This window comes from Ylistrum balloti, unplaced genomic scaffold, assembly GCF_031769215.1.
Source record: "Ylistrum balloti isolate Yb309-2 unplaced genomic scaffold, AGI_CSIRO_Ybal_v1 Utg370186, whole genome shotgun sequence".
Classification (NCBI taxonomy): domain Eukaryota; kingdom Metazoa; phylum Mollusca; class Bivalvia; order Pectinida; family Pectinidae; genus Ylistrum; species Ylistrum balloti.
The window spans coordinates 933,413-999,031 of record NW_026782169.1 but is presented as its reverse complement, the minus strand read 5'-3'; the positions used below and the strand labels follow the sequence as shown (position 1 = coordinate 999,031).

The 65,619-nt window shown below is 35.1% G+C and overlaps 4 protein-coding genes across 4 annotated transcripts in view; 2 read left to right on the top strand and 2 right to left on the bottom strand.

Moving 5' to 3' along the window:
* LOC132551242 (uncharacterized) overlaps positions 1 to 12,224 on the top strand; it is a 12,926-nt gene extending 702 nt beyond the window's left edge. The window contains exons 2-3 of the mRNA XM_060215356.1: positions 1,290 to 1,659; positions 11,209 to 12,224. Of these exons, the coding sequence (XP_060071339.1) occupies positions 1,290 to 1,659; positions 11,209 to 12,224 (1,386 nt within the window). The remainder of the gene's footprint in view (positions 1 to 1,289; positions 1,660 to 11,208) is intronic.
* A 5,782-nt stretch (positions 12,225 to 18,006) lies between these two features.
* Positions 18,007 to 27,973, bottom strand: LOC132551214 (integrin-linked kinase-associated serine/threonine phosphatase 2C-like). Its single transcript, XM_060215328.1, has 10 exons — positions 27,938 to 27,973; positions 25,958 to 26,095; positions 25,405 to 25,522; positions 24,105 to 24,211; positions 23,512 to 23,605; positions 23,083 to 23,170; positions 21,519 to 21,634; positions 20,490 to 20,609; positions 19,945 to 20,026; positions 18,007 to 19,429 (listed from the first exon to the last, which is right to left on the bottom strand). The coding sequence occupies exons 1-10, from the start codon at positions 27,966 to 27,968 to the stop codon at positions 19,280 to 19,282; spliced, it is 1,044 nt and encodes a 347-aa protein (XP_060071311.1). The 5' UTR covers positions 27,969 to 27,973; the 3' UTR covers positions 18,007 to 19,279.
* A 3,119-nt stretch (positions 27,974 to 31,092) lies between these two features.
* Positions 31,093 to 33,120, top strand: LOC132551207 (myogenesis-regulating glycosidase-like). Its single transcript, XM_060215321.1, has one exon. The coding sequence runs from the start codon at positions 31,093 to 31,095 to the stop codon at positions 33,118 to 33,120; it is 2,028 nt and encodes a 675-aa protein (XP_060071304.1).
* A 1,841-nt stretch (positions 33,121 to 34,961) lies between these two features.
* Positions 34,962 to 62,195, bottom strand: LOC132551208 (sodium- and chloride-dependent taurine transporter-like). Its single transcript, XM_060215322.1, has 14 exons — positions 62,130 to 62,195; positions 55,760 to 55,902; positions 52,355 to 52,486; positions 45,758 to 46,022; positions 44,451 to 44,583; positions 43,636 to 43,770; positions 43,072 to 43,175; positions 42,740 to 42,864; positions 42,332 to 42,444; positions 41,939 to 42,067; positions 41,258 to 41,357; positions 40,823 to 40,923; positions 39,801 to 39,968; positions 34,962 to 39,463 (listed from the first exon to the last, which is right to left on the bottom strand). The coding sequence occupies exons 1-14, from the start codon at positions 62,156 to 62,158 to the stop codon at positions 39,347 to 39,349; spliced, it is 1,794 nt and encodes a 597-aa protein (XP_060071305.1). The 5' UTR covers positions 62,159 to 62,195; the 3' UTR covers positions 34,962 to 39,346.
* Positions 62,196 to 65,619: the final 3,424 nt, after the last annotated feature.

Here is a 65,619-nt window from a genome sequence, read left to right as displayed (position 1 = left end):
TTAGGACTGTTAGATACACTGAATACATATTAAGGACCGATAGAGACACCAGAGACATGTTTAGGACTGTTATAGACACCGTAGACATGTTTAGGACTGTTATAGAAACCAGAGACATGTTGCGGACTGTCAGAGACACTAGAAACATGTTTAGGACTGTTATAGACACCGTAGACATGTTTAGGACTGTTAGAGACACCAGAGACATGTTTAGGACTGTTATAGACACCGTAGACATGTTTAGGACTGTCAGAGACACCAGAGACATGTTTAGGACTGTTATAGACACCGTAGACATGTTTAGGACTGTTAGAGACACCAGAGACATGTTTAGGACTGTCAGAGACACCAGAGACATGTTTAGGACTGTCAGAGACACCAGAGACATGTTTAGGACTGTTATAGACACCGTAGACATGTTTAGGACTGTCAGAGACACCAGAGACATGTTTAGGACTGTTATAGAAACCAGAGACATGTTGCGGACTGTCAGAGACACTAGAAACATGTTTAGGACTGTCAGAGACACCAGAGACATGTTTAGGACTGTCAGAGACACTAGAAACATGTTTAGGACTGTTATAGACACCGTAGACATGTTTAGGACTGTCAGAGACACCAGAGACATGTTTAGGACTGTTATAGACACCGTAGACATGTACACCAGAGATATGTTTAGGACTGTTAGAAACACCGGAGATATTTTAAGGACCGATAGAGACACCAGAGACATGTTTAGGACAGTCAGAGACACCAGAGACATGTTGAGGACTATCAGAGACACTAGAGACATTTTAAGGACTGTCAGAGACACCAGAGGAGACATGAACCGTTCGTTTCAAAGCTCTGACATCTTCTGTACGCTGTTTAAAGAAAAAAATGACGATACCCTGTGACTTGATAGCCCCACCAGGCAACTCACAATAAGGACCCGACGATGAATGTGTCAGACTGATTTGATAGAGAAGAGAATCTCAAATTAACTGATGTGATACAGATTCCTCATATTCATCACGTGGTTTTAACACGTTATTAGATAATCTGTCTGAAAAAAGCATGCTTAATTGCCGATGAGACCAATATGTGGGCCAAGTAGTGATAAGAGATTGTTATCGCAAGGGTTTTCCCGTCCTAAAATTTTAATTTGTAAACCTAACGAAATAACTGCGAATATGTACATGTATTGTTGCCGCCCAGCCTCTATTCTGGAAGTTATGCTATACATTCGAAATAATACATAACAAATAGAAACAAACAAAACAACGTTATGACTTCTTATCATATTACAGAACCTCTGGATAAAATATTCAGGAATGTGTGGAATTTGTGGAGACCCATACCAACAGCATCCACGCGAGAACGAGGCTGGGGGAACATATGCTACAGGTACCGTTTCACGTCACTACAAAACCGGTGACGTCGTCACATTTTCTGTAGATGTCACCGCCAATCATGAAGGTTATTTCGAGTTCCGGTTGTGTCCTTCCGATGGCGTTGTAAGTCAAGCTTGTCTAGATCGGCATCCAGTTCCGGTTATTGGTCATCCCGATGGCCGTTACCACTTAAAGGCGCACGAGAACGGAATCATCGATATGAAAGTAAAACTTCCTGCCGGTTTAGCGTGCGACAAATGCCTCCTTCAATGGCGGTACCGAACTGGTGAGTAATGTTTAAGTGGATTGAATGTTTTTAGAAAATTGTTTCAGCACCTCCGACCAATTTCTGCATCCACTATTGTCGTGTGCAAATGTCGGAAAATAGTTTGAAATGTCCCATGCAGCGTATATTGAGAACTTCTTTTTAGGCAGAACTTGAGAAATATGTCCATTGTGAAAAGCGAAAAAATACTCTGTAGCATAAATTACGTAAAATTCGAAAGTCTAGTGTCAATATCACATTGTAGAGTAATGATGAGGTGGGAGAAACGTGGACCTATAACTAACGGTCAGAACTATTGTTTAACTTTGGCACGCGCGTTGAACTGTTAAACCAAACACAGAGAGTTAGATATTGTCTTCGTGTTGTCTTCTGAGTATTCATCCACGATGTTCATGCAGAATTAAACAAAATTTCAAAATCTGAAAAATTCTCGCCTAATTGAACAAAAATTGAATAAAGATCTGAAGTGTAAGTTTGTAAGATAGCAAATAGAAATAGCTACATGTACGAGTAGTAGTTGTAATGTTTGGACATAAGTTAGATAAACAAAATAAAATTTGTATGCGTCCTGACTCAGGCGTCATTTACACAAACCATTCCACATCATCATAAAAGTGGCAGAAATGGAAGAATTATTTTTTTCTCTCATTCTGTTTTAAAACTTACAAGTTTAAGCTACTGTTTAATTATTCATTCTCGTTTGAGGTTTATTTTCGTTTTTCGTTGAATTCGCGGTAACTCTGAATCCGCAAAGTTTTACGTCCGGGAAACGATAAACAGGTAACAAAATAATGCATTACAGTTATCCACGAAATAAAGTGCCAGCAAAAATGCATATTTTTGAAAAATCATGAAATTTGATCCCGATGAAAATTATTGGTTTTTACAGACTATGATTGTAAATATGATTAAATACCTGTAAAACTTCTTTTAATGATCAATTACGGTCGACTGGCAGAAATATTTATCTTAATTGTTTTTAACTGTATTGGTTTTAGCAATGACGAGGAACACCTTATTGTATTCACATTATTAATTTGACAATTCAAAAATAAATTTGTATTAGTGTTGGCCTAAATATCTACATACCAGCATCGGTAGGTCAAAGATAGATATCTGCACACTGTGACGTCACATCGCCTTCCGCGTGACTACGTTCTTCACAACCTTTATAGACCAAAAAAAAAAACGTGTTTCGTAAGTAAACCAAGTGATCAGAAAGTATCTTGATTCAAGTTTCCTTACAACAAATCTGAACACCTAAGTCGATTTCTATGCGGTCATCTTTGATCGAAGGCATTGTAATCGGGGCGAGGTGTTCCGAATACATTATGACGTTACTTTTGTGACACGGCTCGCCGTCAAAATGGATGTTCCATTACACAGATAATGCTGTCGACAATGAATTATAATTAAATAAAACGATTCAAATGCAGAGTTGAATTTGTTGTTTAAAGCTCTCACAACATTAAAGGCGACGGAAACGTGAAGGTGACAGTAATAGAAGAAATGCTTTGTATTTCCAGGTTTTTTGGGGTTTTTTTTAAACATCTAAAAATAAAGATACTCCTTCAATTTGTATCAAAGCGCTTTATCTTCATAGCACTCGTATCAATTTTTTTCACAACAAACTGTGTATACGATACCATGAATATCGTGACTCCACAGCTGAAAAACACCTCGTATTTCGTATTGATTTTAACTTCGTCAAAAGACATGGCAGGTCAGATTCATCATGATGCTCGGCAGCATTTCTACGTCTTTCTTTGTTCTAACGGCAACAGGACTGCTAAAAAAATGTACATTATATATCAGTTCTATCTACAATCTGAGGCGAGTAGGCGACAGCTTATTGCTAGAAACGAGTAAATATATTTTTATTCTTATGATGAAAGGACTGTTATGAAATAAAAAAATGATATATAAATGTTTTACTTCCGTCTGTTCTGAGTAGGTAACAACGTGTTGTTTCAGACCCCGCCGTTCCAACAGATCTGTATCTTGATTTATTAAAATTTGAAGAAAAACAACTGTGATTTAAAATCACGTGTTCTTCGTTTATCACATGTATTTACCCAGTGGCAATTTTGCATTATCTGTAACAGCAACAATTGTTTAGGAGAAATTATTTATGTACACAAATGTCACCATGGTAACCGATGGCAATGATGCAATATTTTGTGAAAAGTTATGATAACAAATGTTACAGGTATTACCGTTATCAATGGTAAGCTTATTGAGGAAAATGCTTTGATTCAATTCAGTTTGCTTAAATGAAAAGAGGAAACAAGAACACGTTTCTGTCTTTATTCGAACATGAACATGGCCCATTTATCATGGTTCTGATTTCGTATCACAAACAGATCAATTGTGATAGTGAGAGTTTGAAGTCGGACAAGTTTGATGTTCGTTAGTAAATCTGGTGGTTCAGTTTTTATTTACCATGTTTTCATCTAAAAACATGGCATTTACTTCTTCGAGTGACAAAGGATTACATGGCGGGTGTCGTCGATGAAGCAGAAGATGCTTGCTCTTCTGGAACATCTCCCGCTCTATTCTTCTTGGGGTTTTTTTTCAGTAGTTTCCGTGCAAACCTTCCTTTTACCACATCTCGCCACAAGTATGTTGAATTTGAGTTTGGATTATGATTTTGTTGTTGTTGTTGTTGTTGTTGTTGTTGTTGTTGTTGTTGTTGTTGTTGTTGTTGTTGTTGTTGTTGTTGTTGTTGTTGTTGTTGTTGTTGTTGTTGTTGTTGTTGTTGGTTTAAAAAGACAACAATTTAAAATTCCTTGTTTTGCCTCGTATTAGGAAGCAACCGCTGTTCTAGTAGATAGATTTATTTCTTACTTAACAGAATAAACAAACGTTTGGGAATTCATTTTCATTATGTCATAACTTGCTTGATTCCTGGCGCATACTCGATGGAAAAACCTTATTTTTTTCTTAACGAAATCAATGATAAAAATGTACTAAGTTGAGGTAAGCTCTTTCGTGGAATAACAATCCTTGGTACTTCCCGTACATGTCATTTAAGAATGAAAAGTTCGGGTTCCCGTGCGTAGTGTCAGAGGCGGATCTCGGATTGGAAACTATGGTGACAACGAGAAGTTTCGTTACCATGGTTATATATAAAAATGTCATCTGTTCAAGGATATCGTAAGAGGTACTGTTATCGCAACTTTTCAAAATCCATGCAAAGAAGGAACACTTAGTATTTATCTGCTTGACGTATTCTTGCGAGAACTGACGAGATTGAGGTTTTACTATATATCATTATGAGCTCTACATTCTGGAACTCGTATATACAACTATTTATGATATGTTTGTCAAGGGTGGTCACTAAAACATCAAGAATTATTAATGTACATCACTAGTAGGTCACAACCAGTTATGCGCCCTGACCTGGTTGTCGAGTGTATGACCTCACGCGCAAGGGGTAACGTTAGTGTAACTGGTCAATCCTGGAGTAGTCCAGAGGCATTTAAATGATAATTATTGCGGGGTCAACCGACGTCTAAAAATCAATTCACTTGCTGGAAGTGGCTTTTACAAATTGTGTGAAATATTTAATTAAAACATGTTATTTTTCAAATAAGAATAAATTTCAGGATTTAATTTCATTAAAGCATTGACATATATAATAAACCGTGTTGACAGGAGATTGAATACTGTTCCATAAAATCTTTAAAAAATAATATATTTCAAATATTTTTGAATATTTATTGAAAATTTCGTAAAACAAGTATTCGATTTATGACGCCAGTCACTAACTATTGAAGGCGAAAGGTATCTATCTTCTAGCTGTTAAATATTAAGATATCACCGCGTTTTATTAAATGATTACAGGCAAATAAAGGAAAAATAAATATGGAAGAAAATCTTGTTAAACATGAACTTCGTGTGAGGGAATATTAATTAGTGTTACGAAAGTATTATGTTAACAAATGCAATTTCAGCTGTTTTTGGTAAATCAAATTTCCATAACTAACAGTTTCTGTCCTGTTTTATGCAAATATTTTTTCATTTTAGTGAAATGCTAATTTAAACACAACAAAAGATAATTTTCTTCACGAAAATATGACGAATGATTTATAGACGGGCTTAAGACTTAAAGAAAGGGGATATTATTGTGCGCGTGCTTTATCGTCCATTACGTACCTAACTTGTACTGAAATGAATCTTCCTTAAACTATAAATGACAAAACATGACAGTTTATAAAAATAGTCCATTGTTCATTTCTAACTCATATATATAATGACCTGACAAACCTATTGGAAACACTGCGCCATTGTCTTTCAGATATGCTTTTTTGATATCATTATTACTATTTAATTAAAAGCAAACATTTGTAAGGTTTTATTTATATTTTAGAAGATGAATTTTTGTGAGCCATAAGTGATGGTTGTGAAGTTTTAATTATACTTCTAGAAGTAAGCAAATAAACATATACAAACCGCTGACACCATGCGACAATTAAATGCTCACATCAGCCGACACTTCACTGGCTTTCATCGTGTCAACATCGTGTCCGAAGTGTTCACTTTATCACGTGCGTGGAACAGCTGTTGTTTGTAACATGTATTACCTGCGCTTGACAACCGTGTCTGATGTATGACGTTTTTAAGTATCACGTCCTACCATTGATAATTAGATAATCAGACGAAAACTTCAAACACTAGAGTGGACACAAGATCCATCATTAGGAGAATATAGAAACGCGGATGAAGCATGCTTGTGTTGTATTGCACACACAAGATTCCATAAATGTGATAACCGCTGCTGAAGATTTATTTTGAGTGTGTTTTCATGGTTCCAACCGGAAGGCAAAGTGGTTCTCTTTATAGAAATACACTGAAGTTGGCAAACTCTCTTTGTTGTTGACGGTGGTGTTACCATGTTACAAGAAATGTTTTACCTTAAATGAACGAGACAATTACGAAGTGGTTCATGTATCTATATATGTACATATATGTATATCTAAGTCCGTGATACGATAAGTCAGCTTTATAAATGCTCCGGAGCATCTCTCCGATGGAACTACTTGGATTTATCATCTAGGAATAGATACGAAAGTTTACATCGAGACTATTTCAAACCTCTTTTTCTGAACCATTTATTGGTAGTTTTCGTCTATTGTAATTCATGGTACTTTACAAATGCTGACGAGTCTAGCATAAGAGATTGACTACATCTGAAATTTCATGTCTACATTTGGGAATACATCGTAAGTTATTCAAATTAATTATGCAGATTTTTTTGTATGGTAGACGGTTTATGTGTTTGTTTTAAAATAAAATTTGCACAAAACTCTGCTCTACATATAATACAGGGAGTGAGTTAGTGACCTCTTAATGATTCTGTGAGACGGTGTCGCTAACCTCTCGAGATTTATAACTTTTTCCAAGACTAATTTAATCATCACTTGATTCGTTTTTCGGATCACCGTAAAGCTCAAGGTTCTGAAGAAATCAATAAAACCCAATACAGAAAACGTAAATGACGAAAATCTTATGTCGTTAACTGTTCGCTATCACCGTCAATAGTTGTGGAGAAGCTTAGAAAGTTGTCACTATGAAACACCGGAAATGAAATGTTAGATCGGACGTCTTCGGGCCTTTCCGGTAATCTTGGCTTCCATAGGTCAAGGTCACGGAGCAATGCATGATCAAAGATTTGCCGCAGGAATATGTTGTAAATAACTAAATTATTAACCAAAGGAAGTAGTCGAGCTACAAATGTAGATTTTAATGTTTTAACGTTAATTTAAAAAAAAAAGCCACATATCTTTAATTTAGAAAAAGTATACCTTCTATTTCAACCATGGACTCAAACTGTAGATATATCTTAGTGTTAACCCAAATATTAATGGCAGAATACAAAGCCGGTTTGTTTAATTTCAATATCATTTATAATCAAAATCATAATTTATATATTTTGTCAATACCTAGATCAAGAAAACGACTGGGGAAAAATCGGAAAAACCTGTAGATAGTTTGACAGTTTGATGTTCCCTATCTTTATTAAGGTGTTATGTGACCTTTTATGTAAGTACTGAATTGATTATTACGAAACTGTTTTCAAATGGATATCAGATCCTGGATAACTAAAGTAATTAATGTCGTAAGTTTCAAAAATGTCATGTCGTGTTTGACATTTACTTGAAAACATGTTAATCATAAATTTGACAGATTTGCCACAAAAAGATCCTTCGGAACACCAATCGAACAAGGAAACCAATGATAAGCTCCGAAATGTTTAAAATGTATATCAACATTGAATCACCGGCGACTATTTATATCAACAATATATCTTAATAAAAATGTGATAATTAAGTTATTTCAAATGTCAGTTGTGGGCCAAACCATAAATTATAGTCACAACGATCGGTACTATGACAAGATCAGGAAATAAAAAGGAGATCTTTGATGAAATATATCATCAATAAAAAGTATTTGATTTATGTTTAAATATGAATGAATTTTAAGGGATCAGTAGGATAAAGACGGGGCTCCTCAAAGTCGTGTCATTTTAAATAAATTAATATACATGTAATCAATTCATGTCACTATAAAGAACTTTTGAAGCCTGAAAAATGTACTTCATGCATTTGTTATTAAAGTGTGTTTAAGCCTTTGCTATTCATTTTCGAGGAGATATAGAGAATACCTTGCTAGTGTTGTATTTTGAAAGCTGTAAGTGGCGAGTTTCTAGCAAGCCACTTTTGTCTATCTGTCCCGAGCTCAACTTTCGTAGTTTTCCGTAAAAAATTTTTCATGATTTTACAAAAATTCTATTTCGAGCATACTTGATTTCGTGGATAAATATAACTCAATAAATCTACTTATACCTATTTTAATTGTACGTAGACATATTAATTCGTTAATTACGAGCAGAACTATGAAATGAACGAAATCAAAACTCACGAAAATCAATGATTTAACAGTATATAACGCGTATAACTGATATTGTGATTTTATCATCGTCATGCTTAAATCCGCTTCATCATTCGTCATAAAAATATATAGGATTTTTTTCCTCCTTGTATATACATGTGTTTCCTTCATTAAAGAAACAAAAGTCATGTTGGAGGCTATTATAAATGTAAACTGCTGCAATCAGCTACATAAACATCGACATTTATGACTTAAACTTTGATTTCCTCCATCTGTAATAGATATATTGCCTTAGGACTACACGTTCTAAATTACCTGACATGGCTTTCAACACTACGAAGCCTAGCGGAGAAAAATAATGATTCGCAAGGGAAGTAATCTGGCCTGTGTAGTGCCATTTGGTTAATCGAACAAAAAATAAAATATATCTTTTGAAGAAACAAACAAACATCATACAGTGAGTATTAAGTTGTACTCAATGTAATCACGGACAATTTTCATCACATATCATCACATGTACGTCGATCCGTTTGTGGCCTGAAGTATACTTACGTACGTTTGCGTATTTGCTCAAATATGTTACAATAATAGTTGAGATTGATGGGATGTGCTGTCAGTTCCGTTAATGGTTGGTAGGATGTGATAAAACCCGATCATTTTTGCTAGTATGTGATATAAACCGACTGTTGTTGCTATAATGTGATGTCAACCGACCGTTGTTGCTAGGATGTGATATAAACTTTTGTTGTTGCTATGATGTGATATTAACCGACCGTTGTTGCTAGGATGTGATGTAGTTCCACCTGTTGTCAATAGTACCCTCCATTTTTTGTAGGATGTGCAGTAAAACTGTTTCGGTTGCTAGGATGTGCTGTAAAATCGTTATGGTTGCTAGGATGTGCTGTGAACACGTTTTGGGTGCTACGATGTGGTGTAAAATCGTTGTGGTTGTTAGGATAATTTGAGGATGTATTGTGAATTTCAGAAAATTGAATTTCCCCCGACAGATATCATATTTCATTCCGATTCCTCCAACCCAGTGCTAGAATCGAACCCAAGACGCCTTGCTGACTACTCTAACGCTCAACTGAACGAGTTAGAAGGACGATATCTTAAACCGAGTAACAGTATCCCTCTAGTACAATGTATTTATCAGGTTTACATACTAACCCCGAGAAAGGGACTCATCCTCTAGATTACAGGGGTTACAGCTATTTCTCTGTTGAATCATACTGAGTATTATGGCCGAGTTCCTATTCCCGGGTTCGACAATGTAACAGAGGTAATTATCTATAGTAACCCTACCGCTAGGTTTCGAACCCATGGCTAACTAGTCACACATTCAACCGGTGGAGCTAAAGAACATCTCTTCTCGTGGGTGGTCGGGTGGCGCAGAAGTGACGCACTCGCCTTTACACCTATCGCCCTGGGTTCCCTGAATGGATGAGAAAAGGTATATGGGGTCACCTGCCTGATCACGTGGGTATTCCCCGGGTACTTCGGTTTCCTCCGACAGTAAGACCCCTCGCGCGCTTATATCTGGACCATCAAGAGTGATTAATATAACTTAAAAGTTTGATTAGCAATTGTTGTGAAAAAAGAAAGTATATATATGTATAAAGAAGATTTCGCTAGATGAACAAGGTGTTGTGGCTAGTATTACCAAATTATTACGATTGATTGCATTGACATCTTCCTGTTATTGCATGTACTTTAAAAAAAATCATTCTGGAAAATTAAATTCATCATTTTGTCCCGATTTTCGATGTTTCAGTTACATATTAGTAATCTAATGGATGTTGTATTCTGTTTTTACCCTTTCAGAAGACCAAATATTATTTTTTGTTTGTTTGCTTTCTGCTTTTATCAAGAAGTGGTTGATGTTCATTGTATACAGTATTCCTTTCACTCGAGTTAGTCACTTTAGCAAAAATAACTTACTGGGGTTGAAGAAATACTATGTTTAACACCAGCTAGTTCGTGTGACCTGTTTCCTCCATTATAAAAGAGCTTTTCCGACGGTGAAAATTGATCTGTTTTGTGCTCAGGTGGGTTTTTCATATGACCTATATTGAAATGCCGCTAATCAATATTCACACCTGATATTTTCTGAAATATTGGAAACATCAATTCATTCGGGAACAGCTGATTACACGTTTATATTTCCGCGAGCGCGTGTAGCGTTCACCTGTTCAAAGTTCAACGTGTCACCCAATCAAAACGATTTAAGAGTTTATTCCACGTATGTTATAAATGTTTGATTGAAACATATTTGTATTATCAGTGACAAATAAATGGATCAAAGACAAGTTCTAGCAACTTATCAACTCTTCTCCATAAATAGAATTACAAATAATTGATATACTGCACGTGACACATATTAATGTTATAAACAGGAAAACATGTAGTTCGTAGACAGTCGTACAGTTGTAAGTCTAAATAATTTTGTCAGAAGGAGAAGATGAGAAGATAGAAAGAACAGAAAAGAAGAAGACATTATATAGATTTTTTTCTCGATTGTTTGATGTTTGATCATAAAACAATCGAAGTGATTAATTGATGGCGGAAGTGGTGAATAACACCAATATTTTACGGTAGAAATCTTATTCTGTCATCTGTTTTGATTTTGTTAATATCTAGATATTTGTTTTGTAGGTAACCGTTGGAACTGTGACCAAAAAAGCAATAAATGCGGGAAAGGTCTGGGTCCACAGGAGGAGTTTTATGGCTGTGCTGACATTTCAATCTTGGACTTCCGTTTAGCAATGGCACTTCCTGTTTCTAAACCAGTAAACGCAATTGGACGAATGTCCGTTCGGACTCAAAAACCTGGTGTTCGGATGGCCAAACGACCAACAAAAGCCGTTCGTATCCGACAGAAAATGTTAAATACAGCAACGAAACCGGTGAAAAGTGTCAAATTTCATCAGAACACAATTCCAAAAAGGACTTTACGCAAAACTGAACAATTGAATGACTTAAGCGGTGTGTTGTGGAAACTTCTGAAAGGTTTAACGAATAAGGATCCAAGTGGCGGAAATATTGCACTGGTGAAGTGGGACCCCGTAAGTCGAGCCTACAAGTCGAACATCGTTTATGTACGTCCAAAAGTTGAACAATTACCTCATGGACAAACAGGTCGTATGTCTGTCAATAACGTCCGATCTAATTGGCCGCCTGTACAGCCAATGATTGTTGAGGCTACAATAGACCAACAACAGACTGGCCCGGTCCTTCTGTCCGATCCACCATTTGATCAGGTCCTGAAGAAACAAATACTGCCATCTGTTTTTGACAATTTAAAAAACACGTCAACATGTCATGGAGTGAACAATTTCGCCAAAGTTTCGGGCATCGCAAAATGGTGTACAGTCAACTGTAAAGCCGGAAACTGTCCAAGTGTGATGTGCACTTGCACTAGAGACAATGAGAGAGCACCTGCTGCAATCAAACCGGTCAGTGTCGTTTCCCGTCCTCGGCCCTTTCGACCCGTATTGCGTTCCCGGGTAAAGACCAACCACATTTCCTTTCAATCCCAACCTAGTACCTCTTCCGGTTTATTACGATGTAAAGGAATCGGACATTTTTCACGAGACAAGCAGATCATATCATGGTGCAATTCGAACTGTAACAAAGGATTCTGTCCTAAACATATGTGTTTTTGTATATAAATATTTATTTATAATATATATACCCGGAAAATACATTAGATATTGACAAGAAATTCTATCGATGTCGGCAACCCATGTTCCGTCCTTTTGAAAGATGTGTAAACACTGACACAAGTCAAACCGTTTTCGAGAAATAACTTCTAATCTCAGTTTCTCTTGTTTTATTTGACATTTTCAATATCTTTTGCACATAACACAGGAAACATGTAAAATGTATACAGAGAGAATGGTGGACATATTTATTTAATATTAAAAACTGTTTTATTGAAATTTCTATTTTGATTCCAAGCTTCATTTGTATGTAGATATCACATTTATTTTCAAGTGTCGGTCGTCGGTCCATCAGCTCCACAAAGCGGTTAACTCTCTCTCTCTCTCTCTCTCTCTCTCTCTCTCTCTCTCTCTCTCTCTCTCTCTCTCTCTCTCTCTCTCTCTCTCTCTCTCTCTCTCTCTCACACACACACACGCACACACGCACACACATTCAAATCTTTAATTTGAGCGTTTGATATAATAATATCAAATTTATCACTTATGTAATTAAACAATCTGTTCATTTAATTTTTAAATTTAAATTTAATTGTAAGCTTGTTATAATAGTATGTTACTTTCTTGTTGCCTTAATGAATCGTCTTTTCTAAGTCCATGGTTCTGTATTTTGCATAGAAAAAAAAATCAAATTTCAGTGTTGTAACAATCTTGTTTAAAGAGGTTTATTATATATACTCTCTCAATATAATAATAAATAATTTTGTCATAGATCGTCCTGCTGTTGTTTCCTTCGTGCTGTGTATTCGGTCCCTTGTGCTGCGTCCTTGATTCCTGAAGTCATGTCCTGTGCTGCTTGTCTATCTCTTATCCCCCGTGGAGCAATTTCCATTAAAACTGTACTGTGTAAGGCATGTCCTAATTGCAAGCACACTTTATGAAACTTTTACGTCTTCATTGCGGTAACGATTTCCTGTTCAAATGTTGTTGTGTATTTGATTCATAAGTCGTCATTCCACCAGAACGGTCTATCACAACGAATGCATGCCAATTGAAAGCCGTATCTTTTACGATGCAATAGACCTTGTTGCCTATTGACCTTTGTCCTAGAAGTTTTATATATAAATACATGTTTGTCTACATTGAATTTTCAATCAGAGTTAAGAATCCATAGGCGCGAATTTAACTGAAACTGTTTGTCAATTTGTCTGATGAACAGCAGCAGTAGTGTATTAGATGTACGTGCATATCGTTTTATGATATTTAAAAAATGTCCGTATTTGAAGAAGAGACACAAACGAACGTCTCTTGTCCGAATTCTATACAAGTATTACTCATTGGACAAATCTACGTCTTGTCGCTTTATTATCACTCTTCGTGTTGGTTTATGGGTTCTCTGTTGATATAGTGTGTTTCTCGTGTAACGTTTTCGAAATCAACGGTGTAATAGACAAAACATTTATACACTATGCTGAGTACTGTCAACTGGTTGCTAGTTGTTGTACCTAACCGTATAAACCTCTCGGTTATGTGCTTCCATATTATATAACTGGTTTATCGAGTGTTGTATATTTTGTTTTATATTGGTCCACGCCGTGGAATAAAAAAAAGATTTTGGACTTAAATGACAAATTCCAAATATGCTGAAAGTTGCTAGTGTTTAAACAAGTATCTACTGTTCTCCTAACTTCAAGAAATTCATGCGTGTGCTGTCCCCTACCAGTGAAACGGGACGAGACTATAGGTTTGCTAGTGTTGTCTCTCCCTCCGTGTGTAACTGGTTGATAGTGTTGTATCGTGTGTGTTTTGAACTGGTTGCCAAAATAGTTTTTGTTGGTAATCGTGTGTAAAAATGATAATCATGGCACAGCAGGGGACATGTGTTGCTTGCAACACTAATTGTAAGCTTGTTATAATAGTATGTTACTTTCTTGTTGCCTTAATGAATCGTCTTTTCTAAGTCCATGGTTCTGTATTCTAGAAAACGTGTTGTAACATAGTCAGAGAGGTTTATTTCAGACTCATCAATATACGTCATAGATCGTCCTGCTGTTGTTTCCTTCGTGCTGTGTATTGTTGTATCCTGTGTAATTCCTGGTTGTCCTGTGCTGCTTGTCTATCTCTTAGTGGAGCATCACCATTTTCTGGTTCTGCGTCCCGTAATTTCCGGCGCAGAGTTCTATAGTTCTACTGTTGCCTTGTCTTCGTCCTGTGTCTTTGTTGTTGTGTATTTGATTCCATGTGTCGATTCCTAGTAATCTATTGCTGCATCTCAATTCATCTTTTACTGCGACCTTGGCCTATTGACCTTTGTCCTAGGTTTACGGAACGTCAACCATAGCATACCATAACGTTGATGCTGCATAGGTCGGGCTCCTTTTATTTGTGTTTTATTCCTTTTTACTGCGTTCTTAGTTCCTTGTATCCTATGTTACTAGTTCCTTATTCTTCGTGTTGTATTATGGGTTCACTATAGTGTGTTTCTCGTGTAGCGTACTGTGTAACTAGTTTCGTGTGCTGAGTACTATCTAACTGGTTGCTAGTGTTGTATCCTGTATAACTGGTTCCGTGTGCTTTGTACTATATAACTGGTTGCTAGTGTTGTATCCTGTATAACTGGTTCCGTGTGCTTTGTACTATATAACTGGTTGCTAGTGTTGTATCCTGTGTAACTGGTTTCGTGTGTTATGTACTATCTAACTGGTTGCTAGTGTTGTATCCTGTGTAACTGGTTCCGTGTGCTGAGTACTATCTAACTGGTTGCTAGTGTTGTATCTTGTGTAACTGGTTCCGTGTGCTGAGTACTATCTAACTGGTTGCTAGTGTTGTATCGTGTGTAACTGGTTGCTAGTGTTGTATCGTGTGTAACTGGTTGCTAGTGTTGTATCCTGTGTAACTGGTTGCTAGTGTTGTATCCTGTGTAACTGGTTCCGTGTGCTGAGTACTATCTAACTGATTGCCATTGTTGTATCCTGTGTAACTGGTTCCGTGTGCCGAGTACTATCTAACTGGTTGCTAGTGTTGTATCGTGTGTAACTGGTTCGTTGTGTTATGTGCTTTGTAATTGGGTCTATATTTAGTGTACTATGTAACTTGTTGTTTGTGCTGTGCACTTTGTTACTAGTTCCTTATACTGTGTACCAAATAACTGGTTCCTCGTGTCCTATGTCAAATTTGAGGATTTAAGTCCAGTATCCCTGGTTTAGACCTATATCCCTAGTCTGAAGTCTTAGTCTATCAGTTCCTTGTGTTTCGTCCTATGTCCCTGGTTTAGACCTATGTCCCTAGTTTAGACATATGTCCCTGGTTTAGACCTATATCCCTAGTCTGAAGTCTTAGTCTATCAGTTCCTTGTGTTTCGTCCTGTGTCCCTGGTTGCGTCCAATGTCCTTGATTTAGACCTATGTCCCTAGTTTAGACATATGTCCCTGATTTAGACTTATATCCCTAGTCTGAAGTCTTAGTCTATCAGTTCCTTGTGTTTCGTCTTGTGTCCCTGGTTTCGTACTATGTCCCTGGTCTGAAGTCGCTTCAATCTTTGTCTGATTGTTTTTTTTTGTTTTGGTTTTTGTTTTTGTTTTTGTTTGTATCAAACTGGTATACTAATGTTGAAATTGTATCTATTTTCGATGGTTATAAAATGCATGTTTTCTTTTTTTTATTCCAGATGTATTGAAGATATATAAACATATCCTAGAATAACATCTATTATGTGATAACGTGGGTCTGAATTCGATACCATTTCTGCCACTTTTAATTCACCATTAGCTCTCATGAAACCTGTTTCAAACATTTCATGTGAAAAGGCAACTCCTATTAAATTCAGAGTTTCATAAATATTGAAATTCATTCAAATCAACACAGAGTTCGAAGTCTAAAGAAGCAGTACCAGGTTACTATTTACATCATGAACGATATGAATTTATGGGGACGTAAAAAATAAGAAATAAATAGGTTTTAAGCATATTAAAAGGGTTAAATTTGAAATGACTCCTGATACGATTTGCTGTAAGAACACGGATCTCGTGAAGACGACTTCAGCAACATAGCTTACACACAATAAAATCCAAGATACTAAACTAGATCACCAGCATAAAAAACAGAAACCTTTTGTCGTCTATATATGCGCCACCTATAATACCAGAATTACTCGAGAGCGAAATTACGTTTAATTCTCAATAAATACATATGGATGGCTTTGTCTGTCGTCTCTAACTAAATTATAGAGATCCTAAAAATCCAGATAAGGCCAGAAGTCCGTAATTGGCGTTGAATTTCTAGAGAAACGATGCATTGATTTGAAATACAGACGAGCAGTGTTATTCCTGGTATTAACGGATTTTACGACCCCGTAGCACTAAATCCTTCAGACGACTAATTGTATAGATCGGCGAGTAGTGGAGAGCAAGTGGCCCTTGCGCATCAACGATCATATCATACTGAAACCTTACATACGTTCATTGACAGTTCAATTTAATGGGACATTTCATCGATTTACCATTCCACAAGTTTTTTTTTTTCAAGCATTCAAGTCTCAACGAGAATAGCAATTCTTTTTCTTGTAAATATCAGCTTCTGAATGTCTCAGTCAAAACATTAAACAATGTGAATTGTGTTACTCTGACTGATCGTAATCAAATTAGTTAGTGCCGTCAAAAAAGATCGAAGACCCTGGTATTACTACATGCCCGAGAGCGACTTGAAGGAAACCTGCGACCTGACCCCGCTTACCGCTCAGGGTGTAATTGGACCCACAACGAGAGGAGTTTGTCGTTTTTACCGAATGTCGATCTAGCCACACATCCCTCCCCCTCCTCGCCTACAAATGATTAAAACATATCACGGATACATGCCAGTCCAGGCCCACTTATAAAAAGTTCCTGGGTTCCTATGAGTGATATTACATTATGCCAAAGCAAAGGTTTATCTCTCCGAAGCCAAAGGTCATCTGCCCATGTTCAGTTGTAAAATATATACATTTAAAGTGAGCAACATGGAAAACTGGAAAACATATAATCCAATCAGGTCACAGCAGTCTCGTTAAATATGCGCAGAATTTGCCGACAATCAAACTTGTGTAAAAAGTGTACCAACCAAGTTTCATTAAAATCCTACCAGTCCTTAAAAGACATCATGCGAAAAGCAGCATCCGAGAGAGATTAAAGAAATCAGCCAATCAGGTCACAGCAGCCGCATTAAATATGTGCGGGATTTGCTGCTCATCAATTAATTAGCTGACCCATGCTATTTTCGGGTCAATTGTCTGCATCTATAGGCACGATGTATTACATTTTACGGGTCATCTGACCAAAAATATAGGTCATTCTAAGGTTTTGAGTCTGATGACCTTAAAAGAGAGCGATTGAGGAGATACTGAACGCACAGGCACCATTGCCCAACCGCAATAAGGAAACAGTTTTCTGTCTATAATGTTTAAGACAGATAAAGTGAAAACTCAAGGGTTTCATTCTGAATATGCAGTGTGTAATGTCACTGTAAAGTATACTTAAAACATTATATATCCATGAATCATCTATCTTCACTTGCTTGCCCATATTTAATTTTCAAATCCTACCGCTTTTCATCTACATCGAGTACTTTTGTTGGTACCTGTTCCCAGGTCCGATAAGATAACTCTACCCAGGAAAGACAACTCTGTTTATCACAAAGACAGGTCCGATAACTCTACCCAGGAAAGACAACGTTCGCGTAGTTCCGGAAATCGTCATGTGGATATGAAGGCTTATGATTATTGAATAATACGCCTGTACTTTAATATCAACACAAACAAAAATTTACAGCAATTTGAATTTATTTTCAATAAAATAAATTAGAGGATGATTATTCTGTGCAATTTTAATCACACTGTTAAAATTTTTCATACCATTTTCATTATCAATCTTCATGCCGTTGTTTAACTGAAACACAAGCATTTCCCATCAGTTATCTTATTTATTTATTTAAATTTGTCTCTAATGGGCATATCAAACATTTTGTAATATAAATTGATTGTTTTAAAAACAAATCATGAAAAATTTGACTACTGAAAATAACCAGCTCTGAGGTATTATAAGAAAGTTGTTGAATTTTGACTCAGACTGGGGCAATGTTCACAGAGATTGGGTTACTTTGTCACATCACTACATCAGGAAGTTGTAGTATGAATGGCGATGGGTTCTTAATACATGATCAGTAACTAAATACACTGAGTAAGTACCAAACGCTTTCAATTGTCTTTTTATTGTATTAAATTTTTTGTTAAATTACTTATTGTTTAATTAATACCATTCCAAGCCATTTCAAGCCTGTTATTTTTCATTTACCTGTAGATGAACATAAAATTTACATAGGGAATTAAACTTGAACTCTGCCTTTACAAGGACACCAGGTAATTTCTAAACTTTACAGATAACCATCTTAGCACTTTGACATCTATTGATTGGTTCCAAGGGTTTGCAAAAATATTTAGACACATTTCATCATGTGTAGTGATGATATACTGAGTGAGCTCATTGGTTTGTATTATCAGCCCAGCACAAAAACTTAGACACATTTCATCAGATGTAGAGATAATGTACTGAGTACACCATTACAACCTGTAGTGATTAATGATAGGAAAAAGCGAGATAAATATAATCAAGTCACTTTTGTTGGATGCAAACAGAGAAAACTCAATCCCTGGAACCATTATTTCGCAGTCTAGCTCTTAGCAAAGTTTCCATTTGTCCTCTCCTGTCAGAATTTCATTAACTTTATTTCAGGCTTAGCGTTTGAAACTTTTTTTACGAACTGCAGTCCTTCTAGGTCAACTTAAGTAATATTTCATGAAATGTATCTTCTTGTACTTATTGACGATGATGCACATCGTCTTTCCTTTAATTTTATCTTAGTGACACCTTTTTCAGATTTTTAAGCCGTCGCTCTTTAGTCTTATATGAAATAATGACCTGTTTCTTTACTCGAAGATAAAAAAATACATTTGAATTCATTTTTCTTCTTGAGATAATATTCTCTGTTCAGATGTTGACCTTGAGTCTATATGCCGAGACAACACGGTAAGTATTGTATCAGCTGTTAACACTTTTAATGCCCACCACCATCACTGTCACATTGTCCGAACTCAGTCTTAACACCGCAGTATTAGCTAATTTGTTAACGACACTGTCTAATTGAACTTCCGAGGCTGTCTGTGTATCTGTGCCTTGTATACTTGAATCCTGAAACAGATGACAAATTCTCCATTGAAATTCGCTAACGGAGTATTGCTGAATCCATCTATGTCCCCTACTGGTTCCCACAAGCTATCACACTGTAATCATTTATAAATTTTCAAACATTATAGTGACCTTAAATCAATAATCATGAATTTGAACTTGTTCAAGATAAATTAATTCATTATAAGTGTGTGAAGTTTGATAAGAATTCCTTCCAAATGATTTTCTAGAAATAGTAACAGTGACCTTGACCCAACAACTTGAAACTCAAAATTGTCCAGGATATTTAGGATTTTGGTAACTATGCGAGGTTTGATGATAATTCCCCACAATTGAATGAAGTTTCTAGATTGCTGACAAACTCTCACAGATGCAGGGACAAAGAAAAAAAACTTCTGAAATAATAACACATTAAGAAATAGTTCAAGGACATTCAACAGAGAGAAAATAACCGATGATGTATGCTAACCTTTCGATTGAGACAGGTCAGATTAACTTTTATGGAAAATTGATTTTACCTCTAAAATGCTGTTTGTAAATTGTATACATTCCTCTGGTGTAAAGGCTTTCCATAATCCATCGCAGGCAATTAGGAGGTACCTGCGACAATAAATCAGATTTAGTTGTATCACCACAGCACACAGCAATGTAAAACAACTATAACAATTTCACCTCAAAATTCACTTAAATTTAATGACAAAGTATCGTTTAACTCCAGCAATAACCCCATGTCTGGTAATAAGCCCATCCATATATAATGCTATCTAGAAGAAAAACAAACAAATGACATTTCAATGTCCCACAATAACCTATACCCCGACTTTGATTAGGAACTCTTATGGAGGCCCCTTGGCTTATTGTCCTGTAATAACCCTACCCTCTACCTTTGATTAATCAATTTTTTATGTTTGCGCGATAAGCTTATTATCCTGTAAAACCTCTAACCCCTGACTGTGATTAACAAATTTGTATGTTGACCCCATGGATTTATTGTCTTATAATAAGCCCACTCCTGACTTTGTTTCAGAATTTTTACGTTTCTTTTTGTTCAGTAACTAAATACCTGTCGTTATGTGTGAGCTGACATTTCTTCATATCCGGTAAACAAGATACACCATGTTTCTTGTACTGGCCATCACCAATAGAGCGTGACACGTCCAAGACTCCCATTACTCGACCCTCCCTATCAACAAGACATCAGGAAAGAAGGTGTCAAAACAGAAACATATTGATTAAACAATGAACACCAAGCCTTCCTGAAAAATTCAACCTTATCCTAAACCAACTGGATTACACTCAAGAATGCTAAATAACACCAAACTTTTAAATTATTTATGGGTATTTCTAAAACTTTCTTAAAAGCTCGAAAAAAAAACTAAATCAAAATTCTATTTTTGCAATGATTAGAATGACGCTGAAACGTTATGAAACAACCAGGTCTTCACTAATTATCTGATACATGTCTCTACATATCATGAAATACATGTCTCTACTTATCATAAAACACATGTCTCTACACATCAAACACATGTCTACTAACTATCAGACTTGTGCCTCTACATGTCATCAGAAAAGTGACAAAGTCTACATTTTGACCAGTTATAAAATTAGTGGCCTCCATTAATGATATGCTCAGCACTCTTTTATACACTATACTATATTATACTGACACACCACTTGAGAAAGTAGTAATGGGTAGTTAACTGTAGCAAGTTTTATAGGTAAATGGTTTGGACTACACAGCTTTCTGTACATCAGAAATTATTGACAAAATATGTGGATGAAAAAAAGAAGGATGCATGATTACATGGTATACTGATTATGTATAACTTTTGTGGAAATCAATCAAATAGTTTAGAAATTAATTGAAATAAGAATATACAAATAACAGACAGACAAACGGACAGACAGAGAGGCTAATTCCATCCTCTCTCAAACATTAAAGTAGTTGGCATGCAATTAGTTGAAGAAAACTGTAATAGAAAATATAGCTTTCATCAATAATATTTTATCACCATAAAACAGATAATGTTCCCACTTCAACTGCTGTGTATTGCATAGACCCGTACTAAGGGAGGTAACCCAATCTTACTTAACAGAACCACCAGCTTTCTGGATCCTGATTCTCTCCTCATATGCCGATGGGTTGTGGACAGTGGTTAGATGTATAGGTACATGTTTGTCCTCTTTCTGACGACACAGGAACACCTGATCATTAACATATCAAAGTCACTTTAATAAAAATATTTGAAGTATTTAGGTCATGATTTTGGGTCTAATATATCATTATCTAAACAGCACTACCACTGATATGGTGCCACTCCAAAATGTCCAGATGCCTATTATTAGGCAGTCAAAATTAGTTGTTATGCATAAGTGAGAAATTTAATGAGGTGACAGGTCATGTGGTACATGTTGTGTCAAAGTGTGACTTTGACTGAACATGTCTAATATATAAACAATGGTGTAGAAGGCAGACATTTTTCATATGATCTTGTTTTTACACAATACACACAGGTTCCTTTCATCCTCAAAATACATTACATGCATTATTGCATCATGTAAGACAGAATTATGAAATTGTGGCCAAATTCTTTAATGTACTGTTTTATTGTAAGATTATTTTCCTGTATTTTGAAGATACAGGTCAATGGTCAAAGAAACTTTCAACAATTAAAGAGTAAAATTTCATAATCGTCTTTCCCTTATGCAAATGTTTTCTTTTTTTTTTTTATTCTTAACAACATTATCGTATGAAATATGTGTAAATTTACACATACATGTAGCTCACTTGCCAACAGACTATCAAAATCTTCTGACCCTGAACTGTTGGACAGGAGATTTCCTGTACAAACCACAGGAATTTGGCATGAATTCCCAACCTATGAACCACATCTATGCATTAAGTGACAAGGGTTTTAACACTAGGGAATGGAAAACTGAACATACATTTTTAAATCATGTTTTTTTTTATATTCTAATGTTCATAGATCTAAGTATCATATACATCACCATTAAGAGAAAAGTTTTCGCATTCAATGAGTTTTTGATGAATGAGATTGGCCAAGTTATTGACCAAGTTATCACAAATTTGAAAATATGCCTAGAAATAGTTAAGTAGACATTTTCCTATCTAATAACAAACCCTTGTCACTATAATACAGATAATGGACTATAGTAACGACATTGTGCCAAGTCCCGTTGGTACAAACTGAAACAGTTTATATACAGCAGTTTACAACAACATCTCTGAACCTTGATATTTTAAAAGTCAATATAGTTGAATAATCACAAGCTCATCAAACTGACATACTGCTAAATCTTTAATTTTGCTGTGTAAATTATTTTCATCAATTTCATTGGACTTCTTAATCTACGATCATATTTTTCTATGCAGTTGTATTTTTTTTAAACTTGAAAATTAAGCCCCACTAAAATATATGATTTTACAGTAAACAAGAATCATAAATCATTGTGGAAATGTAAACTAGTAAATTATATCAATTTAAGATGATCAATGAATGAGGAAAGCTCAGATTCAAAAATAGGATATGACATCATATATGATGTAAAAAAATCTTTTTTTTTTTTCAAAATTTTGGTACAATGCTACCTACTCCTACATATCTGAGCAGTAAAGGTTAAAAAGAACTGACCTGGCTGTCACCTAGGTTAGCAGTGTAGACTGTATCATTGACTATCAGAACAATGGAAACTGTGGTGCCATCCTTCCATGAGGGTTTACTGGAAACAATTTTTTCAATAAAGTAAAATATAAAAAGAAAAAAGAAATGTTAAATAATAAGGTTTATTTTAAGTAAAACATCTATCCCGCCCCCAAGACTCCTGGTTTTGCTTAGGGGTACCACTCACAGAATCAATTCAATTAATAATCTGCTTAGAAGCGTGAAACAGGAGTCTGAACCATTGAAAAAAAGGAATGAATTTTGGAGTCCTAAGATCTAGTACATGTGATTTTGGAATATCCCTCATAACCAAGTATAAAACTCAACAGTTTCAAAGACAAAGATGAAATATCTCATGCACTACAACTCTAATATTTAATTTGCAAAACTATCTTTTACCTTTTAGTGGCGAGCTTGAGAAATTCTTCATCCATCCTTTTACATGTTTCAACAAAGGCCTTTTTAATCTCTCTGTCAACCTGGGTTATGTCCCCTGTAGAAGAAAAAGGCATCTGACATTAGTTTACAACTTTCATAGTTCTTAGTTCTACAGTTAGTAGGCACTTTAGTAATGTGTGAAAAATATTTATCTGTTATTAGAACAATGCTATTATATAAACAGATACAACAGCTGATGAACCTTGGCCTAGCAGAGACACTATATATACGAAACTAGTATAAAAGAGATATTTGACAAAACATGATTTCAAACCTATATGTAAAACAGTCACAATTTTACAATTCAATGTTCACTGATTTAAAGGCATTTACTTATCTATTTATTATGAGTAAAATAAATTGTCTATTTACTAGAAAAACTTTTTAATAATATAAAAAATCTTTTATAAGTTAATTTATCTTTAATTTTAGTTCTTAACACTAAAAAAAAAAACTTTTTGCTTAAAAAAAATCTTCAAATTTCATTATATTATAGGGTATTTCTTTAATCATCAAAGTTTTAGAAACATTTTTCTTTTCTTATCATACTTTACCCTTAGGGAAATTATCTTGCAGAATTTTATGCAAATGCTGGGATGCAAACCTGGACGCCCTAGCACCACCATGGCCATCGAAGACAGCATACAGAGCTACACGCACACTGAAACACAAGCAAGGGAATGTGAAAACTCATATATACACTAAGGCCAACACAGACACTTTATAATGTATTATGTACATATTTATATATGCACTTTAGGTACACAAGAAGTCTGACAAACTCATTTCACAAACATCAACAAACGTCCAGAACTCTTAAAATATTCTGTACATTTAGGATTCAGTATTTTGACTCATTTTGGAAGAAAATTGATCAGCTGCATAGAAAGTTTTCAGGACTATATATTTTGGGAATTTGGTTATATCATAAAATAAATTCAATTTAGAATGGAACTAGTATTAAGCCCAACACAGTCTCCAGGAACGGTGTCTGTAAACACTACTATGACACCTACCCTGCAGAAATATATGGAATGTTGGTTTTTAACAGAGCAAAGAACAATAACAGTATATACTAGGTATTGCAATATACAGTCCCCTAATAACCTTTGTCATGAACAGGAACTATTACTTGTGAAGAATATATTTGCCAGAGATGAGTTAATGATACATGTGTTAAAATATAACCTGGCTAAATAAAATGGAAGTATTTAGATTTATTTCTCATTGTTACAGCCAGTTTTTTTTATTTATCAAAATCTACACTACATTCCATCATCAAAGTAAACAGGCCCTACTTGTATAAAACATCTCAACTTGAGATTTCCTCAAGTCGAGATTTTCCTCAGCTGATATCTCCTCAAAAACGGCTTGTATAAAATTTTCTCAAGGAACAGGAGGAAGTCATTGGCTAGGATGTCCTGAAATTCCTTGAGGGATTTTCATACAAGATTTTTTCAAGGAGATATTAGCTGAGGAAAATCTCCACTTGAGGAAATCTCAAGTTGAGATGTTTTATACAAGTGGGGCCAGGTACTTTATTATTTATGATATTTAGAATTCTATGTGAGAATATAAAGAGCGTAAACCATTACGTGTGTATTTCTGAGAACCAATTATCATTCAGGTGAGAATCAACACAAACCGTTTTTTTCCTTCTTTATTTTAAAACTCTCAGTTGATAATTGGAAAAATTTCACTTCACATATCCTTAAAACTACTCCAAATATCTAGATAAATGTCAAATACTTATAAGCTAGTTTCTGGGGAAACTTAACAGATATTGTCATTTTATTCTCAAATCCACAAGCATCAAACAAATGTAAGTGCTTTACAAGTGAAAAAACCACTTACATAGATGGATCAAGGTCATTGAATTCTGATGTAAATTCATCTATTATAACATGTGCATCTTGCATCTCATCTCTTTCACCACGTCTCTCCGCCACAAATCCCTTCAATCTGAACATGACTGAAGCATACACATATCGTTTCATATTTTAAAACTTTTTTGTCTAATAATACATGACACATCATTTTTAAGAAATATGAATCATAATTATAGCTATAAAAAGCATGTAAAGAAACCACAATGAAAACTTATTGAAATTATTCAACAATATATCAAAGATTAGGTACAACCTTTGGCACAAAGTGGAGGCAGGATTTTCAAAATGAAAAATAAAGTGTCTTTCTGGTGGTTTTATCAAAAGATTAAGCTGAGTGTGATGCCACTTTGATTCATCACTATATATAGGCAACTGAACATGTACCAATAGCAAAGACTTTTTAAATAGACAATTTCTATAGTTATGAGCTCAATACTGCCAGAAAATGAATTAAAACTATAAAACACAGTATTTGTTCCAAATTTGTGCTTATTAAGGGTATATGTAACCAGACTTACCAGAGGCTTTTGTCCTGCTAGCAGTCTTGTTCTGAAAAAGTACATCTTCTGTGTCTTTCCTCTTCTCCCCTCTTCCTTCTCCTTCATTGACCTTTCCCGGTGTTTGTGTCAACAAGTTATTACTTGTAGTCACAGCTGCTGTAAAACAGAAAAACCATGTGCATTGTATGTTAAATGGAAATCATATTCAAAAGTTTTAAGTTGTGAGAATGGAAATTACCTCCCTTTCTAATAAATCCAGTGAAATATGACTTTAATTAGAACTTTCCTTAAATGAAATCCATTAAAATTCAAGTTGTTTACTTATATATTCATCGTTTTTTGGAGCATGGATTACCAGGTAGTAGTAACTACAAATTCAATGAAAATATCCCCCTATGAAAATTAATGACATTTTCAGTAAAGTTTTAGTTTAATCAAGCTATAGTTGTTGAGACCCGATTGACTGTGATTTAACTGAAGCATTGTACTGAATGTGCTGAAGCATTTCTTTCTTTTAATATGGGGAGTTTAAGGTAGCCCATTCCCGTCAGATTTTATGGTATAAAACTCAATAATAGTTTTATTTTCATTATAAATTTACTCACACCACAGTAAACACATATGTCAACATATTAAGTTCATTAGCAGGGTCACATGTGGATACAAATTCATGACTTGCAGATCCAGATTTTGACATTTCTATAAGGAATTAATCATTTCTTTTTTTCATATAAATCCCTTATAAAACCTAAAAAATACATGCATATAAGGTCGCTATGAAATGCAAAATAAAGTTTTTATCAATAATGAAATAATTTTATATTTTGGTAACAAAAACCTAATTGCCAATTTTTATGCAAAATCTGGTCTGTTTAACCTGCAAATTATCTCCAAAAACCCACATTGTCTCCTTCATTTTATGGCTTTTGTGGCAACCCTTCCTTTCAATTTCTATTTAGATTGTGACATCAATTTATTGAAATAAATAAAATACATATCTCACCATACTTTTTTGTATCAAATTATGATTGATTATATGTTTGTAGTGTTCTGAGGATTCTGGATGTCTGCATTGCAACATGCAGAAGTGCCAAAATGGCCTGACCAGCCTCAGGCTTTTCTTTAACTAATACTTTTCACAATTGCTATTTAGAATCTGACTTAAATTCATAAATAAACAAAAAATCTGCATTGTATATTACATCTGGTTTTATTTCTTTTTCAACTTGACTGTTTACACTGTATCAATACTGATATTCATGATTGTCAGTGTTAAAACAAACAGCAAGAAGTTTATCATACCAATTTCCATCTTTTTTATCGCTACTTATCAACCAACGTGTCACTCTGCCATTACTTGAACTTAGATTTTGACTTAACAAATTTGTTTTGTTTACAAAATTTTCCATCCTCATCCCTCATACCTACGCCAAATGTCAACATCAAAATCGGATATAGGAAGCATGTAATATGAAAAGAAATGGAATACTGGGCTCTGAAAAGACATATATTACATAATCTATCAGAATGTTTCAACACTTGTATTGTACATGCATAAAGTGGCAGCTGCAATGTGCATTAAACCTATGTACAAGTAGCCAAATGGTGTGTGATCGTTTAGAAACAGAATGCTAGAAAATTTTGTGAGGCATTTAAAATGATAAAATTTAATTTGCCGTCCTTGCACAACTTATTTTAACACGGGATTGTTAGGCTGGACATCTACTTTCTGTGCTAGGTACAAAGGGTACGACGAAGGGTGTTTAGCTTCGGTATATAGACACGACAATCAACCGTACGGTCACATATCGCACCAAACCTATTTATCAGAAATGCCCATATCTATCGCGGCAGTCACAGTATCCAGTTTTTGACCCCCAACGAATCGGCAATTATTCAATGGATAACAATAAATTTGACTGATCCAACTTGCACTCTTATGTTAATGATACAAAATAACACGTGGAATGCCCGTGTTTACATCATTACAATACTTACATGGTTCTGGTAGATCACCAAACAAGTCCATTTCCCTCGCTTCTTGCTTTTATTGTAACCGGAACTGACATACGGAGCTATAAATTACGAGTAGGAAAATAATTTTTCCGGATATATGCTTATTAACAAAAGTTTTGACGTCTCTTGGTCAGCACATATAGATAATTTGAAATCAATTTGATATTGTAAATCCCGACAGAAAAGGGTTTTTTCGTTGATATTTCGTGAACGCACACGTCGTAAATTTTGTTTTCTACTACGGACAAATATGTTTCTTGACTTACGAAATTCAGCCGAGCCTTCAGTAGGGGCATAACTTTTTTTAGTAAACCAAATATCTTTTATGATTTATCATTTTCTTCATTTTTAGTGTTTGAAAAACAAACTGTATACCAAAATAAATTTTCCTAACAAACGTAGTAGTTTTCAATTAATTTCTATAAAAAAAAAAATCAGTTTGACCAAACTATAGGATCATATTACTAACCGTCAGAATTTTGAATATCTTCACGTTATTTGTCTGAGGTATTTGCGAAGACACCGAGTAAAGGAGAAGAAGGTGAATAAATAAACAGAATGTTTTACCAGACTTTATAATCGACATACAATTTTCCGATCGGAGATTTAGGTTATCCGCCGGTGGGTCATACTACTGATTTAATTTTTTTCAATAAATACAAACTGCATGTCGTTAGCTGAATATGATATTTTCAGAGTCACCGTTCATTTATATTCTGGAGACAGTTGCGCAGTGGTTTGTTGGTAGAGTGGACCTCTGGTGCACAACATGATTTCGGAGACTTTGGATGAAAGAGCATTACGCCCATTTGAGAGATGTGCATAACTGCAAGTTGACTTTCTACAGACACAAAATTATCATGTGTCCTGGAGGTCGTCCTATAAAAGGAATTATTTTGTAGCTGAACGCAAGTTTTATTGGTCATATAAATGTGTAAAGAGTAGTAAAAATATATGAAACATATTACATCAGAAAGGGGAAAAAAGTTGGAATAAAAAAAACTTCGCGTTACTCCTGAACACGGAAACTATAAAAAAAAAAGTTAGAAACGTCGGCTTAAAATTGTGTTGACGAAAATTAGCAATATCAGCATGCGTGGTGCAAGTACTATTTTCATCTCTTTTTTCATTTCTCAGATATCGATTTTGATGAGTTTGAAATGCCTTACAATACATTCTTATATGTCTATACATAAAAGGATACACACAGGAGTTTTCAGTTGATATGAAATTTTATGAAACGAGCCTGATAAATTTTCATTGTTGCAAGCTTTTGTGAGCAAATATTAAATCTCCGAGACGAGATTTATATAAAGCATGAAAATGAAACAAATTTAAGATACTGTTTCTTACATATCTGCAAAAAATTACAGTTTGACAGATTTTGAAGTAAAAACTTGGACAACAAAAATGGAATAGAGGAAGCCATTTTGTTGCGCCGTTCTGAATTCATGACGTAACGTCATTGTTTATATAAGGACATTGCAATCAATTTTCTAACTGACACATCCAGGGCTCAATACACTATTGTTATCATTACATGGGGAATTCACTGCATTACAGTCGGATGTGTGATAAATGTCTTTACAATTGTAGAATGCTAAATTAGATTGAAGGATCATTTGATGTGTTTTATGTACTTAGTTTTGTTTATTTCCTGTTTTAAGAACACCATAGACACACGTCTATGTAGTGTACATAGCTAACCTTCCTGGCAACGTTATAAGCCTATCTAAACACCCGAGGTATACTGTGCCTAAGATATCCTCTCTCTCCCAGTAGTGTCGCCGTGTACTCACACGCACTAAGAAGACTTACAGCTACGGTAAGTTTGAAAAAAAAAACCGACCTACATTGACTTATAAACCATGGACAATAGACCCATTCTTTTGGTTCAAAACATACGATTTCTGCAAAATGTCGATTTCGTTTTGCATAATTGTTTATTGTTAGTTAAGTAATATTTGGCGGGACTTTACTTATGGGTTTGACTATAAGAAACTGTGGAATTCGATATATATTTGCAGATCTAAACCGTAGAACTTGGTAAAATATCTTGGAGCAAATCAGCATTGATTTCCTAACAAGACTTTTTCCAGATGAGAAAGCGGCGCTTAAGAATGACTTGGTGACATAGTTACTTTTATATATATCTATACTCCTACATCATATTGATTTCATTTTTATTTTATGTGGTCCATTAGTTGGCAGAATCAATTGTGATATGGAAACTGTAAAAATGTCAAAGGTAAACTATTATGTCGATACTCTGTGTGATACTGTGCTTCTGAAATCAACAAAGGTCAAAGGTCAAGCATTAAAAAAACCCAAGAAAATAACGCTATTTTAGCAAAATGAAAATTCTTGATCAAATTCAATAAGCCAAGAACAAAATCTGAATAAGATTGAAAAATGTAAATTTAAGCAAGAAATACTTTTGGTCTGTCCATGTAAGTATTGTTACGTTCTCCAATGAGAACCAAGTTTGAAACAAAATTGCCTTAAGGCATGCTATTAACCTCTTTTATCATAAGTAATCAGAATGTTTGCCAAGGAGATCATTATTGAGACCATGAAACTGTCCAATCGTCTTCACCAATCTACATCTATGGTAAAAAAAAACCTAATTGTGTTTCAGGCAAGCGACCGAAGTTCAATTTCTCGTGGGTATATTATCTGATGTATTTGATGATTTAATTTGATTCTGTCCCTAATTCCCTAACTTGTTTCCATATACTAATATTGCTACTATGGCAGCTGAACTATGTGATACACAGGCTAAGGAAACACGAACCCAGTATGTTCTACTCACAGTATGGTTGCTGTGATGTGTGCAATCAAGCTTGAACATCAGATGACACTCCCATACAGGGATTCTTAACTCACGGTCCATACATACGTAATAAATTGACTGAAATACACATATATGGACCGTGGGTCGAGAAGTCGTAACAAATTCCTGTGTTTTCCCCCCGACATGGGTTCAAAACATGTTGTACGAAGCTGATGTCTGTTGGGTTTATGGTTTCTCAACCGGTGGCAGTTTGTTCCCACCCCCGCAACCCTTTGACTTTTTTCTTACATTCAATTGTTGATTGCTGAACTTGTAGACGATGTAATTTTTTCAGATATTGCTTATGGCGGATAAAGCTCAAGCACGCGGCGGACGTCGGACAGTTATACTCGTCGCTGTTTTTGTGGCGCTTGTATGTGTTGCGGTCGGAATGATCGTATGGGCAACAACGAGAAAAAGTAACGAAAAAGACGATTCGGCTGAAGAGTTGTCATGGAAGGTTGGTAATGCTGATCTTCGGAGAAATACCCAAACATATTATCTCTTCAATGGACTGAGTGTGAAATTCAACGGACAACTTGGCGTGAATCAGTCACTTGGAATACCTCGGGACTGTACACAAGATGTAAAGATGGACTTGTGCCTCGACTGGGACAAAGACCGGAAGCTCGAAATAGTACACAGTCAGACAGGAGAAGTTTCTTGTTACGATATTGAATGGACAGCGAAAATGTGCCCCGGTCAGATTCTAAAGGATTGTTATGATATAGGCGCGAGTCACTGGTACGGAGGCTACGAAGATTATCACCAATACTGGCCTCTCGAACGGACAACTCGGGAAACCTCGGCTTACGTCCCTACAGACACATACATGGATAAGATTGGTGATGTCGTCGACAGGTATTTCATCTCAACAGACGGTATTGGGATATTTATCGAGAAGGACGTTCCTTTGTTCATCAGTATCAATGAAACACACGACAAGAGAATTTGTCTGACGTCAACCTATAACGGAATTTACCCATATGTTAACACTCAAGGGAAATTACCATTCCTCAAATACCATGTCTGCCAGGCCCTAAATGTTCGCACGATTCATGATTACATGTCTAATAGGTTTCGAAGCAAACCTTTGGATATTCCTGATGAACAAATCTTCAAGTATCCTATATGGTCAACTTGGGCACAATATCATACCGACATTAATCAAACGACAACTCTACAATTTGCTGATGACATCCTCAACAACAACCTTTCTCACTCACAATTAGAAATCGACGATAACTGGACACCTAAATACGGCGATATGACCTTTGACATGTCGAAATTTCCAGACGCTAGAGGCATGATGGAAGACCTCACAAACAAAGGTTTCCGGGTAACGATATGGATTCATCCATTTTTTAATATTGATTCTGAAAATTTCAAAATTGGGGCATTAAAGAAATATTTTCTCCGTCAGGTGGGGAGCGACCTTCCGGCTCTGGTGTCTTGGTGGCGGGGAAATGCTGCCGCTGTGCTTGATGTTTCGAATCCTGAAGCCGTTGTTTGGTTCTTAGGATTTCTCAACCAATTACAGACCGAGTACAATATAAGTTCATTTAAATTTGACGGCGGCAATGGTAACGCGATTCCTAAAGTGTTTGTTTTTCAGAATAACGACAGCAATCCTTATGTATATGCCGAATTGTGGTCGCGTCTAGCGTATCAGTCCGACACCATTGTTCGGCACCAAGAAGTACGTGTTGGGGCGAGTACACAGGATCTTCCAATGTTTGTTAGGGTATTGGATCTCACTTCTTCTTGGGGTCGGAACAACGGTCTAGAAAAGCTTATCCCGGTTGCTATGACGTTCGGTCTTCTTGGATATCCATATGTTTTACCAGATATGATCGGTGGAAATGGATACATTGGACTTCCGGATCGGGAATTGTATATCCGATGGCTTCAAGCCAACACATTCCTTCCTGCCATGCAGTTTTCGATCGGTCCTTGGCTATTTGACGAAGCAGTTGTTAATATTTCTCGTGAATATATTGACCTACATTCAAAGTACGCTGAAGTCTTTATCAGTCTTGCACGTGAAGCTACAAGAACCGGTGCCCCAATTATCAGACCGTTATGGTGGGTTGCACCTGGTGACGAGAACGCACAAACAATAGACTCCGAGTTTCTTCTTGGCAACGATATTCTTGTCGCTCCCATTTTGAAGAAAGGGGCCCGCCATAGGGATATCTATCTGGTTGAAGGGGCGTGGCAGGATATGCTAAGGGGCTCGGTCTTGCAGCAAGGTTGGATACGAGATTACGCTGCAGACATACACGAGCTGCCGTACTTTATTAGATTAAATGGTTCCGTTGCCACCAGTTAAGAACTGAATCCATACTTTTCTTTAAAAAAAAGCATTACTACAGATAACGGACAATCAATATTTCTAAAATGATGTATAATATATACTCTGAACAACTTATTGACAGAACCTCTGGAAACTGACATAGGTGTGGACTGATGGTCCATTCAAACCAAGGATATGGAATTAATAGTAGAACTGAGACTTTGGTCTGATTCCAAATTCCTCGTCCATGTGTAGCCTTTCTTTTTTTCCTACATCTGAATAAAATCATCTTTTCCTACTAGATGGACTTAGATTGGATCGCATTAAGGACCTTTATCATTATATTCCTTCATGTCAACAAAAGAAGCATGATGCGATTGAAAAAGGAACGCAAATAACCATGGATGGAAGACCAATTCTATTGGGGCACTGACCTCGATGTCACTGCCACCAAATCCCATCACTTCCCAGAGAGATACAATGTATATAGCTTATGACCTCCTCTAAGACAGCAACGGTCCAACCACTTCCCTGTGAAATATACAATGTATCTGGTGACCCCCACCACAACAGTCCAACCAATTACCTGGAAAATATAGCTAATGACTCCAGCATAACGACAATTCAACCACTTCCCTGAGAAATGTTGCTTTTGATTCCAAGTATATCAACATCTTATACAAAAGGCTCAGGGGCTGTAACACTCACCTGGATCTTAAAGCTCAACAATGGTACACATGCCTATAGGTTGGGTATCTCAAATATTTCCAAATCAAAGCTCAGTCACATTATATCTTTTGATGCCCAGTAAGAGTTTATATGGTTATTGGGTTTGTATCTCAGTTATGTCAAAAATGTTACCCAGAAATAATGTCTCTAGAGGTGTGCCACACTCGAGGGTTAATTCTTTCATAACAAAGGTGTTTATCTCTTAATGCCAGTAATGTTATATATGGTTATGGGGTGGGGACCTCAACTGTTTCAAAGACAAAACATTTCCCCTATTAAGCCCTTCCCCTCCTGCTTTAGGGGGCCAAGACTCATAATTTATACAACATTGATTTTCCTTCATATGCTACAAACCAGATTTAAGCAAAATCATTCCTACACGCGGAGTAGGATTTTAAAGAATTCTATTCTATTCTATTTCCCTTACTGCGCCCGCACCTCCTACCTCAGGAGTCCGAAACTGACAATTTATATAAAAAAAAATTGTTTCCCCTTTACCGAAACATCCTTCACACCACATTTGGACAAAACCGAATCATTTCTGCAGGAGTAGGATTTAAAGAATTTGCTCTATTTCCCGTATTAGGCCCTGCCCCTCCTGCCCCAAGGGGTCGATAACCACTGTCTATAGACAATTGATTCCCTGTTACCCAAACATCCTTCAGACAAAAATTGGGCAAAATCCAATCATCCTTACAGGTGGAGTAGGATCTTGAAGGACTTGCCAAATTTCGCCTTTTTGACCCTACATCTCAGGCCCCGGGGGAGAAGGGGGAGTGGGATACACTATTTCTACAAAAAAATCCCTAGGGTCGCTTCTGACCAAATTTGGCCAAAACCTCCAAAGTCGTTCATGCCTGGTGGTATATTCTAGAAAAAGTTGACTGACGACAGACGATCGACGATGGACGCCGCAGTATCTCTATAATTCACTTGGCTCTTTGGTTCAGGTGAGCTAACAATGAACATACTTTCGGCATGAACATCTTACCTTCTACTATCAATTACATACTGTTCGTAAGGCTTAATTTCAAGGAAGCCCCACCTCCGGACCGCCGACCCCACCACGACAATGGAAAATGTAATAGTATTTTTGTTATTGTTGATGATTTCTTCACTTTCTTGTAAAACAAAACAATAAGACTGCCTCAGTTTATTTCATTTTATTTCATTTTTTAAATGTATAACAGGTGTCTAATATTTGAGCGATAATAAAACTTAAAAGAAACTTCTCAATAATTAAATATTCTTTTAAATAATTGACAATTAGCAAAGATAACGCAATGAAAGTAGTGAGTTTTTCGTCAAATCAAAACATCATTTCCCCTACAAATCAGCACACACTTAAGTCAGTTGGTACTTATCCCCCAATCTAAGTTTTTTGAAGGAAGTGGTAGATCGAGACTGATTTTTACGCATTTTAATTTTGTTTTAAACATTCGAAAAAAAATCTATATCAAGAAAATATAGTAAGGAAATTAAAAAATCAGCATTACTTGGATACAATGATTTTATGAATTAAAGATAGAGAGACGAAAGACAGGCAAAGATATATAAAAGAGTCGGTATGGGCTGGAAGGAAGGTCTGAAAATTGGATTGATTAAATTCTTAAAGTATACATGTGTGTCTTTTCATCAAAAGAACTGGGTTTTTTTCAATTGAAACATATCATCGATCGTAAATATATCTTTATTGGAATCCCCTATTTCTGAACCAAAATTTATTATATGTAATATTTTCTTAGTATGAATGCACTATTTCTATTATTCTAATATTTGACATTACTATCTTAAGTTCTTAAGATATCATACTAACGGTTGAATCTATAAATATACAAAAATACCCTCTGATTGGAATAAAATATAAAATATCTTTAAAACATTGCTATAACGCCCATCACTCTAATTAGCACTTGTTAAACGCCAAGAATGATATCAGTAAAGACTCGGTTGTAGGTATTTGACACGGAATAATGAGAGATTCAATATTTCGACAAAAAGTCTACATTGACCCATGATCCTGTGACCAGAATCGTAAGTCACAATAAAGATATCTTTTGTAAATAATGGGAAAAAACATTCTGATAAAAGTTACAAAAGGGCAGATACACGTTTAATAATACAATGAGATCAGTGCATATAAAGACTAGCGTTTTGTTGGAATAGAGCAAATTAAAGTTCATAAACAGGATAACCTCGAGCGTGATTTAAGGAAGAGTCGACGTCAAGTAATTTTGATAATATAGGATATGCAGCGTAATATAAGACAGCACACTTCAAAGGTAAACAAAAAGTGGTTTGTCAAAAGACTCGAGGAAATGTGTGGCTGGTATAGAATTTTATATTTCAATTGATGGCAAAAACTCTTAAATAATATCAGAAAACGAGAAGCATTTAATCGATTTTAAATTTACACTGTTTGAAATATATTATATAAGACTAGCTCTTACATATTAAGTAAATGACACCTTTTATTAAAGAGATTTGACACATTAACGTTTGGTTCTAAAAGAATTTCGATTACGAAAGAAAAACGAGAAAGTTTGAAACTTAAAATTTCATAAAGCAAAATCTAATTTTAAAAGCTTGATATATGATATAAGACATTTTATGAACATGGTAGTGAGATTCTAATTTGAATAAATTGATAGTCAGTTGTAAAATGGTTTTACAGATATAAAACGTACCTGACCACATGCGCACACACTCCCACACTCTTATCCACCAAGAGCACGTTTTGATGCACAAATTTTGTCCAGTACGTTCATATATTATCCTCTTTTATATTATCACACAAAAACATAAAGATAAATCGATGTCATTTTGTAATTCCACGTTTTGATTGGTAAGTATGGCAGTTTGAGTAATTATCAATGAAAAATTCCATTATAAATCTCAAAAATATTACAATCTGTGGTTAGATAATAGGGATTAACTTTACTATTTTTATGTTACATGTCCATAAGACAAAAAAATTCAGAGTGTGCTATTGGCATATTTTTTAGATTTAACAACGTTTTTGTCGTATGGATTGATGACATAAGAAATAATTAAAATTAATCCTAAACACGTGTAAATTTATAATTTCCCTGGAAAATAGGTGGCAATATATCACCTCATATAGCACTTTGTGAAACATTAACACACAAAATAAATGTATGTGAAAACACGAAGGTGTTGGAATAGCACTAAATGGCAGCAGTATCATTAAAAACATGTTAATAACAGCAAATTGTGCATGGTAAATAAGACCTCCGAAATACGTGTCTCTTACAACATTACCTATTTACCCAAAAATTGTGTGGTTTGCATCAGTGAATTAATAATAAGAAGGAAATGTAAACGTTTTGACGACCACGTTTTAAGCTTATCATCACCATATTTCAGTGTTTATAATGTGTGACTGAATAACATTGTATTTAAAGACATTATCTCAAGTGAATATTATCTTTAATGACTTACTTAAGCTATTGATTCACGAAGAACAATTTAATTTACTCATGGTCTTTCCCGACAAATTACTCAAAAGTTAGAATATATTTTCCAGTTAAAAATGACAATCTTAAACTTTTATGGTATTTTAACTTACACATATTTTTCAGATTTTCAATTTTTTGTTTTCAAATATTTTTCAAAGCTTGCATGTATGGATTGATTAGATCGAAATATTGTAAAGCAAAAGACCATCAGAAGGAGTAATGATATGGTAGATTTGAAATGTCTTCTTCTTCAAGACATAAAATCTCACAGTTTCTTTTTCAATGTATCATTTGAACTCGAAAATCTCATGAAGGGATGTAGTAAAAAAATTAAATCGAACAATTAAACTTGAACAAATTAAATACAGAAAACAACATTAAAATAATAACACTATTCATACATTCACACACATATATAGTTAGAGACATATACAACCATGTAATTCACACCCGCACACAAAATACACTCAATCCACGTCTACGTGGATATATTAGCGTGGTTCCTATACACTCTTTGCATTTGAATGGAATTATTTAACTAAATAACACTTAGGAGTCACAGATTTTTGACGGAAAGATGCTTATAATATTTTTTTTTTATATCTCCTCCATCGTCTCATCGCCGCCCTCTCTGCCCATTCCCTATAAGATATTTTCTTCAAAAGCATTTTATTTGAGCTGTTATAAAATTATGTTACCTATTAACTACAGAAGGTACATTCTTTCTACTAACCCGCGATTTAGCTCTTTAATTTCTAACAAAGCCACCTTTATATAATATTACACTTATACTACATGGCTTGATGACTTCTTCATTTAAATGTTGCTTTACTTATATTTAAAAAATGATAAAAAGGTTTCTAAAATTTATTATATAGCTTTGGTATTTAACGTATCATAAAATTTTAGTTCAAAACGTATCATGCATGCATCCATGTATTCTTTTTTATATAACAATAACTATATTTGTCAAGCAAACATTCTTAAAATTGAGATTCGTTAACAAGATTCTGTTTACCCGTCGACATAAACATCATTCAAAAATGAGATTCAGTAACGATACTTTCTTTCCATGTCGTCATACAATCAAATCAATTTGAAATATTTTAATTAAATTTTCAGAACGACTGAAAAATGATCTGTAAAATCATATATACTGTTAAATACAACCTACATGTGTCCCTGATTTCCGTCGTTTACAATAGCTACATAAACATAAACGATTTTAATATTTGGCAGAGGAACTATTCAGTTGTAATTGAAAACCCGCTCAAAGCACATACTGATCTTCGTTCATAGAATCATATCATTATTATGGTGTACAATTTAAAGATAACAAACCTGAATTCAACCTAATAAATTTTATCATTGGTTAGGATAAAGGTTTTCATATATTTCTCCTGTATCACATCATGCCATACCCCATTACTGGTCCAAATTGCACTTGGAATACATCAACCTCAGTGATGTACGATATCAGAGTTTACTAAGTGTCGTTTCAGATCATCCTAAGGTATCGTAACAAGTCATCGCTTTATATTCTTGTTTAACTAATCAAACTTTGTTGCATCTATTTGGAAACATCTGTTTGATTGAAGAGTATGATTGTACACCACGCTATCTTAATACATTGCGTACACACAAAAATTGTCTGTGTACTGGAAAGTAACATCGATTGTCCACAATAATTTAATTTTTTTCTTCAGATTTTCGGTTCGCCAATGCCATCTACAAATAATTTTGCTCTGACATTGTTAGGACCAAAACGTATCTTGATTTTAACTCTGTTTCATTTTTGTCGATCACAGCCTCTAGATGGTTAACATATTTTACAAGGTTAACAAAACTTAGTAATGTTGACCTGTCGTAGTGGCGTTCTCTTACATACTTAAGTATTGTTTAGGATATTAATACCTCTTTTCTGTATCATACTTCTGGTTCGTTTGCTGTTGCAAATTAAAAATAACTTCCCTTTCTTAAGTTCCCTTATTTGTTTTGAACACAGAAAATAGAGGAGAGAAATCACATTCTACAAACATTTCCTAGTAAAAGTCTCATATTGGTTGCATAACGATGTCTGCTGTTAATGTCTGTCTTTGGCACTGCCAATCATCTCTGCAGTCCTCCGCAGGTTTCCATTTAGCCGTCGGTTTCAACGCCTCTCGTACTCGCTAAAACAATGAAATCAATCATTATTTCTAACATAAATTCGGTTATTCTTATTTATTATTATTTCATCTCGACGAGTTTCTTTTCATTAATAAAACATATGATAAAAAATATTCCAGGCATATATGATAATTATTTCAGTAAATAAATCCATATCAAACTAAAACTCAAACACAAATAAGACAGACACTTAAACCAGAAAGCATAAATGTAGATGAATTAATTCATTGCTATTTGAAGCACAATTGACGTAGGAAGACAAACCTTGGATTAACGATCTATTGCACTAAAGCTTAGCCAATACATTAATCATCAGTCATTTATATCAAACACACGTACATCCATTATGGAGCCTTCACCGTCCAATATAGTCCAGATGCCGCTAATTGGTATGGGAATTAGAGGGGCGATTGCTATCATCCATCCGATACCTATAGACCAACCAGGATAGGCATTTTTACCGTAGGAAACTGCTTCATGTTGTGAAACACTGACAAGCCACAGGGCCTACAAAACGAAAAAAATGGTTATATCAAATTGAGATATTGTGGTTTATTTCTGTGCACTCTAACTGCTTTCTTGCATATGCATTTGTAGTTGACACTAATACTTGTTCAAGCAGATTGCTCAAAACATACTTTCAGTGGAATTGTTTTGAAAAGGGTGCATCCGGTGAGTTCCGAATAGGAAAACAACTTTTTCGAACACAATATACCAAAATAGAATATCTAATTGAAATGTATTACAAAAGCAGTATCGTTATGCACATTATTAACATTCGGCTCAAATCGGCGATGAATAATAAGAACAAGTACTTACGGCTACCATCTAGAAGTATAGAAATATAGTTTATCTGTCCTCAAAAAGTGTATCATAACATTTACAAGTGTACAATATATTTTTAAAATTTCAATTTGTTGTAAATTTTCTCAAATCCAATAGCCTATGTTTAGTGTCAATTCCACTCGATCTGCCCCGAACTTTAGCAATAAAATGGTTAATCTTAATGAAAGAAAAATTAATGGTTTTAAGACATTTTTGCGTTTAATGTGATTTCACATGTTTTCCAATCTTGATTTTATTTTCAGGGTACTTTTGGTTATTTCATCCTAGGAATAGTGAATATATAAAACTAAAACATAAAACAGTTCTAATGCAAAATAAGATATATATTTTCATGGGGCAAAATCGTCGTGATTTGAAAAAAAATATGATTTCAATTACAAATAATTTCGTGGTTAATTATAGGTAAATAAGCCATAATAAAAGAACAGTTCGTGGACCAATGGAACCCACGAAATCAACACAAATAAAACCTCATGACAATGAATAAGTTCACTGTAGTGAGAAGGCTTACTCACCAGGACCATAATCGGGGTAATCACACACCAGAATGCCTTCCAACCGGGACATGGTTTGTAACCAAGCATCATTTCTATGTCCTTGTACAGGCGGTTAACACCTGTGGTGAGAAAACAGGATACCACATATAGCAGCAGCCTTAAATTCCAGTGTGGGTGGGATCACTTTGTCAAAAGAGTATCAGATAACTGCACGAGCAATTCAATGTATTAGGGAAATATGTTTTGATGAATCGGGTCTGTTTAAAATTCAAGAAGTTCAAGAATCAAATACCATTTTCCTCATTCACCTTCGAGATTTCAAGGTTTAAACAATTAAACTGCCATCACTTACCCTGTAGGACGAAACAGCTGTATGACACAATTTAATTCATTTTGTAATTTAAAAAGGTGTTATTGACTTGTGTGTCTTTTGTATAATCTTTTCAGACTCACCATAGAAGTAGGCTAGAACGGTAACTTCCAGGAAAGCGAGGAACATGGTTGATATACTAGCCACATACCAATCAACCAATTGTAGCACGTACATACCACCCTGTGAACATACAAAACAGTATAACGTCAAATCGGCAAACTAAAAGTTCTTCACAGAATCTAGCTGCATTGATTTTCCATTCAAAGGTAACTCCTAAATCAATTCTTGTCATAATTTTGATACCGTATTACAATGGAATGAGAAAGCATTTATATGTTTTGTCTGTTGACAAATTCCTTTGATAAATAGGAGAGCAGTGCACCAATTCTAGTATGACACAATTACTATCTAATTAACTTCTACAAAGAATTATCAAAGTGTTCCCTGTCATGTCAAAATGCAGGTTTGTTTTCTTTTGTTTTTGTTTGTTTGTTTCGTGTTTTTCTTCGTTTTCCTATTTACTGATATATCAACAATAAAAATGTTTAATGTCTTTGCTTTTCACGTCGAAATCTGTGATTAAAAAGTATGAAAAATAGCAAATTCACATTTTGCTTTTGCGTATTACTCGCAAATTAGAAATTATTCTAAGCATGAATTCTTTCTTTTGATGAGAAACAAAAGATAGCACTGCCTCTACATATTGATATCACAAAAGAACACATACTGTCAGCAACCTGAATCATGATGCAGTCACTTACCTGTGTAACAAAGATGAGACCAATAGCGAAGGAGAGAAAGTTAAGGAGAGCCATAGTGAGCGTCTCGTGGTCTCTGAATATCTTAAACCTGTCCATAAGTCCAACTGCCACCAATTGTATATGTACAATCTGGGATGATAAAACAGACATTTTGTACCGATCATGAATAGTTTAACAGATTAAGAATGCATATCATAATATATTTAATATCTGAGATAAAATTCACCCTTACTATACGTATCATTCACTTATTAAGCAAACTTATTTCTTTTTCTCCCTTACATCGTCTTCCATAAACTGTGCTGATTTTTGTCCTGATCTGTAATATAGATATATCTTCACAACAATATTGTTTTATAACGTGGTATTATTTGTTGTTTAAATGTCTCTTACCTGACTATCCAAACCGACCGTAAACAGCATAATGAAGAAGAGGACAGACCACAATTGGGGAAGCGGTAGAGTAGATAAGGCTTCTGGGTAAACCATGAACGCTATACCAGGACCTGTTGTGACAAATTACACATTTATCCTCATCTGTTCAAATATTTATAGAAAATTTTAAGACAGAAAGATCATCTACGAGTATGTAAATTACATACTGAATTAACGAGATATAAGTATGATGGGAGTTTATTTATTCCGGACTGTGGAAGTACTACACTACTTACTTGTGGCCTAGGAAGTTACAGATTATTCAAATAAGCTTATTTTCATAACCATGAATGCAGTAACAAACAAGCGTTTTACTGACCAAGATAAGGGGCAATAAAAATGATCGTCATGGAAATATCTCCTTACCTTGTTCTACGACTTTCTCAATGTCAACACCAGATTCATGTGCCATGTAACCCAGGGTAACGAAGATAGTACAACCAGCAAACATACTAGTAACGGCGTCCAGAACTGGCACTATCATTGCGTCCCTATAAACGACACGCGCATTGATAAGGGATTACAGAGAAACAACAGCTTATGACATATATCACGCATGTTTAGAACTTCAATTTTTTGTCACCATGATAATACGTCTACAGATTAACTAGATAATATTATTATTAATAGTTAATTACGATTATTAATTGATAATAATTATAATTAATAATTGTGTAAATGGCATCATTTTCTTTTACCTGTAATGATTATTGCTGAATTTGTTGAAACTTGCTAAACCAATAAGAGCTCCCATTCCAATACTGGCAGAGAAAAAGGTCTGTACCGCAGCATCTACCCAAACCTTGAATAGATCAATAACAGTATAGTTGACAGTTATGTCACAGACCACGCTTAGTAATGACGTCATTGGTCTAGCTGGATTGTCATTTACATATATTAGGACAACTTAAAATTTAAGACAAGCCATTTGTTTTAAAATTTGTAAATAATTGTTCAGCACATATTGGTTATTATTCATGTAAAGGACAATGGTATTGTGATGTCTCAGTATTTACAAAAGACACAGTAGCGGTTACACATTTCAGTACATATTTAGAATTAGATATGGCAGAACATAATGAATTATACGATATCGATCTACTGCTACATTCCTGGTGTTGAATACTAATGCACAAATGACATGAATAGAAATCCTGGTAACTAGTAACCTGAAGGATGATATTGTCCTGAAAGATATATCCATAATCTTAATTACAATTAATCATAAGGTAAGGCATTGCACATAACGTTTGTATACTTACGTTATAATCCAATAGTCGCTCCCATCTGGGTACAAGATAGAATTTGAGTCCGTCCAACGCTCCGGGCAGGAAGAGGCCCCTGATGAGAAGGGTCAACAGGAACAGATATGGAATAGTGGCAGCGACGTACATCACCTAAAGTTAAGGACATTTAATACAAGGTCAACAAAGGTACTGAACATTTTACACATTGCAATGAAAGTATAACATGGAAGGGGTAACTTTAATCATTTTTAACTATTGAGCAATAACACACACACAAAGAAAAGGGAAAACAAACAAGCAAACAACAAGAAAATAATAATTCAAATAATAATGGAGTGTGTAGTGTACACTTCTACGCTCCATTTTTAGTTCTATTGATAAATAACCAGGCCCCACTTGTATAAAACATCTCAACTTGAGATCTCCTCAAGTCGAGATTTTCCTCAGCTAATATCTCCTTGAAAATATCTTGTATGAAAATTCCTCAAGGAATTTCAGGACATCCTAGCCGATGACTTCCTCCTGTTCCTTGAGAAAATTTTATACAAGCCGTTTTTGAGGAGATATCAGCTGAGGAAAATCTCGACTTGAGGAAATCTCAAGTTGAGATGTTTTATACAAGTGGGGCCAGAACTATTTTCAACTCAAATCTTTGATAATGACAATATTACAATATTTGGTCGATGTATATTTCATCTTATTGGGTGATAAGATGAAATTTGACTAAAAGCTTGTCTCGAGAGGAATCAAAATCATACATGCACAAAAGTTAAACTTGAAAAATTGATCGTCTTTTTCATTCGGTTTGTAACCTGTGTCTGTAAACTCACCTTGCCAGAAGATTTAATGCCCTTTGCTAGACAAAGGAAGACAGTGATGGATGTTGCTAGCAGACATAGCACCAGCTGCCATCGGATTGAACCCAGGTCCTCAATACTGTCGGTAAGTTCCAACACATGACGTCTGAAAAAGAAAAATACGTACGGAATATATCAGAGCACTACTCTTAATAATATCATATCTTCACTTGTTAGGCGTTGAGAACTTCAGTGTCGATCTCACAATGTATGTTGGATGTTTTGCGTCGTTTATGTTTTAAAGTGATTCGCTAAAATGTAAAATCAATATTACTTTTTCATTCTCTATGTTTAGGGTGACCATTCACTAGAAGAACATTTTGCAACCATCCGTAGATAATATAATAAATATTGTAATATCACTGTCTAGATAACGTATAGGCGAGTATTACCTACATAGTGTGCTAAAGAAAGGATGATTGACGTAGTAATTAAAAGACTTAAGGCAATGGTGAAGAGTTGTCAAAGACTGTACAAAAAAGGCACACTTGAAAAATTAGGTTATCTCAGGACGAAGACATGTCACCTACATTGTATGGCAAGAATAGCTACCAGTAGTTATATCAGCGAGCCAGTGGAGGGTAAATTATCCATTAAGTTATTATAAGGATTAAGGTATATTGCTGTCAACCTTAATCTTGTGTGAGTTTATGTTGACTGACAAATCGTATATCTGGCATTAGGAAGTATGTTTCGGCCTTGAACTTTTTATTGTTTTTATACTAACTGAAAAGTCAATATGTATATACGGTTGCGGATGATTTATATAAAAAAAATCTTTGCAAAAGCAATTCAGATCGAAAGAAATGTGTGAAAATGCAATTCACATACGGTGAAAATATATTCAAACCAAGTATTGAACGGACCTGATATTGATCTAGTGTTCAAAATCCACAAACCAATAAAGTATTAACAAATAATATTCATTGCCGAATTCCATTTTTGAAATTAAGTTGATACACTTACTAAATATCTATATTTTGTATCGCTTAAGTGTTTCTTTTTATTGATTGGTTAAGGTATGATGTAAGAACGACATAGTAAGTACTGTAAAATTATCAGTTTTCGTGGGCAATTTATTTTCATTGAAATCATTTGTACTTTAGGTCTATGAATTCATATGCTCACCAAATAAGAAAGATAAAAGTTGAAGTATATTATAGTACTAGTGAATTCTGTGATCGAGATTTATCCACGCAATCGCGTGTCATCGAAATGTAAACTTTTGGAAAACCACGACATTTGAAACACACAAAAATATGACAGAAATAGTTACATACTCCCAAAATTCCTCAGGTGGTGTTCTTGCTGTTATATTTGTTCCGTTATTACTAACGACCGCAACGGTCTGGTTTAAAATCGTTCCGTTAAGTGTCGAGTTATCTCCCCTGATGAAGCAGGCTGCTGTATTCCAAGTGTTGTTACACGTTGCCCAAGGAAGAGTGGAAGAGAAGGACATCCCGAAGTAGTATAGGGTCCATGCTATGATCACACCATAGTAGATCCCGATCAGCCATGTAAGGGTTATCATCCCATAACCAATACCTTGAAAGGAAAAACAAAACAAACATAGTTAAGCTTCAGTACCAGGGTAAATAAAGCCATCTTGATATCAGTTCAAAACGAAAGACAATATTTGAACATGAAACAATCTTACTTAAAATTCCACATGGGGCGCTACTCATAATTGAGTCTTTTGTACAGTTTTCGAGAATGGATATGGTAGACACTGCTAGCGAATGTTTAGTCCCCGAGGTTTGCCGTAACCTACCTGCTACAATTTAATTCCTTTACACTTTTAATATGATCAGATTTTCGAAAATAATTATATAAGTTAATTATAGAGCTAGTGCACTCCCCATGTCGATTTTACATTCTTTATGGTCACTTTTTGTATTCATCCGAGGCCTCAAACCTTAGGTTCCTTGTATCGCTGATGAGTGCCAGAAGGACAAAACAACTTTATGATACAGTTGAAGTTTATTTTCTGGCTCTACTGAATCTGATTCTAGATTTCTAATGATATTACTTATTTGTGTGTCGTTTGTACAATCTTATTTACTCCCACCTAATCTAATGCATTTGACGGCAAACTGATTTGGGCATGGACATTACCATGATGCCTATGTTTGCCGTCATTTGCATTATTGTTTGGGAAGCATACCTTCTCCTGTCTAGACTATGTTGTGAGTGCTAATACGGCAACATGTATTCGTTTATATGATGATCAATACAACACCGTTTTCTACACTTTGTATTGCAAAAAGTGATCGATAAGACAGTGCATATCATACATTTAAATGCATATATCAGCGATTTAAAATATCAGCGTTATAGTGCAGTATATAATATCGTATATCTGTTATGTAGGTTGGGCGGTCATACCACTTGGTAATGATCAGACTATCATATTCACATAATGAAGGAACATCTGTTAGGTCGCTGTTACAGATAAGTTATATGTCATCACAACTCAATATGTTGAAAACTGGGGATTGTGTATGAAATTTCTGTTCTGTAAACAAGAGAACTAGGTTTGTAGGTATGGTGTCTTAGTGCGAGCTGTCATGAGCTGCAACATAATTAATTCATCTCATTAATTAAAACGTGATAACTGAAATGGAAGTCGAGGAAAACGTCAAAGGCATGTCGTATGTGTACTGGTATGTATAATATCGTTTTCATTGACGGCTACAGACGCCATCAACCAAACTAGCTCGGTAACAGGAATGCCATTAAAACTTGAGATGTGCATATGAGAATGTAGCCACCTAAAAAACCCGTTTCACAGAAAACAGGTTTGATATCGAATAGTAAATCTAAAATAATGTTTATACAAATTAAACTTTCCCTGATAACTTTTAACTTTAAATTGTTAATGCTTAATATAGATGCAGACAAGTATGGAAAGGAAAAGAAAAAAAAAACGTTACTTTGATTTTAAAGTTAAATTGAATCGTATCGTCTAAATGATGTATTTCAATAAAAGCAACTCTTTCAAAATTAGCAGCATACTTGTTAGTTTTGAAGCTTTATTATTTGTTTATGATTTTAAGGACTGCCATCTTGAATAAATTGTTTTATTGTTACATTATAATACGGCCGCAAAAACTCATTGGATTAGACATTTGACCTACGTAACATCTGATGAAGATGCGAGGAGAGAAAGATCAGGGGTTATATCGATCCGGGGTGATAACGATCCGGGGTGATAACGATCCGGAGTGATAACGATCCGGGGTTATATCGATCCTGGGTGATAACGATCCGGGGTAATAACGATCCGAGGTGAGAAAGATCCGGGGTGATAACGATCCGGGGTTATAACGATCCGGGGTGATAACGATCCGGGGTGGTCAAGATCCGGGGTTTTAACGATCCGGGGTTATAACGATCCGGGGTGATAACGATCCGGGGTGATAACGATCCGAGGTTATAACGATCCGGGGTGATAACGATCCGGGGTGATAACGCTCCGGGGTAATAAAGATCCGGGGTGATAACGATCCGGGGTGATAACGATCCGAGGTTATAACGATCCGGGGTGATAACGATCCGGGGTGATAACGATTCGAGGTTATAACGATCCGGGGTGATAACGATCCGGGGTGGTCAAGATCCGGGGTTTTAACGATGCGGGGTTATAACGATCCGGGGTGATAACGATCCGGGGTGATAACGATCCGAGGTTATAACGATCCGGGGTGATAACGATCCGGGGTGATAACGCTCCGGGGTAATAAAGATCCGGGGTGATAACGATCCGGGGTGATAACGATCCGAGGTTATAACGATCCGGGGTGATAACGCTCCGGGGTTATAACGATCCGGGGTGATAACGATCCGGGGTTATAACGATCCGTGGTTATAACGATCCGGGGTTATAACGATCCAGGATAACGATCCGGGGTTATTACGATCCGGGATGATAACGATTCGGGGTGATAACGATCCGGGGTGAGAAAGATCAGGGGTTATAACGATCCGGGGTGAAAACGATCCGGGGTTATAACGATCCGTGGTTATAACGATCCGGGGTTATAACGATCCAGGATAACGATCCAGGATGATAACGATCTGGGGTTATTACGATCCGGGATGATAACGATCCGGGGTTATAACTATCCGGGGTTATAACGATCCGGGGTGATAACGATCCGGGGTTATAACTATCCGGGGTTATAACGATCCGGGGTGATAACGATCCGGGGTGATAACGATCCGAGGTGATAACGATCCGGGGTGATAACGATCCGAGGTGAGAAAGATCTGGGGTGATAACGATCCGTGGTTATAACGATCCGGGGTTATAACGATCCAGGATAACGATCCGGGGTTATAACGATCCGGGGTGGTCAAGATCCGGGGTTATAACGATCCGAGATTATAACGATCCGGGGTGATAACGATCCGGGGTGATAACGCTCCGGAGTTATAACGATCCGGGGTGATAACGATCCGGGGTTATAACGATCCGTGGTTATAACGATCCGGGGTTATAACGATCCAGGATAACGATCCGGGGTTATTACGATCCGGGATGATAACGATCCGGGGTTATAACGATCCGCGGTTATAACTATCCGGGGTGATAACGATCCGGGGTGATAACGATCCGAGGTGATAACGATCCTGGGTGATAACGATCTTGGGTGATAACGATCCGGGGTTATAACGATCCAGGATGATAACGATCCGGGGTTATAACGATCCGGGGTGATAACGATCCGGGGTGGTCAAGATCCGGGGTTATAACGATCCGAGATTATAACGATCCGGGGTGATAACGCTCCGGGGTTATAACGATCCGGGGTGATAACGATCCGGGGTTATAACGATCCGTGGTTATAACGATCCGGGGTTATAACGATCCAGGATAACGATCCGGGGTTATTACGATCCGGGATGATAACGATCCGGGGTTATAACGATCCGCGGTTATAACTATCCGGGGTGATAACGATCCGAGGTGAGAAAGATCCGGGGTGATAACGATCCTGGGTGATAACGATCCGGGGTTATAACGATCCAGGATGATAACGATCCGGGGTTATAACGATCCGGGGTGATAACGATCCGAGGTGAGAAAGATCCGGGGTTATAACGATCCGGGGTGATAACGATCCGGGGTAATAAACGATGTAGGGTTTTAACGATCCAGGGTGATAACGCTCAGAGGTGAGAAAGATCAGGGGTTATAACGATCCGGGGTGATAACGATCCGGGGTTATAACGATCCAGGATGATAACGATCCGGGGTTATAACGATCCGGGGTGATAACGATCCGAGGTGAGAAAGATCCGGGGTTATAACGATCCGGGGTGATAACGATCCGGGGTAATAAACGATGTGGGGTTTTAACGATCCGGGGTGATAACGATCAGAGGTGAGAAAGATCAGGGGTGATAACGATCCGGGTTGATAACGATCCGGGGTGATAACGCTTTGAGGTTTTAACGATCCGGGGTTATAACGATCCGGGATGATAACGATCCGGGGTAATAAACGATCCGAGGTTATAACGATCCGGGGTGATAACGATCCGGAGATAATATATTTTTACCTCTGATGGGCCTACCATAGTTTGTTCAGTGTAGTAATCACCAACTACTTCAATGACAACCCACTTCAAAATGACCCTCCTTGCTAAGGTTCGATAAACCCGGCAAATAAACAAAACTGTACATTTTAAAAATACAATATGATATGCACCTGTTCAAATGCTTCTGTAGAACAACATGCGTAATGGAAATTATTTCACTTTCAACATAAATGCCATGTTTTAGAATTCCAATCGGTGACCTCCCGTTCATTTACCATTGTTAAAATTTGCGTTTGTTTATTTGGCCCAAATATATTTGCAACTATATATGATTAATCTATATACCATAGTAACGTCCTGTCATTTCAGTAGCGAATCTAAAAATCATGAAAATGTATAGATATTTTGGTATTTTATTGAAGGTTGAAACAATTTGTAAACTCTTACACCAATGGTTTAAATAACCAAAAAAATGCAAATGACATCGCACTAGCATATTCTGTTTCAGAATTATTCTTATGATTGTGGAAAATTGTATTGATGTTTTTTAAGTATAGTAAGGATATGTGTTAACCGTACAATTTAGTTTTTACTTTTGTTTTCAAACTGCATTATAATATTCCAAGGCATTACTTAGTCCACCGTACCTGTAGTAGTGTGTAGAATTTTAATACCAATATGAGTTCGTTCAAGAATAATCTTTCCATTGAAAATAAGCGCCCAGGCCGCTTAAAAAATAATAAAAAGGGATGGGCTCTTATTGCAACCAATTAAGTTGTAGAATTATCATATTCCACGTCAGCTGAGGACATCTTTTCACCTTTCTTCTATTCCTGGCGAGCTAGAGATAAACCATTTTTGAAGTGTCTTGTCCATGTCTCCTCACCCCTGTTACTGACCAGGAATAATTCTCGATCAGGTGTAAACAGGTAAGTAAACCTGGATTTCAGTATCTCCAAATGCGGGGAGGGGCCCTCAGAGGGACATGGACGCTTATTGGGTTGAATACGGTATAGAGACTTTAAGTGTACTATCTATCATACTATCCGCCATTAAACTAATCACTTTGGATTTTCTTAAAATTACCACATTTACTAAATTTATTGAATTATGGGGATAGTGCACGGGTTGGTAATGTTGACGTTTCAATGACTACACGATTGCCTTCATCAGATAAATGACCAATGTGTAGCGTACTAGCACTGACGGACTAGTGTACGAGATGGTACGGAACCGACCAACGTTTTCGGCTATACTATAATCCTATGTACACTAAGATCAAAAATCGTGTGTTTTTTGTACAGTCTGCATATGTACCGTTTGGTGATTTGTCTTCTATAAATAAATAAATAAATTAAGGAAAATATATCGAATTTAGGTCAACATGTCAGTCCACTACTTGGGACTTCGAAAAATAACAGAAAATCAAATATCCTTGCCTAATGGCAATATGGACAATTTAACTCCTCTGTTATATCATAACAGAATTGTAATATATAGACCAAATGGGATGTAAATGAATGATAAATGCTGTAAACTTCTGCCGAGAAAATGAAGATAGAATACAGCTGGTTGATATCAGACCTAATGGTTTATAAGTTAGTTTGGATTTTAGATGAGCTCATCAAATAACGATGTGAACATGATCCAATGAAAAGTGCAATTTTGGTATGTGTGGAAGGATACTAGAATATAACCACTCATATACAAGGTTGAATATTCAAAGTTAATATAGAAGATTTAATTATTCAAAATTGTGCTAAACATAAGTTAGATGTTTCATCATAATGTATCTGCCTGTGTGCATTTAGTACTGACATCTACTGTGAACAATTATGTACTGACCAGTGGCCAGAGGTATTCTGTCGTTACTGATCTACAACACATTTTCATGTATTAGTTCAGTATCTGAAGCCTACCTAAGCAGTTTGTATGATGGTCAGTGTAACCTTATCTTGTTGTAAACAGCCAAATCTATTGCCATTTATGTGTGCAAGACCATGTCGATAACTCATGTATACTTCAATCCATGTTTACCTGTTAGCTAATGTGTATTAGTACTTAATCAGTTAATTAACATGTATAGTATAAATACGACCACCTTTCTAGCCAGTTTGTATCAGTTCCTGACGACCAGACAGGAGAGATGCTAGTCTCCACTGGCAGGGCGCCCGCTCGCTCGGGCTTTTGCCCGAGCAAGAACCTCTCGACTCTAGTCTCAACTTATGAAATTGTAACAAGTTTTTCATTTTAAGGTAACCCAATGATAAAACGCCAAACTCCATTACGTCTAGCTCCAAATGGCATTAATATTACCCTGAACAAGTTTCTTACCTCTGAAGAGAGGGCAACATTCCCATATTTTGCCGGGTCCCAAGTTGGAATATTGCGCATACGTGAACTGCAAGAACACTTCCGGTAGACCGATGACGAACAAGAAGATGAAATAAGGAATCAGAAAAGCACCTGTAAGATACAACATATCACGGAACTCAAAAGACAAGTTTTAGCAAACGAATACCCAGTGACATTTTGCTAGAATGTATGAAAGTATCACATTGCAAAACCAGCTTAAATTTTGTTTGCGATATAAATGTTATGTGTAATTGGAGTAATAATCTTTTATGACAAGTCATGAAAATGATAAAAAATAGCAAATATGTTTTTTGTTGGGTGTTTTTTTCTATCATTTAGTATTGAATGAACTCCTTCAAGAAAATACAGATATGTCAATTAAAGAAGGATTGATACGGAGACTACTGAAACAGTGTTTCCGAAGGTAAGCATCTCAAACTTAATTGACAATATTCGCCATGTAAATCTCGGTCAATCTAAGTGAATTTCATGATCCTAAAAAAACAAAAGTCATTCGGGATTTTAGACATTGTTTAGCAGTCAAACGAACACTGAGCTTCTGATATATAGGGTTTTAATAGATTAAATTACACTATCCAGATAGTACATATCAGTGTCATGTAGTGGTTCATATCTTCAGTTTCTCTATAACTAATGGTCATTTGCAATGATTTGTTATGTTCCATTTTAACTTGATACTATTTATAACCATCGTATTTCCTGTTATGCCTCACACCTACTGCTGAATGTTTGGCATTCTGTAAATTCTTAACATATTTTTTCCCTTCCGGTAAGGTATATAACAATTGACGGATCTAGATACCGTGAATAACAAACCAAAACTTTAATGAATTGCCATTAAAATTAATGACGTCATCAATGTTTGGATCAATTATTTTGTGACGTAGACACACCTCTTAACTAGTTATCAATCAATCAATACACCTTGTTATATTCCAATTAACCCGGTGATATCTTTATATCTTCTTAGTAATGGTAATCCCTAATGTGATAATATTCTTTATATTAATACAATTAAAAGATATTATGATTTTTATGGAGACTTTATCAGCCATGATGACAGATGTGACATTTATACTAAGAGAACAGACATAAAAATAAATAACGTTACATGAAACAACTTTAAAAGGCGTATCCAATGACAACAATTCCCTCCAATTTTTAGAATTAACAACTTTGAATGTAACTGCGATAATGCTAAATGTCATTCAAGGCTGTATTTAAGGATAAAAACATTTATATTTTACATAAAAAGACGATTTTTTTTAAAGATTTTTTAAAACTTGTTTCTGTTCCTTTTTATATATTTACAAATAAAATCTGAAATGGACGTTATCGTTTTAATAGAGTCACCTTTCTAGGTTAAATGCCTTGGAGTGTACAGGTTGATTTTTTCAAATATACTCAAAATAATATGCTTGGCAGTAAACAAAGGAAGCCATTTGAATACTAAAGTGTAAATTAGTTACCAACATCTGCGGTCTTTAAACAGTGGAGTAAACTAAATATAGTTTTCTTACCAATTTATGCCAAATTTCCGTAAAATTAGATACAGCACACTACCAAGATTTACACCACACACCATGAATGCTTAACACTGTCAGCAGTTTCTTTCTTGTTGTATTAAACCACTCCCACCAAGTCACAGCTGGTTTACAACTCCATACATTCTTCTGATACCTATATTATCACAACTCTCTCACCTATCCTTCATATTATTCATCTCTGTTATCCCTTTCGTCCCTCCGTTGACTTTCTTACATCACCGAATTACTAGTTTTCCTCTCTCCTCCCCCTTTTCCCTACCTAGCCCTCTCCAATCATTCTTCATCCCACTAATCTATAAATAAAGACGCGCGACTCCACGTCAGTCCTCCGAAGACTTTTTCTTGTGTTGCAGTACAGTACAGAAGTACTAAGGTACGACTATCAAGTAGTAATGCAGACTCAGCCTATCCAACAGATAGCTACCACTGGTGTTGTAAACTTCTACATGTGCATGTCTTGTCTATGTTAATCTATATTATGTTGTGTCCGAGGCAGGTCCATCTGGCCACCATACATTCACCGATGAATCCCCCATTTATCCCTCCATAGTGTTCAGGTTAAACAATTTAATGGGGAATCGTCTGCTAACGGAAAAAGACCAAGATGTTCCCAAAATAACCATCGCCAGACTGATACAGAAATGCAAAAATAAATGTAGAATGTCTGTGAAAAATGTTAGGAATTCAACACGGGGCGAAAAGATATGGATGGTTATAGTCTATCATAATTTAAAACCATATCATTTAGAGTACCTAGCATTGTCGTTGTGTTTTTCCACTGTTTCCATGGTTTTGATTAAATTTATGCAACGATAGAGTATATAGAGCACCAATTTCAACAAAGGACCAACAAGAATTTAGCACTTACATGGTAAAAGGTGTTCCTGAAAAGTACGTCATTAATTTTTTTTAGTTTTTTTTCCAATTCTTCTCGGGACATATTTGTCTCTGATATAACGCAGACAAGAAATAACGCGTGTATGATTGGAAATAATGTAATTGCTATGAACATTTAATGTCTTGTTAATGAATACCAAGCTCGAATTGCTGTTGACTACAGAGTGTTCACCTTAACAAAGATATCAATGGAAATTCACAAGCTAGTGTATATACTGAAACACTATATCAACAATTACATACAGGTCAATTACTTCTTTCTACAATAGCTTACTCGAACATGCTCTTTGTCAAAAGGTGGCCACATGGTTCAATTACAAACAAATATCGAGCTGAGAACGTAACATTAATAGAATTCTTTAGGTATAGGCATGTCTGCTATTTCTTAAATCCCCGTATGTTTTTAAATGTAGAATGTTACGGGTCTATTCTCCTTCACTGATCCTTAATCGTCAGCTTTGTTAATCGACATGCAGATGCATAAGATACAAAATCAACAGTTTTAAAATTTGTTATAACGTAGACCATCAAAATCATAAAACTGAAAATATTTAATAACAGAAAAAATCTATCATACTTTCATTATGTTTTTTTCCAACAACATGCGGAGAAAATTAAAACCAACGTGATGTAGATTGTGCTATTGATTTTTTGTGACGTATGCTGAGCATATAAGGTTTTATTCCTAAACAATCAATTTTTCTAAAATTCAATAGGTCCACACTGATATATATATATAAACATATTTGTTTCAAATTGTAAATGAAATAAAATTCTTCAAATGTACTCTAAATGAATTGAATGTGTTAGTTTGTTTTTCCACGTGGTTGTTGGTACATACATGTATAGTAGATTCAGGCGCCAAATCACCCGCATGTTTTGTATGGTAAATTAATAACAAAAAATAAATTATACTCGCCTCCTCCATTTTTATAGCAGATGTAAGGAAACCTCCAGATATTTCCTAATCCAACAGTAAGTCCAATACAGGAAAAAATAAATTCAAACCAGTTATTCCAGTTACCACGTCCCTCCTTTCCCATTGCTGCTGTTAGGTCTCGACTGTAAAGAGAAAAGAGCGTGGAAAAGTACCGGGTTTTCACGTTTTCCGGTATACAAGGTCATTGCCATGGATATTTATAGCGCAGAGAAAAATTCATTTGGATCATATTAATTGTAAATCTGTACTTCTTTCAAAATTGATATAAATATGGTATTTATTTTACTTTGTAGGTAGGTTTGATATTCGTGGCTACTTAAAGCGTACGATGTGTGTTCACTGATGCGGAACAGCTGATGTAAACAGACCACGATAGCGGTGAACTGTACGTATGTCAACGGCTGTGTTCACACATGTACTGGTTTGTACAAGTGATAGATTCACTGTGAAGAGAATTTCGTTACACAGACACTCCATTGTAATTAAATATCAGACTGCGGCAGCTGTGATAAATCTCTATAACGTAGTATATTATGCATCATTATTGGAAAAGATTGTCAACATCTTCAATATTTATAATCATATATACATTGTTATAGATTGGATTCCCAGTTTATATGATGAAAGTGATCTATGGTAGACACCAAAACGTTAAACATTAATTTATTGTGTCATACGAATCTCATAGCTGGCAATGTAGTGCTTATAAATTTTCTATATCAATAGCAAGGGTCTGAAACAGATACCGCTGATCGAAGCGCCCCTTCATTATGTTGCAACGTAAAGTGATGGAAAGTATTATGAGGGAGAACATGTAGTTAGATTTATTTTTATATGATGTATTTTATTTCAACACAGCGTTTGGATTGAAAAAAAAAATATATTGTATAATAATGTTAAATATTTGATGTTAATTAATGTGGAAATGTATTTGGTAAGTTATATAATTATCTAGTGTTCAGTATATTATCACAAAACAACGTAGTGTAGGGTGATGTAAACACAATTCTTTAGCACCAGGTAATACTACCACGTACATTTCATTAAGAGAATACATAATAACGATATGTATAACCAGTATCTTAACCCTGGCTCTGTGTTCAGTTTTAACAACAATGATAATGTATGAAATTATACATATTTCAAGTTATTTAAATGTCCTTTACAAAACAAAACGCTAGCGCATGTTAGCTAGAGTAGCTTTCCATACTCGTCATTACAAAATACTTGTGAGTAATTTCGAAACAAAAATACAAATATTTAAAGCACTTCAGTTATATAGAATCATAGAATGAAGTCATAGTTGCGTAATTTACAAGGAAAACAAAATAATGTGATTAACTCTATCACTTATCCTAGAGGAGACATTGTTTTAAGGATTTTTTTCAAACCGATTTTAAATTACAAAACATGTGATACATATTAGCAATAGGTCATTAGAACATTAGGACCCGGCTTTGCTGCGTAAAAACAAATCCCCTTATATAGCATTGACCTACATGTTTTGTTAAAAAATTATATCAAATGTGATAAGCACGTGTTTTGACATATGACTACCAGCCGTACGAAAGTATTTTACGTTTAATTAATGCTAACGTGAATATACTGGCTAATTGTAAGCCTGGTATTATTAATTGAATCTTGCTCTTGGACAGCGAAAAGCATGGTTAGCCTTGTATTTTTAAAAGATTGTATATTGAATTCATTTCAACAGTGTCTCTTTTCAGAATAAACACGTTTTAATCATTCGATGCATAAACCTAAATTCTGACATTTTTTTTGTTTTTTGTTTTGTTTTTTTTTATTATTTTTTTTGTTTTGTTAATACACCTCCTGGTCGAAATTTTGACGTATATTTTTACAAAATCGGGTGTAGGTCTTTATCATCAGTGACGAGTCCTAGGTTTAATGTATTATTTAGCTACACTTTATATAATTCTTATTTGATATTGAAATGTGATATTCATTTGCGTGTCCTACGTACCATTTTTATTCTAAGGCTTTAATTAGTCGAAATTCAGGAACCGACACGTAAAGATAACAAATATATGATGTATGGGTTTTACAAAGTGTCTAACAAGCAAATGTTTCAAGAAAATTCAGATTTCATTCATTTTTTCATTAATTTTTTGTGTTCATGCCAGGTTGTAGAGTATAAACCGATTAAGACACGTTTCTCTACCACGTGAGATAATAACTAATTTACATCTACGTATCTATCGTTATGTAACATTTAAGAAAATTTCACTTAAGCAATATTGTGATATTTATTAATTTCCTATATTTTTCACTTTCTTTTCCATAAACATGAGCTACATGTTGTACAATAAAGATTCGAAGCTATGTATAAAGCTTCAGAGAGCTATTGAACGTATTTCCAGAATTATATGAAAACATTCTTGTAAGCTTGATTGTCAATGCATATTTGTAGTACTTCCACTATAATGTTCATGACAGAAAAAATGTGTAAAAGTTTCAGAATTCAGCATGGAGAGTTCAGGGGGGAGATCCGGCCTCATTATTTATTGGCCTGTTAAACTAACAATGTGCTGACTAATTACTCAAATCTGAGAATACAGAACCTTTATGATAATGTAGAAAAGCATACATTAACATTAAGTCTGGCGATAAAACTACTCAATACACTCCCGTACTCTTTAATCATTTACTTGCGTAATATATACAATAAGCCTACATTAACTTTTAAAGATATTCTTTAAGCGTGGATTATATTCACATCAAATAGCAAGCCTAACAATTGTCTTATGGCGGAGTGGTGACACACTCGTTTTTCACATAAGCAACCGTAGTTCTATGCAAGAAAAAGACAAGGAAGTCACTTATATTGCCGACTAGTACTATATAAACAGGTTCCAGAACTAACGATAAAGAAATAAACTATACAAGAAAGACACGATAAAATAGGTAGAACTGTCGTCCTACGTCATTGTATCTATACAACAAAAACAAACAAACAAACCAAAACAATATATGATATATATATCTTCAGTGATATAACAATAACAGTTTAGATTATCAGTATTTACAAAATTTGAAAATCTACTAATTGTTCATGAAAATGATTTCTAGAGTACCATTCACAAATTATCACGTTTATATTTCATCTTATGAGTGATTCTATGGACTGTTTAACATACTTGTAAATGTACGTGAACGCTTGACTAGTTAACAGTGCGTAACACGTCGAGCTGGTACGAACCTGTATTTGTGAATGAATGAGGTAGAATACAGGGTTCTGATTCTTTATATAATACAATCCTAACCAATCGCTTTGCTGGAAAGTATTCACTGCAAATGTTTTAACCAATCATATTACCTTATTCGTACACACCCTTGCTTTGTACCGAACATACTTCATACCCGAGGTGAATACTTTAATCTCATGTCCAAAACAAACAATAACTTTTTTAATGTCTTTTATACATTAACCAAATCATATCGAATCTCTCTAGGATTTGAACTAGTGACGATTTGTCAGAAATAGAGTGTTGTATTGATTTCTAATGAATAAACGAATGTTTATTTATATCTTAAGGAAACCCGGATACAACCGACTCTCAAAAAGGGGATAGGCTTTTTATCAGTTAAAAACCCATTTGTCGAGATAAATGACTTTGTGACATTTTATGTCCGATCGAACCCACCTGTTTTCGCTGACACCCATTGATTTGTATAGTTCGTCTCTGTATATGTTACATTAAAAAAATTGAGTTTAAGGTCCAATTTTTGTACGTGATAAATATGTGATTATGGTTACCGCCAGGCTACACTAAGTAACTTCTGCCTTTATGCTGTTAGTAGATGATAGTGAATCGGTACAGGATGGCAATTGTGTGATAGAAAGTTTATTGTTTATTGTAGAAGACAATGATTGTGTGACAGAGAAATCGTTCTTTACGGTATAGGATAGTAATTGTGCGAAGGGAATTCATTATCTATGGTAGATGATAGTGATAGTGTTATAAATAATTCATTGTTAATGGTAGAGGATAGTATTGTGTAACAGGTAATTTAATGTTTATTGAAGAGGATATCAATTGTTTGAGAGAGAATTAATTGTTTATGGAAGAAACTAGTGAGTGTGTGTGAGAGAATTAATGGTTTATGGAAGAGGATAGTATTTGTGTGAGAGAATTTATGATATATGACAGAGGACGGTACTGATGTGAGAGAAAATTAATTGTTTAAGGAAGAGGATAGTATTTGTGTGTGAGAGAAAATTGTTTATGGAAGAAAATAGTGATTGTGTGAGAGAATTAATTGTTTATGGAAGAAAATAGTGATTGTGTGAGAAAATTAATTGTTTAAGGAAGAGGATAGTATTTGTGTGTGAGAGAATTAATTGTTTATGGAAGAAAATAGTGATTGTGTGAGAGAATTAATTGTTTATGGAAGAAAATAGTGATTGTGTGAGAGAAAATTAATTGTTTATGGAAGAAAATAGTGATTGTGTGAGAGAATTAATTGTTTATGGAAGAAAATAGTGATTGTGTGAGAGAATTAATTGTTTATGGAAGAAAATAGTGATTGTGTGAGAAAATTAATTGTTTAAGGAAGAGGATAGTATTTGTGTGTGAGAGAATTAATTGTTTATGGAAGAAAATAGTGATTGTGTGAGAGAATTAATTGTTTATGGAAGAAAATAGTGATTGTGTGAGAGAATTAATTGTTTATGGAAGAAAATAGTGATTGTGTGAGAAAATTAATTGTTTAAGGAAGAGGATAGTATTTGTGTGTGAGAGAAAATTGTTTATGGAAGAAAATAGTGATTGTGTGAGAGAATTAATTGTTTATGGAAGAAAATAGTGATTGTGTGAGAGAATTAATTGTTTATGGAAGAAAATAGTGATTGTGTGAGAGAATTAATTGTTTATGAAAGAAAATAGTAATTGTGTGTGAGAGAATTTGTTATATATGATGGAGAATGGTACTGGTGAGAGAGGAATTAAACTGTTGATGGTGTGATAGTAACTGTATGAAAGATAATATTAATTCCTTGTGATAGAGGATGGCAATTCGACGAGAGAGAACTAAACGTTCATCGCAGATGATTGTCTATACTAAACAATGTTCATGGCAACGTAAAATTATACACAGTTTCGTATTGGTTTATATTATAGCAAGTTTGAAAAACAATAGGACGAAATTATGAGAGAAAATAGAAAACTCGACATGGTCTTCTGTACAGTAATATGCAACCTCCGGATCCAAGTCCAACGATAACGGACAGAACATTGAACTTCTGATGGTAGTTTGGATAATTTTTAGTATTGAAGTTTGGTTTTGTTGTTTTCCTCTCTTTGATTGTGTTTTATGAGTCGATAGAAGAAAACGTTTTCGTCATGTTTAGTCGAGTGTTTAGATAGGATAATACAAATCTCTGCATACATATAAACAAAGATATGGAATCTGACGTACTTGCAGTTGAAAGAGTTAATCACCTTATTGGGTTTTTACTTAAGTACACAGTCTGTGGCAATGTCAACAGCTGCTCTGTCATCTCTGTTTTGTAGTTTGTGTGTCGTTTACAGATTTTACATATACATCTACTTTGTTTAATATTTGTATGGTATGATGAGACCGCACTCAGTGAAATCAAACTTGCGCCAAATTACAAGTTGCTTATGATTAAACAGATTCTGTTAACCACGCAGACGACTGAGATTAGAAATTGAAACAATATTTACAGCGGGTTATGAATTCACTAACAAATCGTGACATTCTTAACTTGAAATAAATATTTTTGTTTGTATAATAAAAAGCAATTTGCACTAAAACAATGATTTGATATGGTTTATATAATTAAAACTGATATTGTGTTCTCCGTTTTACTCACAGCATGTTGCCGATATAACTGATACATGCATACTTGTAAATATATATTGGAAACATCATACTATTGTTATTTAAAGTCGGCGGTCAATTACAGTTAATCCAGTGCACTAGTAAACATGCATGGAAATTTTATTCTTCAAACTGGCTACTCAAATAATCATCCAACCGTATCATGATATAATAGTTATATGTTGGTAATATGAAGGCTTTGAACCTAGCGTGGTATAAATATTTAAGCATATCTAAGTTTTATCTCTTTTTTCACATTTGAATATCTTTATCCGATGGTTTTAACTTTTAAGACGATTTTAAATTAAAAATGATTTGGAAATTTGACTGCACATTAGGTACAGAAGAGACTTGATGACAAGAAATAATTTTTGAAAAACGTTTATTTTTTAAAGCCGTGAAATGTTATAACATATGCTGGGTCAATACAACGTAACAACAGATAAACATACAGTCCACTAGGTTAAGATAACATATTCCATACCTGCAAGATTTAAGATGGTGCTTCATCATACTGCAAGTCCAAATGCTTACGTAGTTCAGTTTAAATGCTAATGCAACACGAAGTACCGATCCCGGTAATAAAATACTTTAAACAACGCACATCTAAAACTAAATTCTTTTCAAACACGAAATAATTCCATAATTAGTCATGTTTAGTAACCATTCATTGACTGCTAGCTTACTTACGTCCTGAGTGTTAAAGCGGAAATTTACAAGTGGGCGCCGACAAAAGCATGCACGTGTATATCATGTTTATTGTTTGTCATTGTGAAATACAATACTAAATAAACGTTGACTGCTTGTATTTATTTAGTTTAAGATTCTAAGCGATGTTTATTTGAATATAAACAGCAATAATGTTGATATACTTGATACATGTTATGTATTGTGTACATCAACATCCCAACGGCTACATGCTGAGACAAATATCGAGTAAAGGTCTTTATGTATTGTTGGTGCAAAAGGACATGTGAAATCAATACTGGAAGATGGAAAACCTAAACGGGGGCAAGACCTGGCTCATCAGTCAACTCAAGAGAACAAAAACAAGATATATATATAAGGAAACACATTACAGAAACAAGACAAATTCACTAATAAAACAAACTGAAACGACATCATAAAACGAACAGGAGACAAACCATGACTCATAAACCAATGCAGGGAAAACAAAAACAAAACAAAAACAAAAAACTGACAAGCAATGCATGGAGACATGTCTAAATAAACAAAACCAGAAAAAAAGACAATATCACACACAAAGCAAACTTAAACGTTAAGACGGGCTCTGTGTCTGCATCATATAATGTCCGATTTTTTTCAAGATCATATTTTAGTTATCACTTTATTCCTGCAAATTTTGAGAAATTATAGTCATATTCAAAATCGCAACACAAGACACGCATAATTTCAAACTGGTTTAGGATGATATTATATAAACTGTAATGTAAAACAGCTGACCAAACTTAAAACTATATATGAAATAAAAGAAAAAGGTTTTTTTTTTTATAAAAAGAAAATAAGAGGCCCAGGGGCTTCAACGGTCACCCGAGTGAACACACAAACTAAGACAATTAGAATGAATGTGAAGTATAGAGTAAAGAAAATGAGAAATGCTATTTGTACAGGAACAGAAGATTTCTACTTTGTGACTCTTCCATACATGAAGAGTATTAGACTCTACCCTATTTGGATAATGGGAAAATTCTTGAATATATAATTAATTTGATCCTTTTTGTCACACCCATCGGCCCTTAGGGGTCAGCCAAAGTAAAGCACCTTAAGACCCTACAATCCATGAAAAGTATTTCATTCTACTATATTAGTGTATTGTGAAGATTTTCTAAACTTCAGTAAATTTGATCATTTTTGACCACGCCAAACAAAGTTTAATCTATTTCCAATAGAACATAAACAGATTATGCTCAAAGATGTATTTTTCTATAGTAAAATTTATGTGAGACCCTGAGGTTAGGAAAAATACGATTTTGGTAAAGCACCTTAAGACCCTTCCACCAATAAAGATATTTTTACTCTGCCATATTTGGGTATTGAAAAGAATTTTTTTTTTTAAATTTAAGTCAATTTGACCCTTTTTGGACCTGCCTGTGATGCCGGGGGACCATATAGTTTACAGTTCTGGTTTACCTTTGGCTATGGAAGGTTTTTGCCAAATTCCATTGAAATCGGTTCGGAGTTTTAACAGAAGTCAAAATGTTTAAATAAGAAAAAAGACGGACGCACAAGAAAGACGATGGACAACGGACAACGGACGACGGAAGAGGCCGGACAAAATGGTAACGCAATTGGTCACCATGAGACAAGCGTTGTTTGTATAGGAAGTAAATTTTAAAAGTACTACATGATTTTTTTTTCTGGTGTACTGGATGGTATGGATGTTTTCATAACGATGGCTGTTTGCACTTGAAAACGACAAAGCGTCATCAAGTGCGTTGATACTTGAAAACATATTGAGAACCAAATTTTGTGGTTTTGATGAGGAATAGTTTCCAAATGTCATTCTTAACAATGAATCAATACAGGACTTGTTATTTCTATAAAACATTTCATCACATCAAAATATCGAACGAAAAATGAAGTTAATTATAGCACTGTTTAACAACACTACCTATTAATAGCATCATCAGGACGTCTTTCCTCGCCTCATCAACGTTTGAACTAAACGACTTTTTTGAAAATTGATTTGATATAATTAACTTACATAAAGATGACTTAATATTGTCAATATTACAAACGATAATAAACAGGATCGAAGAACAGGGGAAGATGAATACTATTTTATTGGTTTCAAAGACAGGAAAATCATACAAATAAAATCGTTGTCACGGCAGTTTTACATCGTCCTATGACGTCATATCATTCTAGTTACCCTGAAAATAAAGCACATATGATTAATGGGTTTCTTCTGATTAAAACACAAGGCACAAATCCTGTTTCATTAGTTTATGTTGAACATTTAAAGGAATTTTCTCATGTGATATCGAATTTTCTTTGCTATGAATTAAAAATAAATAAATCAATAAATAATAAAATGCTGTTATGAATGTTCAAATACTTACCGATTGTTAACCATGATTTAGCTGAAAATAAAAAAAAAATATATTACTGAATATATCTACTTTTATTTTTCATCAGGTTTTATGATATGTTCAGTAAGACAACACTTCGTAAGGCTTACTCAGTAACAGACTCCTTACATCTTCATCATCATCAAACCACACACACCACCACCAAACACAATTACATAGATCAGAATCGTCGTCGACATCGTCATCATCAGCAGCAGCAACATCACCATTTATAACATCAATGTCATTATCGTTGTCATCGTCATCAGTAGCAACAATAACATCACCATTTATAACATCAATATCATTATCGTCGCCGCCATCATCATCATCCATACATGCCATCTTCAACGTCATCATCATCATAATCTTGTTACATCATGATATTACATGCATAACCCAAGAAGCGACAGACACGAGTAGCACAATACAACTCACCCCCATAACATGTCCATTCTTGACTACTTAAAGAGTTATTTTTAGGCTTGTAATTTGTCCTGCCTTTACAGTGTGTATTTGTTGAACGTTGTATATGTGTTGTTGTTTTGCACATCAAAGAGAATATATGATAGCGGTCGTATGAAAATTCAACTCAAGATAATGACGCCAACGGAGACATTATTGAACAATTACACTACCGACAGAAAACCCTTACCACTGACCTCGTGAGGTGCTATACTTTTCTACACAGGTAATCTCAACTCAACCGTTACAAAAGTGTCTGATTGTCATTGAGAGGGAATTAGTTGTCGTGAGGACTGGTTACGTAGCACAAATATTTCATAAGATGCCGGCTAAAGAGAGTTTTAACAACACTAGTAAATACCACCCATGGCCAGAGGTGAGTTAGGCTACCCTGGATGTACGACCAGTAGTCTATTC

Bases quoted from the DNA above. Each gene is read 5' to 3' on its own strand.
- LOC132551214 (XM_060215328.1), bottom strand. From the start codon at position 27,968: ATGGACTTGTTTGGTGATCTACCAGAACCAT. The intron at 25,523-25,957 runs GTAAGTCTGGTT...TGTATGCTTCAG, and splicing joins TAGCAGGACAAAAGCCTCTG to TCATGTTCAGATTGAAGGGA. The intron at 19,430-19,944 runs GTAAAATCAATT...CATCTGTTTCAG, and splicing joins TTACAAACAGCATTTTAGAG to GATTCAAGTATACAAGGCAC.
- LOC132551207 (XM_060215321.1), top strand. From the start codon at position 31,093: ATGGCGGATAAAGCTCAAGCACGCGGCGGACGTCGGACAGTTATACTC.
- LOC132551208 (XM_060215322.1), bottom strand. From the start codon at position 62,158: ATGATGAAGCACCATCTTAAATCTTGCAG. The intron at 46,023-52,354 runs GTAAGAAACTTG...TTTCCTTTCAAG, and splicing joins ATGTTGCCCTCTCTTCAGAG to GTATTGGTTATGGGATGATA. The intron at 42,865-43,071 runs GTAAAAGAAAAT...TGTCGTTTATAG, and splicing joins TTCAGCAATAATCATTACAG to GGACGCAATGATAGTGCCAG.